Source organism: Coptis chinensis, chromosome 6 (genome assembly GCF_015680905.1).
Source record: "Coptis chinensis isolate HL-2020 chromosome 6, ASM1568090v1, whole genome shotgun sequence".
Classification (NCBI taxonomy): domain Eukaryota; kingdom Viridiplantae; phylum Streptophyta; class Magnoliopsida; order Ranunculales; family Ranunculaceae; genus Coptis; species Coptis chinensis.
In genome coordinates this window covers 75393980-75465569 of record NC_141461.1, presented here as the reverse complement: position 1 = coordinate 75465569, position 71590 = coordinate 75393980, and the positions used below count along the sequence as shown (strand labels likewise).

At 36.9% G+C, this 71590-nt stretch overlaps 4 protein-coding genes, 2 long non-coding RNA genes and 1 other non-coding gene across 12 annotated transcripts; 2 read left to right on the top strand and 5 right to left on the bottom strand.

The window, feature by feature from the left end:
• The first annotated feature begins 22792 nt into the window (after positions 1–22792).
• LOC147494475 (uncharacterized) lies at positions 22793–30394 on the top strand. Its single transcript, XR_015199866.1, has 3 exons — positions 22793–22854; positions 22926–22996; positions 30338–30394. It is a non-coding gene; the product is annotated as an uncharacterized LOC147494475 (long non-coding RNA).
• A 1815-nt stretch (positions 30395–32209) lies between these two features.
• LOC147494474 (uncharacterized) lies at positions 32210–33930 on the bottom strand. Its single transcript, XM_086568872.1, has 3 exons — positions 33344–33930; positions 32804–33169; positions 32210–32708 (listed from the first exon to the last, which is right to left on the bottom strand). The coding sequence occupies exons 1-3, from the start codon at positions 33485–33487 to the stop codon at positions 32508–32510; spliced, it is 711 nt and encodes a 236-aa protein (XP_086424998.1). The 5' UTR covers positions 33488–33930; the 3' UTR covers positions 32210–32507.
• Positions 33931–34207: 277 nt separating this feature from the next.
• TRNAK-UUU (transfer RNA lysine (anticodon UUU)) lies at positions 34208–34279 on the bottom strand. The gene has a single exon. It is a non-coding gene; the product is annotated as a tRNA-Lys (tRNA).
• Positions 34280–35957: 1678 nt separating this feature from the next.
• LOC147494472 (1-(5-phosphoribosyl)-5-[(5-phosphoribosylamino)methylideneamino] imidazole-4-carboxamide isomerase HISN3, chloroplastic-like) lies at positions 35958–44219 on the top strand. Of its 6 annotated transcripts, XR_015199860.1 has the most exons (12): positions 35959–36019; positions 36092–36126; positions 36895–37116; positions 37208–37308; positions 37383–37447; positions 37570–37777; positions 37956–38041; positions 39748–39849; positions 40140–40273; positions 41283–41331; positions 42447–42678; positions 44021–44219. XR_015199860.1 is itself a non-coding variant. In XM_086568876.1 (11 exons), exons 4-11 carry the CDS (start codon positions 37218–37220, stop codon positions 42621–42623), a joined length of 912 nt encoding a protein of 303 aa, XP_086425002.1. In that variant the 5' UTR covers positions 35958–36019; positions 36092–36126; positions 36895–37116; positions 37208–37217; the 3' UTR covers positions 42624–42833. The 6 variants fall into 6 exon arrangements, 2 of the variants coding, with proteins under 2 accessions (XP_086425002.1, XP_086425001.1); XM_086568876.1 differs by lacking the exon at positions 44021–44219 and having other exon boundaries at positions 35958–36019; positions 42447–42833; XR_015199861.1 differs by lacking the exon at positions 36895–37116 and having other exon boundaries at positions 35964–36019.
• A 52-nt stretch (positions 44220–44271) lies between these two features.
• LOC147494471 (uncharacterized) lies at positions 44272–45037 on the bottom strand. Its single transcript, XM_086568877.1, has one exon. The coding sequence runs from the start codon at positions 44905–44907 to the stop codon at positions 44449–44451; it is 459 nt and encodes a 152-aa protein (XP_086425003.1). The 5' UTR covers positions 44908–45037; the 3' UTR covers positions 44272–44448.
• An 18979-nt stretch (positions 45038–64016) lies between these two features.
• Positions 64017–66285, bottom strand: LOC147494470 (uncharacterized). The gene is made up of 2 exons (XR_015199143.1): positions 66209–66285; positions 64017–64243 (listed from the first exon to the last, which is right to left on the bottom strand). It is a non-coding gene; the product is annotated as an uncharacterized LOC147494470 (long non-coding RNA).
• Positions 66286–67084: 799 nt separating this feature from the next.
• LOC147494469 (uncharacterized) lies at positions 67085–67735 on the bottom strand. The gene has a single exon (XM_086568150.1). The coding sequence runs from the start codon at positions 67733–67735 to the stop codon at positions 67085–67087; it is 651 nt and encodes a 216-aa protein (XP_086424276.1).
• Positions 67736–71590: the final 3855 nt, after the last annotated feature.

Sequence of the window (71590 nt, the reverse complement as noted above, 5' to 3'; positions counted from 1 at the left end):
ATGAGGTGATATGCCATACTTTCGGTAAAATTTGGTGACATTGCGAGAGATTCGCTAGTGACCTCGGGGTTTGCAACAAGCTGCTATAAGCCTGGTCATATAGGTGTTTCTTGCACAAATGATAATGCATACAACAATTGCGGGAATATTGGCCACACGGGTCTTGACTATCGAATGAGTCATGTTGCTAGGCAAAGGATTGCCCAAAATCTGAATATGCCCAAAATCTAGATATTAATTTTATTGTTGTTTTTTTTGACGTAGTAATGGTAGATCTTCTTGGTTGTCTTTGGACACTTGGAAGAAGCCTTAAACCTTGTAGCGATGATCCCTATTGGTGTGTGTGGAGCACTCTTTGGTGCTAATCGGATCCATTGAAATCTTGATTAGAGAAAAAGGAGTCATAAAAGAACCTTGGCGGCTTGATTGAAGCGAGAGGATGGGATTATACATGAGTAATTTCTTTGGTGACATTACGCACCCAAAGTCTAAAGAAATGAAGGAAGCATTGGATGATCTTTTACAGACATCATTTGGACTATTTTACTATTTCTGCTGGAATCCCCATTAGGATTGTAAAGAACCTCAGATTGTGTGAGGATTTCCCACTAATTGTGATGTGTGGTGCGTTTACGATTATGAGGAGAGAGATTGTTGAGGGATAACATTAGGTTTCACCATTTTCATAATCGATTGTGCCACTATCTCATTAATATTTGGAAGACAGTTTCCAGTATTTATATTGTTGAATGTTCAGGGCATCCACTTATTTACAATTACTCACTTATTTTAGAAGGTTAGCAAACGAAACAATGCTATGATACGAATCCCTACTCCAAAGGTGACAAATTACTTATATTTTTTTCGATATCGAACACAATATAACTTGAAGTAGTAGAATTGTAAAAGTGAGCGTGCTTATATTATAAATTTAAACTAAAAATTAATGGACTCTATAGTGACAAACTTTCATAAATAAGAAGCGTTAAACCTCGGCCATTAAAAAAATACTATGTGACCAACATAATAAAGTTTTGGTATTAAAGTACTAATCTTCATGGTTTTCTTTTCTTTATTATGGAACTCTCAATGCCCTTCATTCCTTTAATTTTTTCTTCGAGATAATATATTTTATCTTTGTTGTGTTTATCATCAACCAAACAATCTAGCATAATATTTCTGAGGATGTCGAGTTGATTCTGTTTCTCTCCAACTTCTATTCTTTTCTTCATAAGTTCTTTGAAATTGAAGCCTTCAATTTCCATATCATGTTCATCCTTTATAAAACGTATTGCGTGAAAAAGTCTTGAATCCTCTGCTTTTTACAAGCGAGAATATGTTGGGCTTCCATCAATTTCTTTAACTATGGCGTCTTCATTTGTTAAAGAATAAATGTTTTGGTAACTTTAATGTCACGGTGCTTTTGAATCGTCCGCTCTCTAATTATGTGTTGTAGACTGGATCTTGTTGAATGTTAAGTCCTGCTTCTAGAATTTCCTTTAGCATTTTTTTTTTACATAAGTTGTAATTTTCATACGTGATTATCTGCAATATACATAATAAAATAAAGTCAATAAATAATTATAAATAATAGAGAAGAGGAAGAAAATAGGCTACCTGGTTTTTCGATATGTGTAGTTAAATTGTTTTTTTAAGGTTAATAGATTATGTTTTACTAAGTGATTGGAAGTTCAGTTTTCGTAGGTTTTTAGTTTTGTATATCTCTTAAATTTTGATATTTTGGAACAGTGGGCTTCTCCTTTTTTGCAACCTCCACTCTATCAAGAGCATGGATTATGACACGTGTCGGGTATTTTGAAATTTGGATTTTGAGTTTTATAGTGTGGGCATGTGCAAAACGTGTGAGGGGTCGTTGTTTCATTTTGAAAGGGCATAACACCATACACACTACAATAGACGGTCAAACTTGGTAAATGAATCGTTAACTAATGATAAGGTTACCTAAAGCTAAGAAACGTAAAAGTTTGGGTCCAATGCATATACCCATATTATTGGGACGACCTAAAACTAAATCACCTTATTTTAAATTAGATTTTTTTTTTTTTTTAATTAGGTAGAATCTATCGGGTTTAGAAACCTATAAGTATACTATTACTGTTGGGCCTGGGCCCAACAAATTATAACATATCTTTTAATCGGATACTGTATCAATTCAAATTTGAATTGGTACCTCTTTTTCCCACGCAGTTTCTAACTCTTGTAACTTATGACACAGGTATGCAATCTTGTGTGGTCCAAGAATGTCAATGAACTTGTCAGCACCCATGGCTACTCCCAAAATCAAATAATAGTTTGGAGATATCCAACTATGTCAAAGGTACTCAATTTTTTGTCCCTTGAGCTTTTGAAACAACTAAAAGTTTATGTTGTCTGTACTACTGTACTAATATATCCTCCATTTCAGTTGGCGACACTTACTAGCCATACGTCAAAAGTTCTTTATCTTGCCATATCATCACCGATGGTGGGGTAATTTAGTAACTCTTTCCCCCTTCTCTTATCCTTCTTTTACATTATCTTTATATTTTTTTTTCTTGGATGAGGTTTAGTCAAGCTTCACCTCATTTTTTGTATTTTTTTTTCGGGGCTTTAAGATTTTTATGTTCAACTATCTTCCTCTTTCAGACCATTGTCACTGAAGCAGGAGATGAAACACTTAGGTTTTGGAATGTGTTCCCTTCTCCAAAGTTTTGGTGTAAATTCAGATGAACTGTGTATATGTATATTGCATACACATACCATAGAGAGCCTAATCATTAATACCTGATCCCAATTTTCCAATATCTCACAATGTTATAATCTTACTTTGTTGATTTTGGTCCATAACGCACTAAGTTTTATTGAGATATATGAACTAATATGGTGATGGTATTCTTGGTGACAGAGGAGCAAAACAATAGTGATCTATTTTCAAGGGTTTATGATATTGACAAAGATTTAACCAAGAATATTTTTCCGCCAGATTTTTAATCAAGAACCAGATTTGAAACTTTATGAGAAGAATATTAGTAGTTAAGGCGGCGATGATGATGATGATGACGCAACTTCGATGGATTGATGTTATGTGTTTCGGATGTAGTCTACTTAAGAAAGGTTTCACACTGAGAATGATTGCCTGAGGTTAGTATCTTTTTCGCATTATTAATTTGCTTTCTTGATTATAATTTCTTAATTAGTGTTTAATTTGCATTTTATGTTCTAGAAAAGTATATAATTGAGTAATGTTGAGCATTCTTTTTGGTCTCGAGTTATTTGGTGGTACACTTGTTAGAATATTTTTGTTGAATTGTCGCTTGAGGTTTGTGTAATATAATTGTATATTATGTTATGGCAACAAAATGCAAATGATTGGAAAAGAGAGTGGCATTATTGAGGTTAGAAACACTAAATTTGAGGGATCATAATTTTGCTTCTGGATACACATCGCCTTAACAATAGGTTTCCTTTCAATTTGGTCTTACTCTCGATCTATACTTGAGAGAGTGATTGTGTTCCTTTACAAATTTACCTAGTAGTGTTTGAAGAGAGTGCTTGCTTTCTGTTGAGAAAGGGTTGCCATTAGGTAGTGATTTGGGTTCGAGTGTGGTGAGTCTTTGCCGTTGTTTTGTAGCGATCAATTAGATTTTTGGTGGGAGAGTTTTTGGAAGGAGAGTGGTTTGGGGTCGAGTGTGGCGAGTGCTGCTGCTACAGCTTTAGCCGTTAATGAGATTTTTGGTGGAAGAGTGGTTTGGGGTCTAGTGGGGTGAGTGCTTTGCTTTGTGAATGAGATTTTTGGTTGGAGAGAGTTTTTTGGGGTCGAAAGTCTTTGAGAGCTGTAAAACTGTCATGCTGCCAATACATACATAAAATTGGCAATTATGTATCTATGATTGCAAAGACCGACTTAGGGTCATACATATGGGGGGGGTAGGCTAACGGGATGAGCAAAAGGTTTTGCCAAAGAACACCTTAGGTGGATTCAAGCCAAAATAGGTTCTTACATTAAGTTATGATGAACTATAGATAATTTAAATTGAAAAAACAAAAACATAAATTTGATGGATCTAACACTGTGCTAATCCTCATCCAATATAGAATTCAGCTTGAAAAACACTACGTTAATCCTCATCCAAATTTGATGAATTATTTGGGATGCTTAGGTAGTTCATATCCCAATTTGGTCCTCCTATAAGCAATGCTTCATTTATTGACTTCAAATAGGCATTTTCTTTTCGCAAGTTTTCAATATGTTGATGAAGTTGTTTTTCTCTAGTATTTGCTTCATGCAGCTCTTCACGTTTAGTAATGACTTCTTTGTGGTTGACGTCTAAAACCTCAAATTTGTATATTTGCTGTAGAAAGTGGATAGCGTTTCCTGCAGGTGCATTTTCTGAGTCTACTTTCTTAGTTTGATACGTCCCCGGAAATGATTGGCTTATAGGATAATTCGGATTTTTGAAGATTTCTCTCATTATCGACAAATCTATTATGACATCTGTAGCATATCGGTTGTTTTCAAGCTTTGATATGTAAACTGGTTCTCCCCGAATTTTTTTGATTGATTAGAATTTCTCTCAACGTTGTCTTGAGTGAAATTTTGTGTTTGGTTTCATACTCCATGAGCTACATTTTAAAAATTACATTAGTTTATATTATCGGAAATATCTGATCTCACCATTGTCAGGGCATATACGACTAAACTTGGTTCCATCATTATTTCATATAATTATCGATGAAATTATATTTCATATAATTATCGATGAAATTATATTTCATATAATTATTGATGAAATTATTTTAAAAATTACATTAGTTTATATTATCCAGAAATATACAGTCTCACCATTGTCAGGGCATATATGACTAAACTTGATGAGCATTATTTCATATAATTATTGATGAAATTATATTTCATATAATTATTTCATATAATATTGTCGTGTGGGGTAAGAGGGGTTCCAGGAATAGTTAATAGTGAGTGGTTGTTACACTAATACATGTCTTAAGTTCAATATAGTTCAATATAATTTTGAATTAAAAGACGCTAATATCTCATGTGTTTAAACTTTAATATTATCATCACTTGAATCATAAAAGAGAAATCAACAAAATTATTAAATAAGATACTGGAAAAGAAATTGTTTACCTTATCCATTTTTGTTAACTCTTTCTGAAGCCTTGATTGAATATGTTCTATTGCATGCAATAAAAAAAAGGAAAAAAAACTCAGTTATATATGTAAAACTAATGTAAATCAGACTAAAAGAAAAAACTGAAAGTTTACCTTTGTTTTTTGTTTTGTGTTAGGAAGATCGTGGGGGTTTTTTTTTTATATATATATGTTTGTTTAGGTTTTATTATGTGATTAGAAGTTTAGTATTAATAGGATTCTTATTAGATATGTTTGTTTAGGAAGTTAAGTATAAATAGGATTCTTTTGGTAGAAGAAGAAGTCGAATTTATGTAGGCTACAGGAATTAGACCGTATGCTTCCTTGCTAGTCCGGGGAGATCTTCCTCGTAGTGAATTTCGGATACAATAATGAATCCAAACCCAAGATGCTTCTTGATCGAACTAATCAGACGACTTTTGTTGTACATCTGTCCAACCCGGTAATATTAATCAAGTGCCTTGATAAATAAGATGTCATTGCAGTTCCAACCTCACCAGTTGTTCTAACGACATTGCCCCTTTATGACCCAACTCAATCCCTACACGCTTTGGTCCCACGTGTTAAGCGATGGTCAACAACATCATCTATGAATCCGAGCTGAAGGATAGAACTACACCTTCTCGAACGCCACCAATCTTTGCCTCTTAGAGTAGGCTCAATTTAAGATTTTGGTCTTGGAGTAGCTATCAAACTTAAATTTAACAATGCACCAAATTGAAGGACATAAATATTGTATGCTGTCACGCTCCATACTCGAACTTTATGATCCTTGTGTGTTGTGAAGAGCATGTTACCGTAAGCTAATATGGCACGAACATCGCCAGAATTCGTTTTAAGGTATCCCCTCTCTGCAAAATCCATCTGCTATTCGTGACTACTCTCTGAACCCGTAAACACACTGTCATGCAATACTGCAATGGAGAAAATATTTCCTTCATGATGGTGTAGTGATGCAATACATTGTTAGAGAAGAGTTGAAGAAGGTGAGGGATTAATAGGGGTGCATGCCCATGGAAACTCTGGACTCGGAGGGAAATATGGGTCCGTCAGTGAAGCCGTATAATATTTTGCAGGACATCGACTATTTTGAGGGTCAAGTTCATATATTTCATGCTGAGGTGATTTTTGGGAGCTCTTTTCGTCATTATTAATGAAACTTAGTAGTGTTCAATTGCCAGAGATTTCCATGAATATAGAGAGGAAACTAAGGTTGGCCTGGTGATCACTTGGTTGAATAGTTGAGGTATATGTTGGCCATCTGAGATTGAAAATGGTGGGTTGAATATAAAGATGTTAATTCCATATATAAGTAGAATTAAATGCGTGTTAGATTGGGAATATTGAAGGCATTGAAGGCTCTGAATAAATTCTGATGGTGATGATATGGGCCATTAATTAGGCAATGGAGGAATTAGAATTAAGATGGAGGTCCAAGAGCAAGAATAATATTTGACATCTTCTGCCATAATTCTGAGTCCTTGTTCTTCCTGACATACCTGGTGGAGCAGAGGCATTTGAACTGGCTGCCAAGTTTTGTTATGGGATAAACTTCGAAATAAGTACGGATAACATTGCCATGCTTCGCTGCGTGGCAGAATATCTCGAGATGACAGAAGACTATGCAGTCGGTGAATGAAGTAGTGATGAATAGCCTTTCAGGGGCAGTCTCCGTGTTGCATCTATCAGAAAGTCTCCTTCCCATGGCGGGGTAGGTGAAACTGATGTGGTCGTTGAATAGACGCCATAGCGTACATACACTAAATACAGTTTCATTCTGGATTCCAGATAACATAATCTTTTGAAAGCACTTCAATTATGGGTTATGAAATGTGATTTTACTTGGATCATTAATTTTTTTTATATTTTTCTTATATTTGATAACTGATTCAAATCTTAATTTTAGGCTTTCTTTCAAGGATTTTTTGCTATGTTCTGCTTAACTGTATGATTTTGGTTGATATACTAAGGCTCTATGACCTATGTTTTAGATTTGTATCACTATCTTGACAATATACACTAAAAGTCGCCTAAATACCAAATCTTCACATGGAAGATAGTCTCATGTTTTCTTTTGTAATGTTTTTCTGCTGTTTGTAAGTGTATATAGTCTTAATTTTAGGCTTTCTTCCAAGTTCTAGGATTTCTTCCAAGTTTTGATGAAAACCTTAATTTTAGGCTTTCTTCCAAGTTTTATTTTGCTATATTTTGCAAGTGTATGATTTTGGTCAATATGCTAAGACCTTATGATCTATGTTTTAGATTTGTATCAGTATCAAACACTGATGTCTAGATACCAAATCTTAACATGGAAGATAGTCAAGTTTTTTTTGTAATGTTTTTGTGCTATTTGTAAGAGTATATGCTTGTTGCTAGTTCTTCTATGGGGCCACGATACCTATAAACAATTTACAGTACTTAAGATAAAACCCCCGCTTCTCCCTACGGCGTTTACTTTGTGGGGCATATTCTCTGCTATAGTTTCCAAGCTCAACCCATGGCCTCTGCTTCTAAGCTTCTCAGCGCTCATGTCTGCTCTCTCACTCTCGCCGTCTTAGTCTTCCTATAATTTTCTTTGGACGGAACTACTTTCTTCTTGAACTGGTCCACACTAATGTTCCCTTTGGTCGCTTAATTATGAGTTTCTTGTGAGGCTGGTCTCTATCTACCTCTGCAGGTGGCTTTATAACTAACTTTGGTTGTTCAACCTGAGTATCTTCAGGTTTTAACTTGTTTGAGAAGACGATTCTACTAATCCTATTAACAGATCTAGTCCCAGTTTCAGAATCAACAGCAACTTGTTTATTGGAATTCTGGGATTCCTCTGGTGCAATTTTCTCACTGAATCTATTATTCCATTCATTGAAGCCACGCTTAAGACCATACCCCTATATCCTCGTATGTTACGTTAGGCACTTCAACAACCGTCTCGCGTCGCGAGCGAGAGGGATTGATGTTTCCAAGGGCAGTTGTAAAGTGCTAATTAAGTATCTATTTTTTCCTCATTAAATATTTGCTAACTAATGACCTTATTAAATATTCTTTGCCGGCAACAAAGATTCCACAAAACATAAATTTATGTAAATTGCAAATTTTATTTGTTATTGTATATATTACCACAAATTTACAACAAAATATAATTGGTTTTTGTTGTTGTTGTTGATGAAATGTATAATTGCGAATGTAGAGTCTTGAATTATGATACTCTAAACTTTCAAGAGCGTGAATGCAAGGTCCAAGAAATAGGGAAATATTCATGCCTCCAACGCTTTTGATAGTTGATACTTGATAGTGTGTAGCCGACTAACTGCGCGACTTGATTTTATTCACTATTTCAATACAAAGCTAGAGGTTGATTCTTCAGCATTCCTCTGCTCTGCTAATACTCTGCAGCCTTGTTTGGCTTCCTGCTTAGCTCTATTCGATTTAGCATTTCAATTGCAGTAAGATCATGTCAGATCATAATAAAAAAATATTTGTTTGTCATTTTTCTCTCGTACTTAAAGTTAACATGATAGAGAAGGTCAGAAGGAGCAACTCTCTATCAGTCCATCCTAAAGTAATTGACCAATGAAAGATCTAAGTCATTGGTATTATTTATTTAATTTTCGTTTTAAAGAATTGAGTTTTACCAATCTACATAATTTTAGACCATATGTTAAGTCAAGGAATTTATCTTTAATTCTAGTCAGTCAATCTGATGACTAAATCCATATTCCATTTTCCTTGCTTCATTCCTTCATTCCCTCTGACTTTTAATTTCTTCTACTTCTCCCAAAGTAGCCTCCTTCACACACTCTAAGGGAGACATTTCCATGTTTTGGGGTCCAAGATATTTTTAAGAACTTAGTCTCTCACAGTACTCAAGTCGGATTCTAAGCCGTGGATCATGCTATTTATTAGATTTCTGAATTCAACTATCTGGATGAGTGCATAAGCGCAAGCTCATAGAACTTGAACTTGAGAAGTCTGAAGAGGAGCTTTTAAAGTATAAAAAACAGGCAGAGGCAACCCTTGATGCCAATCCCAAGGCACTGGATGAGTTAGACAGCATAAGGAGAGTCAAAGAAGAGTTGAAGCTGAACCTCGAGAGAACACAAAGGGAAGAATAGCAAGCAAAACAGGACTCAGAACTTGCTAATCTAAGGGTAAAGGAAGTGCTGCCACCAAATCACAGTTCGAAGTGGCCCAAGAAAGACATGCTGCTGCAGTGGCAGAATTGAAATCTGTGAAAGATGAGTTGGAAAATTTGCAGGTCGAGTATTCTTCTTTGGATTTGGAGAAAGAGATGGCTTCAAGAGAAGCGATGTTAAAGGCAAAGGAAGACGGAGAGCTATTGAAGGTAGGTGCATTTACCATGAATAAAAGATTACATGCAACTCAGAAGAAGATAGAAGCTTCCCTAGCATCAGAAAGGTTAGCTTTAGCAGCAGTCATGACCTTACAAAAAAGTGAACTGGCTGGAAGTGGGAGTAATGAAAATGCACCAAATGGGGTGACACTCTAGAGGAGTACTACACACTGAGCAAAAAGGCTCACAACGTGGAGGAGCAAACAAACCTAAAAGTGGCAGCTGCCATCTCTCAGATAGAAGATGCCAAGGAATCGAGTTAAGAACTCTAGAGATTAAAAGAAGTGGAACTGGAGAAGGCTACAAAGTTGGAAGAGAGGAGAATTGCAATGGAGAAGGATGAGATGACCAAGGAAGGCAAGCTAGCAATTGAAAGGGGAGTTGAGGAAGTGGAGGACTGACAACAAACAACAATAGAGAGCAAGTGATGTTGGTCATGAGGCCAAAGCTGAGCCAAATTCACATTCTCTGGGAATTGAAAGTTTCTGTTAGAATTATTTATTGGCAATGTACTTAAGTGTAACATAGCTGTGTAAATTGGACTTGAGAGATATACTGACCTGTGAGTGACTGTCTTGTTCCTTCGCTCAGAATTGATTGACTGATGAGAGACGATAGTTTTATCATTGTATTCAAACTTTGTATTTTCAAGCTGGAACTGGTATTACGAAGTCATATTTTACCATGACACAACTTTCATGACATAACTTCCAGAAAATCATGTTAAGAATTTCCCATGGAACAACTTCATGGCATGCAGCAATTGCAAGATGTAGGACTTGCGTACACAAACTTGGACAAATAAATTATCCTAAATATTTCAAATTGAACTCACAAATTTCAGATTGAATTAATGAATTAAAGTAAATTAATCCAAAGACACTACTAAATAGCTCAAATAGTTTAAAACCTAAACATCATTAATGTATCCCAAAGTACAGATGTTGTTGATGAAATATGAATAAATCCTAATAGAATTCCTATTAATCTTCCATCCTAAGGCGATATTTTTCATCCTTTGATCTCTTTGTTTTCCTCATTTTCCTCTGTTTTTGAATCTTTACGGGGTTTTTTTGATGGACGATTTTCTTCAACAAAGTCTTCATCGTCTTCTAATATATCCGTAACACTGAATGAAGGGAACTTTTCTTTTATACTATACTCATTTAGCTTAACTTTGAAAATATACTCCTTCCCCGCATTCTTTTCAAGCTTTTCCTTAATTTCTTCAGTACTTTTTCCCTGCTTTTTGACAAAATAAATGTAGGTACGGTTCAATTACGAACTTTGTATCATTCTATAAAATAATTTTTCGTATTTAGTCATGTACTTGCCTCTGAAGTCAGCTCCATTATTTTTTGGATAGGAAACTCGACTATTTTTCTGCGCCTTTTTACCAAAGGCGACAAAATTTGTTTGATCTCCCCCTCTCATCTTCTTGTAATGCATAGTTTAAGTAGGTACTGTTGATGTTTTAAAGTTTGAATTAGTAATGAATTATAAAACCGAAGATGTAGTATTTATTAGTGATTTCTTTACTTGTCTTGTGGAGTCTTGTATGTTGTTTCACAATTATCGCAAAAGGTTCGATCCTTTGTCAACATGCTTATAAGTGCAGTTCTCGCATGATTTGTAGCTCCTTTGGTTTCCAAATATCTTCACAAACTTTGCCCTGCAAGTGAATTGCTTTCCCCTGCAAAAAAATATGTTTATTAGTTCAGTTTTTATTAATTTCATCACGGTATTATTTAGGCATTTACTTGGTATATACGATTGTGTGTTTCTTTTCCTAGTGAAATTAGCTCAAATTGAGACTCTGTCTTGATTCATTAGTTCCTTCATTGATGTAGGCTCGTCATCCTTTGCTTGTTCAATTTGAACTCTTGTATTTCTAATTTGATATCTACAAAAACAAATTAGGGATAAGTCATATTTGTTAATGCTTTTGTGAGGAATAGTAATGCTTTTGTTAACTAAATATCACTGTTTCTCATCCGGTCGACGCGTGGCCAAAATGTTCCAAATTCAAGTACAACTTTGTCGCAGATGTTAAACAAAGTTTGTATTCCTCTGTAAAATATGAAAATTCAAAACATTAGATTTGTACTTACTTCCATTATATATGTTTAACAGTCTATATAATTGATGATTAATAATTATACTTACTTCCAATCATTTTCAGGTATAATGATGTGATGATGAGCATCATATCTTCTTCTTGATTGCTGATATTTGCTAGTCTATCGGAGTTGTCACCCCATAAAGCTATAGTAAGCTCACTTCCCCTGATTACGTATTTACATATTTAGCTGTGTAAGAAATTAAGTTAAAAAATAATTTATGTAGATTTTGTTTACCTTTCGTTTTGTATTGTGATTTCCCTAAATCCTTGAGGTTTCTTTGGCCCGACTCTGATAAGTTTTCCTATGAAATCTGATTTGTAGACATTGTTAGAAATTAGTTATAATAAACAATATGGTATGTATAAATAACTCACCTTTGGTATGAAAAACTGAGATATCCTTTGTTTTCATAAGATCTTCAAAAATTCTAACGAAAAATTATATATGTTGAATGTCGTCCCAATTTCTTTTTGAAGGAGATACTATAGTATCTTTTTGAAAGAAAGAAATAGTGTACTTAGATCTTCTTGGACGATATCTTCCGGTTGTTTCTTTGACTTCAAATTTATCAATTACAAATATGTCTCCTTCTATCAATCGGTTTCTTTTCAAACATGTGTTGGATTCTGGTGAAATCTTTGCATGAATTTGATTATTTGCACAATGTAATATAAGTGGATTAAAATTCAAAAATTATTTTGATATAAAAGAAGTAATTTTTGAGTCCGTTTCTACCTTTTCGTCCAAGTAGCAGCATGTGTAGACCATATGATTGTGTCTTGTCCTATAGATTAACAACTTCCCACATTACGCTTATCGTGCTTGAACCTTCCAACCGCCGATCGATTTGTTGTTTATCTCATCGAAAAATTGAATTTTCAGTCATAATGTTCATTACAAGATATATCAAATTTTATTAGAATTACAATTGTTATCACAATTATGATGAATATACAACCGTTTTGCTATGTATGCATGGACAGATGTATTATTTATGCTGAGTTCATGGATTAAAATAACAAAGTTTACTAATACTATTAAAAAATCTAATAAGATTGAAAAAGAAATTATTGTCATGTGTACCCTTTTCTCTGCAGTAGCTCTATAGTTTTATGTAAATTATATTAATCGGTTGTGTTGTATTTATAAGTTCCGAAGGTGTTGTTCTAGTTTTAGAAGTATACCTGCTTTGAACTTGTACCGTATGTATAAGTTTAATTAAGCAATACTTATCTAAATTTGAAACTGAACGTAGGTAGAAGTTGAATTAAGGAATACTTCTCTGAATTAGAAACGGATAAGTATATAAAATAGAATTAATTTTAGTATGGTAAAGGCCGGACCAATCCAAGTTTGGCCCGTATTTATTGCAAATCTAACTGAGTAAACAACAATTTAAACTTGTACAGAGATTCGCTAGAACAGCTCAAACTCTAATATATATTTTAAAGCTATAGTAAAGACGATTCCACTATCTTCAGGGTTATCGATAAATTCATTAATGGTTTGATTTCAGTTTTAATTTATGTATTTGGAGGAATGCAGCTGCTCGATCTTCACCTCTTGTTCTGTATCTGCTCATAGGTACAGGTTTAGGGACTTCGTTAAACAGATAAATTGCGTAACGTTAATCTTTTTCAATGTTAAGGCTAGCTTACATAGCTGACTATATCAAACCATTAAGATTAAGAACTTGAAGGCTAGACATTTGGTAGAGGAACTCTTGCTATTCTCCGATTATATTGTTGTTATGGAGATCGAGGTGCTCGAGTTCGCTCAAGCTGCTAAGATTCTGAGGTAAGGGAGCTGAAAACTCATTTTGACCTAATGCAAGTATCTTTGTTCCTAATGCAAAGTTTACTGGAACCTCATCAGACAATCTGTTGGAAGAGACGTCTCCATAAGCAAGTAAAGCATGTGGACCAAAGCTTGGGAATGTGTTACCATAAAATTTGTTTTGCGACAGGTCTAACAATAGTAGTCGATAAATTTTTGAGATCGTCTTAGGAATGGTACCTAAAAAGTTGTTGTTGGCCAACATAAGTATCATGACGGAAGTTGTATCTCCCATGTTTCTAGACAATTTGCCAGAGAAATAATTTCTTGCCAGATATTGTGTTCAGCAAGCCATTCATGGAAGTTTCCATTGAGCTCGATCATTCTCGCTTAGATCAACGGGTTCGATGACATGACCTCAAAGATAACTGAGACAACATGCACTTTGGAGCTACATTAGCATTGTTGTTCCAAGTAAGGTTGTTTCCTCCAAGGTTGAAAACCCTCAGTGCATTGATATCCACTAACTATATCTTGTACAAATTCAGAATGACAAAGGGATTCCATGAGTCTAGATGGTTCTTGCTTAAGGCTATAGTTGAAATATTGGACAAAGTTCCAGTGTTGGTAAGAATTTGCATTAATGGAGAGTTGTTGCGCAAATCCAAGACTTGGAGCTCAGTTAAATGCAAAAGTGAATTTGAAAGCCCACCGTGAGAATCTATTCGCGGCGTCAATTGCCGCTCAAAATGATTGTGTTAGACTTGAATTCCCTGACTCTATTCCACCAAAAACTGTTTGTAATGATGAGTTGCTATTGGTTTCATTGATGAGTTTTTTATCTGTTTATCTGTTTAGTCCTCTACTCTTTGTTTCTGCCTTTCAGTTAACCTAATTCATTTCAATTACCTCAAAGAAGTACAAAAAAAAAATGCTTGGAAGGATTACAAAAGGGTTTATATGAAGTATAAATTCATACTTATTAGATCTTTAATGTATGCAAGAACAATATGGATAAGACGCACTGAGTTTAGGTTGTACTTCTTCACCTCTTGTGAACTGAAGTTTCCAGCGAGGACAATAAATAAGATGATGATCTACTCCACTCTCCTCGTTTGCAGATGGGACACCATACGTAATTTTGCCCATTGCCACGGGTTGGATGACATTTTCATTAACCAAGCCCTAAAATATCTTATCTTCAATCCATTAATTTCGTGGAAAACACGTTGTTCTTCATCATCAAGCATTCATTCTTAATATCTAGGCTGTAGTTTTTTTGCATATGCATATTATTATTTATAGAAGTGTCTCGATTTCTGCTATTAAGCCACAAAAATTCACACCCCTATTCTATGAAATGTAGTTGAAACAATAAGAGTTGTGAATGCAAGAAAAAAAGTTAGAAAAAGTAGTAGTTACAGAAGATCTGAATTAATCTGTTCTGAAAGGTAAGTCTAACATCCCAACTTTTTATTTGCTCCTTTTCATCAGTATTTCATCTTCTTCTTCCTATTATTCTTCTAAATTCTTCTTTTCTGCTTTTTTTTCTAAACGATCTCGCCGGACTTTATTTTTCACTTCATCTGTCAATCCTTTGTAGTCTTCATAATAAATAGTATTCTTGTGTATCCTGTAGTAACAGAGTATGTTTTGCTCAATTATAATCCACGGATCACTTAATTTTTGAGTAATCATCATTCCATTGCAGTTTGAACTATTTTCGTCAACATCTATGCTATCCATGTCGTTTACCTGCATTATTTGATCGAATTTTAGTCACAATTAATATAAAATTTGATTCCTATATAACAAAAAATATGAATATGATACTGAACTATATTTTTCTTATTATTCAAATTCGGTTTTTAATCGTATTAGCTTGTAAAACATGCACTATTGTTTCTATTGCTAAGAACAAATACAGCGAATAAATACCATGGTAGATTATGAAATTACCTCGTAGATGATCTTATCTCTTATTAATAATCTGCAAAGAAAATAAAAATTGTGTAAGTTTTAAAAAAATAAATCACTACGATACTTATGATAAGCCTGTATAAAAATTGTCAGTATAAAAAGTTTTTTTTTAACCTTCAGCTACTGCATTGTGGTATACGGGAAGTTGTGTTGTTAAATTTATAAGTGTCTATTGTGATATGGTTTTAGAAGTTTAGTTAAACTCATCTTTATAGTGTTTCTATTTTATGAAAACTCTAAGTAGGAGTCCATTTGATATGTCATGGCAATTACAGAGTCTTTTGTTAGAGTTGGTCACTATGCATTATTGTTTTGAGTCTTGTGTAGTTGTCTTTATTCCCAGAGAAGCTGACTTATGGAAGTCTAATATTGATCTGGGTTGTAATTTGGCTGTTCCCATGACAGTCCAAATCTCTTTCAGTCGAGTCCAGCACTCATTATATGAACTCCTTGCTATTCCTTCATGAGCTCTGGCAGTCCAATTGACTCCCATCATCCCATAGCCAAACGACACAAAGAGAACCGAATGGGAGGCGTGTTCGTCAAGCCAGTCTATGCACGTCTGTGGTGAAACTCCAGGATTCTTCCCTCCTCGCTCATACTCTTGAGTTGAGCTAGGAAGCAGAGGTCCTATTGCCCAAACACGTTTCCCAGTTGACTTCCCCCAATCATCCAAGCTTGATTTCTCAAGCACTTTCGGTGTGTTCCAAAGACTTCCATCCGCTTCTACTGCAAAGTATTCGGCTTGTCTTTTGGCAAAGAGGCGATGGGTTAGTTGGATCAGCAGATCTTTCATGTTGTTGGAAAGCTGGTTTCGTGGATTGTGATATGTGGGAGATCGGGGAGTCGCGATGGCGTTGTCTTCATTGGCCAAATGAGGAAAATGAGTCCGGATGGAGTTGTAAATGGACATTGCGTAAGGACCGAGGTATAGAAAGGAACATGTTGAGAACCAAAGGTATGTGCAACCTCAACACTAAAACCCTAGAACATATCGGAGATGACACATCTGGGGGAGGTATTCCATCATGGGATTCTTTCATTTGAGACATCGGGCGTCGAAAAAGAAGGCTCAAGAAGTGATTCAAAGAAGGCGTGATAGATAGAATTGACCAATTGCCAATAGGTTGGAGAGAGCATCAGTGTTTTGAGCATTTTGAGGAAGTGAAGAGTGATGAGATGAGAGTTGGAAGGACAACTCTTGGAAGCGAATGGTTGGGTAAGAGCTAAAGCGTGAAATGGCCGAGGGGGCGTTCTTGGAGTCTTGACTATAGTGATGGTGAGTGAAGGAATTCAAGAGGCTAGAAGTCATGCTAGATCAAGGAATGGATTCAGATGGCCTTGTGCCATGAATGGGAAGACTGGAAGAGCACTACATTTCTGGCACAACCACTCTCACTCATCTTCCTACCTTTCTCTCTTTTTTTTTTTGCTAAGTGATGATACTAAACTTACACACTTGTACTCTCACTCATCTTCCTACCTTTCTCCATTACACACTTGTATTCTATAATCGATGTGTCCAATACGTTTTTTTATGAGTATTCTCCAGCTGTGGTAGTCAATCTATTTTGGCATTGTGTACTTTAACATTGTCTCCGTCTTCATTAAGTAAACCCAAGTCGACCCTCTTATCTTCTTTTTAATTAATTTAGTGGAATACCAGAAGCTTCATAGTTACATTGCACATTTACACACCACTTACTAAAGGACACATATATTGGTAATTTGTATATTAAAGCTTTTTCAATCTCATATCTCTTTATACCCCCATGCAACTTTTCTGCGGTGTTTGTCTAAGTTTGTAATAACAATGGTATAGTTTCGTTTGCTTGTGTTGTTTGTCGGCATAAAAGTACTGGCCCATCTAAAAAAAATTCAACTTAAATTACAAAATAATGGACGGACGGCAGAACTATATCGTATCATTTAGCACTTCAAAACAGAAAACATGATTAGATTGGTTTTTTGATTTTGGGGTGCTAAAATTTGGGAAAGCTAAAAGGCCTATGTAGCTAATTTAATAGACAAATAGCCGGAGCAAAGTTGGAACCGCTAGAAGTTTAAGATTGTTATATGGATGTTGGCGAAGCGAAGCTTCCAAAGAGTAGAACCTTGGTTTAAAGTCCCTTTAAACAATCGTAATTAAAGTCAAAACAGAAAATATCGATCGTAATTGCCCGAAGTTCATGAGCATGAATACGAGAAAATATCCACAACCACGTCTCACGAGAATGGGGTTTTTCTCGATGCTTTCGAATCTAATATGTTTACTCCTCACCATTAATGAAGCTTGTACATAAAAAAAAAAACTTCGCTAGAGATAGGAGCCTACTATGCCTTCCAAATTCTTTTTTATCCGTCTCGACGAATCAGAATGCGTTAAGGCGGTGAGTCCGATTAGGAATCTTCTCGCTTTGTTTGTGAGTGCTCATCTTGGTTGTCCGGAGCTCCAAATGAGTGCGAAGTTAGATCGTTTTCAAGCTTACTTAGGGAAGAGTGTAGTTTTTCCATCTCGAGCATGCAGGGACCAGACCTTACAACACGGTTGTTAAGCTCTGCAGTCGCTCCAATAACCTGCGATGAGAAACGAAATAAAATCAGAAGGACAAAGAAAGATAGAACTAAATACATGCATAACAATAGTAAATAGGAAAACAGAAAGCCTCACCCCTGATAAGCATCTGGCTATGTGGGTGTAAAGCTGTGATGCATCCCTGTATTGGGTGAAGTACACAATGTCAGCTGGGAGCTGAGCTCCATGAACTAACCCAAGAGTAGCGTCATCCATGAAAGTAGATTGGTCAGCTTGAAACCTCTCCAACTGCTGCTCCGGTTGCCTCTCCAACTGCTGCTGTGGCTGGAAAGGCATTGGAACAGAATCCTTCTTTTGTGGCCACCTTTGCTCCCTCGATAAGCTTTGCAACCAATGTTATTTCTTCTCTTGTTTGTCGGATATGCTCATAGGATTGGTTTTCAACACTTTAACTTTCCAGAAGTCGATAATACCTCGGTTAAATTCGGTTGCGGGTGATCCAAAGGTCGTAGCGACTTGGTAAGGGTGAGGTAATTAAACCTATAATCCATTCTTTACACTACGATTACGTACTAAATAGAAGATTGTGTTGAGTGTAGACTGCAGTCGCTCCAATAACCTGCTATGAGAAACGGAAAAAAAATCAGAAGGACAAAGAAAGATAGAACTAAATACATGCATAACAATAGTAAATAGGAAAACAAAAAGCCTCACCCCTGATAAGCATCGGCTATGTGGGTGTAAAGATGTGATGCATCCTCAGATTGGGTGAAGTCGCAATAATGTCGCGATCCCCTTTCACTTGGATCGGAAGTCGGTAATACCCGCCGGTTACCGTGGGTTCGCGAGGGTGATCCAAAGATCGGTGCGCGACTTGGTAAGGGTGAGGTAATTAAACCTATAATCCATTCTTTACACTCTGTTCTGTACTAAATAGAAGATTGTGTTTAGTGTAGACTGCAGTCGCTCCAATAACCTGCGATGAGAAACGAAAAAAAATCAGAAGGACAAAGAAAGATAGAACTAAATACATGCATAACAATAACCGAGCTCGATGAACTCACCCAAGAGCAGCGTCATCCATGAAAGTAGATTGGTCAGCTTGTAACCTCTCCAACTGCTGCTCCGGTTCACTCTCCAACTGCTGCTGTGGCTGAAAAGGCATTGGAACAAAATCCTTCTTTTGTGGCCACCCTTGCTGCCTCGATACCCTTTGCAACCAATGTTCTTTCTTCTCTTGTTTGTCGGATATGCTCGTAGCATCGGTTTCCAACACTTTAACTTTCTTGAATGTATCAGTCCTAGCATCCCCCTTTCGCTTGGATCCAGAAGTCGATAATACCTCGAGTTCGGTCGATTCGCGGGTGATCAAAGGCGGTGGCGACTTGGTAAGGGTGGTGAGGTAATTAAACCTATAATCCATTCTTTACACTCGTTACGTACTAAATAGAAGATATTACGAGGAAGGAAGAAGAAAGGCTTCGGTCGGTCCTTAAGTATTAGGTCGTCGGTGATAGGATTTTCATGGAACTGAATGGAAGTGCGATTGTAACGCTTTACCGGCTCAAGTAATCATTCCAAGCCCTGGAAGTCACTCCCTGTCTCCAAGGTCAGTTATGACTTTCTTCTCGGTTCAAACCTTCCCATGTAAGCAGGGATGGCAATAAAGCCCTGTTTCGGTAAGAACATGTACCTACTTCTTTGGCACACATAGGTGATGAACTTATCTGAGAGATCGGCAAAAGAGAGTGACCTTCAGGAATAGCAATAAGGGGCCCATCGCCATCACTATCACCATCAACGACTCAAACTCGAAGTTATAAATACCCCATTATCTATAGATGGATAATGGGTCTATAGATCATGTGACAATACATTGAAATCGGTCACGCGTTCATATGACTATGTTTAACTTAGGGTACAACTGCGACACAAACCAACATAATTAGAGTCATGGTCGAGGTCCATTTTAATATAAAAAATATAATAGTCATTAGTTTTAGAAAATACCTTTAGTGTTAAAACCCGGATGGAATTGAACACTTCTTTATAGACAATGTTTTGTGTGTGTCTTCCGGGCTCGTTCCCATTCCTTTTGATCAAAACTTGTCCCTCTCATGATGTTGTTCTTGAAACGCAACATATAAGCTGTCCATCGTGAAAACGGGTGTTGGCAAATATATTCCAACTTTTTGAAAGTTTGTCCTTGGCTTTTGTTTATGGTCATAGCAAAACAAACTTTTACAGGGAATTGCTTCCTTATGAATACAAATGGCCATTTTGTATCGCTTGGTGACAATACTGTTCTTGGAATGAAAACTGGATCTCCTACTTTGTTCCCTGTAATAATATTTGTATATATCACTTTCGAAGCCAATTTTGTGACGATCATCCTAGTACCATTGCATAGTCCTTGACTCTGATTAATGTTTCTCATTAACATAATAGGAACACCAACTTTTAAATCCAGTTTGTGGTTTGGTATGCGGAAAATTCAAGAGTGTTTAAGAATTACGCCGGGTATAGAACATCTTGTTCAAACATGTTTACCTTCAATTGGACTTAGTGAGTCCGCACTTAAGTATGTCTTCGGTTAAGTTTGGGAGTTCAAATTATTGTAGAATTAATTTCATCAACCGTTTTAGTTCCTCGGGGCTAGAATGCTTCTTTCTTTGAGATCTTGAACATCGTATATTTGTTGACCAAATCGGATATATGCATGACAATATCTTCTCTTGGGTCATCACTCGAGGGAATAAGCAAGTCTTCGGGGAATTTTGATCCAAGTTGATTCCACTTCATCACTCAATCTAGAAGCGGGGTGATTTCCATCTCCAAGGTCTAAAACCCATTTGCTAAACTCTTCAATAGAGTTTGTTGTAGTTGAGTCTATATTTCCAATCTTGATGCATGTTTCAGTTAAGTGAAAAACTTTGCGGTTTTCCATAATTTTGACTTGTTGATAGAAGCATCAACAACATTAGTTCTTGTGCCTTTTGGAATGGTGGTAATATTTGTGCGAAATCTCCTCCCATTAGGAATGTTTTACCACCAAATTCTTTGCCTTGTGATTTAAAAGGTCCTCCGATTAATGCGGTTTCTGACCTCAAATCCATGTATGTGAGTCATTGGTGCTTCGTCCCACACTATTAGATCATTTCGCTGATAAGGTTGTGTAATAATGTCCCTTGAGAGATGTCACAATTGGTGTTTTCATAAGTCGGAATAACAATTTTAAACCTAGAGTGAGTATGTCCTTCCACGGAAGTTAAGTGCGACTATCCCGGATGGCATTATATTTGCAAGAACAATTTTTCCTTCGGGCCGAAGTTTAGAAATTATTGTTTTGTAAAGATATGTTTTGCCAGTTCCTCCGCATCCGACCACCTAAAAAAACACCTCGATTGAGACTGAACGCATCATTAACAGAGTTGAATACCTCCACTGCTTAACATTCATTCCGTTGTTAAGAATCTCATATTCTTTTTCGCAACTCATTGCGGTCGTAGTCTAATTCTTCACAATCAATTTGTTTTTATGTGGAGATCCTTGAAGACATATCAAATTCGGAAATCGGGGAATGTTTGTGAGAGATAATCCTTTTTCAGCCATAATTTGTTCAATTTCAGAGAGTCTCATTTCTAATATGTTCTTCGGTGAGTTGGAGATTCTCATTATTGTTTTCTTTACGTATCGAAACAAAATATCATCTCGAGGTGCTTTTGATGTTTCTCAAAAAGTTTATCGGGATAAGTCACCCACAAAGCGATATCAAAGTGGCGAACAATTGTCTTAAAGATTTTGGAAGTTGCCAATGGCTTGCTTCTTCCATAGCATCATCCCATTATGTCGTCCTCTAGTAGTCCATGCTCCTTGATAGAAGAATTTAACAAAATGATACATTAGAATTTGAATATACAAAATATAAATTAGTCGGTAATTTCAATTTTTGATTTTGATCTGATAAATATCTTTGATAGTAATTTTTTTGTCTTGAGTCTTTTTTTTTCTTATTAGAGGTGATTTACTCCAATTCTTTTTATATTCTATTCTCAATGTAATCTTCGATATTCGCCTTCCTCTTTTGTAGTTCAAGAATCTTGGAACTGGGAATGTAGATGATGGCGTACCATTGGAGGGGTGCTTGAGGATCATAATAACCCAATATCGGAAGATCCGGAAAATCACATCTTTGGGTGATAATAACGATTGTATTGAAAATTTAAAACTGGTAAGTGAATGCCTCTTTATCTTTCCTAGGGCAATCCTATAAAAACTATATATTTGATACTTGATGGTTACTTTTTCCGGTTTTGAACCTTAAATGTCTCAAAGCGGCGGGGATGTCGTCATCAAGTTAGAAATTGTTAGGTTTGTATCTATCCCATAAAGTGAACTTTAGCTATCATAAAAGCATCTATTTTCTGGACTCGATAATAGAAATGAAAGCTTATCTTAGTGTGATATGAGCGTAGGCTCTATGCATTACTTTCCTTTAAGTGATGCTAAGGGGGTGTCGCAGAGTTCTTGGATGCCTATGCTCGAGCATCCCGAGGAGCTATAAGCTGTTGAACTAACTTTTCATATCCATTATTTTGTAGGAATTAACAATCCCATTCTTTTGTATATATGCCCTAGTGCCTATAAAGATAACTATTTATCATTGATCGCATCCCTGAGGAGCTATAAGCTGTTGAACTAACTTTTCATATCCATTATTTCGTAGAAATTAACAATCCCATTCTTTTGTATCTATGCCCTAGTGCCTCGACATCCCAAGAACTGTTCTATATTATTTTCTTCTAGATTACAGTGAACAGTTTGCTTCTCTGAAATGCCAAACATATCATAGCTTTGGAGCTCCAGCTACATGAGCTTCAATGAGCAACCAAGCCTCAGACCAATCATTGTTGGATATGTATGATTCACCGAGTTGTTTTTCTACTCTTATCATAGATAGTTACACCTAACAACTCATGTCTCTAACAGTGAAAAATCCCTATGGAGGAAGGGACTAAATGGATTTTCTCTCAACATCCAAGCTAAGTCCGAAAAATCAGGTATTGACCTTTGCTACTTGATTAAATATTGGCATATAGCTCGATTGGGGTTGTGTTGAGGATCTGAAATTGTGGATTGCTAGTTTGAAATTTTTATTTTTCATTCAAAATATTAAGCTTCCTAAGCTGCGGTGAAAGCATGTGGATGAACATTGCTAAAAGACTAAAATTACTCTTGTCGAGTCCAATGTAGGAGTAAAAGTCAATATTAGGTCTATTTTAATGCATTTACAACATATTTATCCAAGTCCTTATTATTTTTTAATTTATAGATTATGTACAACATATTTATGTTAGAAACCAATATAAAACTAAAGATAAAATGTCATTAAAAACATACGACATGCGACTTTGAAAGTTAGATAAACTTTTCCATTAACAGATTCGAATATCTTCATAATTCAAAGGGCCTTTGACAATATTCAAACAATAGCCTCAAATAGAATCTTTTCTCGATGTGGGATGTCGCGTAGTACACACGTCCAACTTTCTTCCCTTTTTTCCTTGGCTTCCACTTCTTTTTCTTTTTTTTATTCCATACAAATTTAGTAGGAAAATCAACATATGTAAGATTCTGGCTATTGCGGATACTCAACATTTTAAGTAAACCACTCCGTGAACTTTGTTTTGAAGCATTTTTCGATTTATTACATCTTTTGGATAATCTCTTTTCACTATAATAAACCAAATGCTGACCTTCAAGATGGAATGGTAACCTTTCAAGCTTTGGACTTACGTATTGAATATCAAATTTCAATAGTCTCCAAACCGCTTCGAAGCGGATAAGAAACGACAGATCTAAGAAATTTGCAACTTCATCAACATCCTTTACTATTTGATGATTACCGCCGTGGTTATGCGTAACCAAGTTTTCAACAATAATTGTTGTAGCTCTGTCCCTTCCCTTGTTAATGTATTTGAAAAGGTACTTGATTGATCTGGCCTTGTTGCAATGTTCGACATTAATATGAGCTTGGTACTTTACTATCAAATCTACATTGTGTGGAACAACCCATATGTTATCAACTTCTATTTTCTTTTTCATTGCCTTCCGATTGTTATTCCGCCTCCTGTAAATTGTGAATTCATTGTCATCAATAGTTGTCTCTTCACTAAAAGGTTTTGGATAGAATTTAGTACACTTCTTCTCTTCCATGCAAGGGGAAGCTGAGTTTTCATCACCACACGGTCCATGAATCATGAATTCTACAACTGATTCATATGCAATTTTGTCCTCAATTGGGTCGGGTAACTCAGCAGATATGAGCTTATTGATTTGAGAAGGAGTAGTAGGCTTCGAAGCGTTGTCCAAAAAGAGTAAAATGTGAGCATGTGGTAAACCTCTCTTCTGGAATTCAATAGTGTATAATCTTTGCAAAACATTAAAAAATTATATCAAAGTAAAATGAGTATTATTTTGTTAAGTATAAATTACTTATTAAAAACAATAAATCTAGGATACCGCCCAAGCTTTTCCAAATCGTTTATGCTTTTGTAAGTCTGTCATCAGTTCATGCAATTTAATCTCAAAAACTCTTGCAACAATATCGGGAAAATCATCGGGTTTATAACCAGGAGCTACCATGTCTATACATCTTTGAATTTCTGGCCATTTGGGGTTGCAAGTAAAAGTAATGAAAAGATCTGGTGCACCAGTGTGTCTGCATATTGCAATGGCATCTTGATAGTTTTGTATCATATAACGGGGTCCTCCTGTGAAAGATGAAGGAAGAACTAATCGTTTCCCTACACAACCAGGCTTTGCGTCACCAGCAATAGCAGCATCTACTAATCCTTGATACAATTACGCGCGAATTGTTTCTTGATTATTTCGAACCCATTCCATTCTACTTTGTTCAATAGCTGTATAAGAATCTACACAAAACTGTTGTCTCAACTTCTTTCCACGAACCACAGTTTGGCCTTCATTGTGTCTCAGTTGCAATCTAAAAGCATAAAATTCTCTCATGCTAATATTTTTTCTTTTTCCAACTACTTTATTGTTTCTATATGGAATGTCAATTCTATATCCATCTTCAGCATGGGGGAACAAAAGTGGATATTGCATTGCCATGAAACTTGGAAGTAATTCATTGATTCTCTTCAATCCAAATCCTTTCTTGTCGACAATAACATCTCTATGCTCATTAAATTCATCACCATTACCAACAATTAAACCAGCAACCTCTGTTGATGATGGTAAATTATAAAGTCTTCCATCTTTTTGTCTTCTATTAATCAGTTTTATACTGATGTCTGCTACATGACATTCTTTAAATCTATCCCTTGCCATTCTGTAAGTCTCAGTGAGTTTGTTGGTAACATTCAACATATCTATCAGTCCTTGAACAATGCTAGGATCTAACTCGTCTCTTGCCCTCTTCTTTACAATTTTCTTCCGAGTGAGTTCAACTTTGTGTGAGACTTCATTTTTCTGTATCATGTATGTACAACTGTGCAAACCTTGGGACGGACTCTTACGGTGGAAGCAAAGTTCCTATTTTATGGTGATTTTGTCCTTTTATTTTATAAACAAAGGGCCCCTTCCATCGTTAATTGAACTCATCTTGCACCACCCGGTGGATGTGAACGCAAAACATGGAGTTGTAGATGCTTTGATGTTTTCCATGTAATTTGAAGATTTTTGTCCACCTTTGCAATCCAATAGATTTCTCAAAAATTCAGGAGTTTCTTTTAGAAGAGGCAATTGAACCTTGCCGTTCGACAACATATTGAGAATTTAGGATTAAGTAGGTTTTTGATCATATCATTCCTTTCTTCATACCGACAATAGCTCCACAATGAGAACATATTGAAGTTGGACAACCAATATCTAAAGGCTCAAAACAACTTCACGCAAAACAATTATTAGATTATTTTATTGCATAGACTAAAATAGCAATACGGTATAATTTAGTGTCAGAACACTTACTTGTATGTGAAACTTCCAAATCACAAATACGTGGTACTTCTGGATTCAAATCATTGACATCGTCATCTTCATAATCAATCCCACTAATCTGTGAGAGGTAATCGTCGTCATTTATATCAACATCATCCATTTGATATGAATGGAACTGATTTGGAGAAATACCAAGTCTCTTATTTCTTAATATTTGACTTCGTTTAAACCGTCGTTCTCTAGCTCTTTCTTTAGTAATAACTGTTTAAAAAATTTAATCAGTCACAAATAATAAACTAAAAGGTAAATTATGTGATATTTTGATCATGCCAGATATCTGTGTTTTTTTTGGATTAATCTTGCCAGATGGATTTATTTTCGTCTTCTTTCCAGCCTTTTCCTTCGTTGCTGTACACAAAAAAAAAAATTACTTGATCAAAACAGAGTCCTGACCCAATAAATGCGTAAAACAATTTGTTTAATCTTCAAAATAGGCAGGGCAACTAATTTCAGTACATAGACAACAAAAGGTAGAGTTTACTTCCAAGCTTTAGAATTCGGTCTATAAAAGCATACATACTTGGCTTGTTTGGTTCTTTCCGGGCATGTGACCATATCTTTTTGTTTTCTTTTCAAATTAGTTCTCTTGTTCTTGAACCAATTATTTATTTGTTTTTCAGAAATAGGACCATGTTGTATGAGATCATTGGTAATATTTTGTATTCTATCTTTACATGGATTACAGGTCTCTCCATCAAAGATTTCATTCAAAAATCTTTTTTGAATTGGTTTTGGTGTCCAACGCTTCATGATAGACATGGAGGAAGAGAGGGATAAAGATGAATGTTATGAAGATTTATTGTAAACTGCGTGAATTGGAGATGAAGAATATAGAATACGTATTAATTTCTAAGTTTTTAAACTTATATTGGTGGAAGAGTTTAGGAAAAAGTGGACACTATATAAGTGCAAATTGGGTGTGTTTAGGAAATTGACGTAGTACTCTAGGAAATATTTTTTCTCGTTTTTTTTATCCTTGAGTTTGGTTTGGTTTGGTTAGGACCAAATCAGTTTTTATCGCGATCAATCATCCTTTCTTATTTTATCGCTTTTCTCTTCGGGCAATCATCCTTTCTTATTTTATCGCTTTCTTATTGGAACAAACATCAAAACCACACCGAAAAGCATGACATGTTGCTTGATCACAGATGAGCAGTGCAATTCAAGACCAGTTAAGGTATAAAGTTTTGCTTACACTTTTTCTTTTTTGTGAAAGCTCCTACCATATGCTTGCTTTTCATTTTAGCAACCACCTGCATATGATTCTAGGTTCAGGAATAAAAGAAAGATGATTGATAAGTAATGACTTGAGAATGAAATAGAGGCGAAAAAATAGTTTCTCCATTCTCTCCATATATCTCTCACTCTTCTTTACCTCCCAAGTTGAATTGATATCGAACGAAACTCGCTTCTAGTGAAGAGCACCTGGTACCACATAGCATTCATGAATACATGTTAGTTGGTCAACATCGTAATGGAATTTAGAAATTCTAGGCTGTGAGCTACTTCAAAAATATCTTCGTGGAATCTTAAAGTCAATGATGTAGAATTGTGGGGTGTGAATTGGCAAGGGGTCGTGTAGTCATTGACATTGAAATACCTAAATAAGTTTTAAGATTGTTGTCGGAGAGCCATATCTTTTTCCTCGTACGTTTGAGTAGTTCTCCCCCTTTAAGAACAAAATTTAGTTCTGATGACATGTCCAGTTATTTGCCTTCCTCTGATTGTTCCTCAGTTGAAGCAAGGACTGAAGTCTTGCATCCTTTTTGCAATCTTGCCTTGAGAGTTGCGACTCCTCTTAGGGCTGCATTAGTAACTTTTAAAAGTCGAATCGGTGGATTTCACATCTTGTTTATAATTTCAAACTTTATTGCTCTGTGTGGACATTTTTATGTGCTTGTTTCATTTTCATTAAGTATATTATGTTTTACATGTTGTGGGGTTAGGCTGCATTATAAACATATCACCTTGTCTTCGACTCTTCGCTCCAACAAAATCTCTATAACATTTAAGCTTATAGACCTATTATACATTATACACTCGATAGTAACACAGAGACATTGTTTGCCGGAGCTGCCATCAGGTTGGGCACATGAGCAGGGATTGCACGGGGGGCTTGATGATATGCCATAACTGTGGTGGATGTGGACACATGGCATATGACTGCCTATCGGGCAGATTTATGGAGTGTGCAAGCCGAAGGTACTGACACTTTCCAAATACAATTTGTAATTCCATCAATTACTTGTCTATCAAATAAATGAGTTAGTTCTGATAATCCTCTTATATCCCTAGTTAAGGTTTTTGTATAAAAATGGTCTATGTAACCTCGATTATATAACCAATTATATATTACATTTAGTATTTTGTCCCAAAAAATTCTCCTAGGACCTATTTTAACAAAAAATGGATTAAGTTAAAATTCTTCAAATATGAATAAAGCGGGACCATATAAAAGAAACGCTACAAATATTCGAAATAAGCTATACCGTGGAAAAAATGGAATTTCTAACAAATTCATACCAATCAAAATAATTGTTAGAATTTGAATGTAAAAGTTTCATTCTAGCCCGAATGATTCCCTCGCCCGAGAACCGCCATTCACGCATCTAAACGGAAAAGTAAGCGGTTGAGTTAGCCTACCCTACTATACAATTGAGTAGGGGTTTATAGTAGGCGAAGCGAAGTTAGCTTAAGACGCTTTAGGCTAATAGAATCGATAAAGAGAGTCGGTGCGTAGCAAAGGTTAAGGGAATTTTGTTTCGATAATCAAATTACCCCAGTGAAGAGTTCTTTACTTGAAGACTTCAATATGATAAATATTTGCAGGAGCAAGTCTCTACTAAAGTGAAATCCGCCCCTTTTAATTCATAAGAATAAGGATGAGCAGAGCGAAGTCGTGTTGTCAATGGATTTCCTTTCGCTAGAAAAGCAGGATGGGGGCTGTAGAATGCCTTTCCCTGTCTGAGGAAAACGTGAAGAATTGCCATTTTATGAGCTTGTAAGGCCCGTTGAAGTCCCCGAGGATAACCGTTTGCTATTGCTATAAGGGCTGCTCGCCTTTAGGTATGCAATCTTGTGTGGTCCAAGAATGTCAATGAACTTGTCAGCACCCATGGCTACTCCCAAAATCAAATAATAGTTTGGAGATATCCAACTATGTCAAAGGTACTCGATTTTTTGTCCCTTGAGCTTTTGAAACAACTAAAAGTTTATGTTGTCTGCACTACTGTACTAATATATCCTCCATTTCAGTTGGTGACACTTACTGGCCATACGTACAGAGTTCTCTATCTTGCCATATCACCCTGATGGTCGGGTAATTTAGTAACTCTTTCCCCCTTCTCTTATCCTTCTTTTACATTATCTTTATATTTTTTTTTCTTGGATGAGGTTTAGTCAAGCTTCACCTCATTTTTTGTATTTTTTTTTCGGGGCTTTAAGATTTTTATGTTCAACTATCTTCCTCTTTCAGACCATTGTCCTTTGGGCGGCAGAGATGAAACACTTAGGTTTTGGAATGTGTTCCCTTCTCCAAAGTTTCAAGTAAATTCAGTGAACTGTATATATATATTTCATACACATACCATAGAGAGCCTATGGTTATGGTACGCAGCAAAGATGAATACGAATTCGGGGACTCTGCCTATTGGTAGTGGAATGAATAAGGTTGCAGCTACCCCATCCTTTAGAAAAATAATTGTTAGAATTTGAATGTAAAAAGTTTCATTCTAGTCGGAACGATTCCCTCGTCTGAGAACCGCCATTCACGCACACAAAACGGAGAATAAGTTTAATCTGAGTTAGCCTACCCTACTATACAATTGAGTAGGGGTTATAGTAGGCGAGCGAGTTAGCGAAGACGCTTAGGCTAATAGAATCAATAAGAGAGTCGGTGCGTAGCAAAGGTTAAGGGAATTTTGTTTCGATAATCAAATTACCCCAGCGAAGAGTTCTTTACTTGAAGACTTCAAGATGATAAATATTTGCAGGAGCTATGAACTGATGGAACAGATGCTTAAAGTATACACCTACAGGGAAGGTGCAAGACCCGTCTTCAACCAGTCAGAAACCAAGGTAAGCAATTTGGTGCTTAAGGATAGACATTGAAAAAGTTTTTGATAAGATGCTCAGCATTATTGTATAGAATGAATGCATATTAGAGTCCCTTGAAGCTTCAATGCTAGAGTTGGAATCTGATTTTACGCACACTGTTTCTGTTTTGTTAACATTCCAGTTGAACTTGAACCATGACAGACTTGCAGTTATAAGCAGAGTCACATTTTGCATTCAAATATTTCATCAGAAGTCGACTACCCTCGAGTCACGCAAAGATGTAGTTTAACCGCAGACACGGATTTTCATGTACCTTCTTTCAGTTCTTTGGAACAGAACTGGTGGAGCTGATCATTTTCTAGTTGCTTGTCATGATTGGGTACACTTCTCGTGCCTCCTTCAGATTTAAATTTCACCATTTTTTAGTTGAGACTCCAATTTCTTGTGTAGTCTAATAAATTGTGTATTTCCCAGGCCCCGCATGAAATGGTGCGACATATGAGTAGGTGCATTAAAGCACTCGCAATGCCGATGTTAATGAAGGCTTTGTAATTGGCAATCTTGATGTAGTTGGACAAATGAAGGTGCTATGTGTCATTGTGTTGTGAGAAATTTAAATGGCTATTTATAGAAGCAGAGAGATGAGAGTCGGAGAAATTTAATCGAACACCTTCTCTATTATATTGGCAAATTCAATTTCTTGATTTAATAAAGGTCTCTTTACTACAAAATCTTGTGTCTTAACTACCACTTATTTTGTCTCTATTACACATCACTCACCATTAACCGCTTTTTCAAGACCAACTTTGAAATGGGTAAAACAAAAGCAAGGCAAATAAAGTACAATCACACTTAAGTTACATTACATGCTCAAGGTCAGGTTATGACTTTCTTCTCGGTTCAAACCTTCCCATGTTGGGGATGGCAATAAAGCCCCTGTTTCGTAAGAACCGTACCTACTTCTTTGGCACACATAGGTGATGAACTTATCTGAGAGATCATCAAAAAGAGAGTCACATTCGAATGGCAATAAGGGCCCCATCTCCATCACCATCACCATCAACAGCTCAAACTCTCGAAGTCATAAATGCCCCATTATCTATAGACTAGATAATGGGTCTCAACCATTTTGACGCGATTGGGAACAAAACTTAAGAATTATAAGAAAAAAAGTTTTGGGTTTTAAATTTTAACGGTTTTCTATCGCCAGCCTCACATAATAACCCCGCGGGGAAGCCAAAACAAAGATTGGTATGAGTTACTATTCTTTAAATTTTTATATCTACTACTAAAGTAGCTTTTAAGTAAAACTTAAGTGGAATATTACTTCGCCATGGTTTTAATCTTCGGGGCAATATCATTCTTGAGAAGAACAAACTATCCATCGCTTTTCTTTTTTCGCTTCAAGAGGAGAGCCTGATCCAGATATGGTCTTCACCGTTGGAGAAAAAATCTGGTCTAAACTTCCCCAAGGGGAAAATGGGACTGATTTACCACAAAGCTGTTGCCAACTTCACTTAACCATGATGACGACCATGGAGAAGCGAGGAGGTGTTGGGGCTATTGGCGCATCCCTTCCATTGAGTTCGAACATGAATCCACCACTTGTCTTCCACCATGCACTTCTATCCGCCTTAACACCAAAGAAACCTCGTGCCGTCCTTCTAAATAAGCTATCATGCCTTTTGAGACAATCCAACTCCCTTATTATCGCCAACAATATTATAGAGCGACAACACGTGTTACAAGCTGCCAACAATATTATAGAGCAACAAACACGTTACAAATTTTAATTAATAGGCCAATGCATTAAATGCATCATATAACAGATAATAAATAACTCATTCACTTACCCATCCTAGGAACAATAAGTCGGGTGCCCTTTAGGCCTTGTAGTAGCCGCAGAGACCTTTCCGGACTCTTTGTTCAAAAGACAATTTGTGTCCACCACCATGTACCACATCCTATTTTCTCTCTAAATGACCGGTTCTCGCAGATAACGTAAGCAAACAATTCAAGCTGTATATAGCATAATAAACATAAAGACATACCAACTCATGTATGGAAATTGACTTACAAAGAAAGATATGGAGCGTTGATCTCAATTTGTTTGGTCATTCATTCGACCGAGATGTCGCTTCTAGTAGCCTTAAGACCTGAAGCTTCGATATGCTACTGCTCATGGTGTTGACAAACAGAGGTTGAAATGGTACCCTTCCTGCTTTTCTTTTGCTCAAAATTACATCTGCTTCCTATCGTAATCGACTTCCAGATAGAGGTTTCTTCAATCTAGAATCACTCAGGACTATCGGTGTCAGATTCTCCTTTGTCGAAAATGCCGACATGTTGTTCTCTTCTTGATTTCCATTTGAAGATAATGATCCACATGATTTTGATCCACATGATTTCTGAAGCTCAATGCCTACTCTCCTCCCCTTCTTCACTAATTTCGATCCAAGTCCTGATTTAGGTGTGAAATTCATATAGACTGGATCAACATCGGTCAGATGGGTATTCCCCAAATACCTTCTTGCATACAAAGCTAGCAGTATGCAAAGCACAACTTTCTCTGGTTCCATGCCCTCTGCCGTAGTTAGTTGCTCCTTGGCTTATCCATCCCCGACCACCCCCACCACAGGCATCAGGATAGAGCAGTTCACGTTCACGTTCCCTCACACGTGCACCGTTGAATACCTGAATCAAACATAAAAATGTCAAAAAATGAGGATGACCATAACTCAGACGACATGTGTCTGATAGGATGACCAGGGTAAGACATTAACACTTACATTCTGGAGTGCCTTGAGCGACTTGGCTTCTAAAAAGCAGTCCAAAAGTGAAAGTATGCCTTCTCGAGTTGCTATCAAACCTCCCCAGGGGTGAACAGATGGATCTTGGTTGTCATCCTCACAAACTGAAATCTTTGTAGTAACTCCAACATCACTTTCACTACTCACACTTGACATTCTTCCATTCGCCACATGCCCGCCTTCAAGTTGCTGAGACTTTCCATCCATAACAATTTGGGAAAAACCTTCAAGTAGCAACCCATTACATCTAGAGCAATACAAATTCTTCCTCGCTTGCTCCAATAACGTCTGCTTATCAATCTTCAAAAGCTCCTGCCGCGCATGAGGCGGCAACTCGTTCCAGAACTACATCACAATATCAGAAAATTATAAAAGACTCAACCATTGTAAAAAAAACCACTTTGTATTATCTCTATCAAATTCACATTCTCAATTTCTTATATCCAACAAATTAAAAATTCCAATATCCAATCCAATTAATTCAATCTAAAAAACACACAACAATTAAATATAGTATACCTTCTGAAGCTGATCAAAACCAATATCATCCGGATGCTTAGACCAGATTCCGTTACTCGAAATTGATCCGGTAGAGCATGTTGTCAAATAAGCATTATTATTATTACTATTAAATTGAACATTTCTTTGTGGTAAACCTGGCATCTTCTTCTGAACCCTTGTGCTGAACTTTCATCTATTAGTAGTCGCATTCCTTGACTCGTAAGTTAAGAACTCACATAGAAAGTTTATCTAACATAGAAGTCGAGTAAAATATACAAACGATAGTCCAAAAATTTCATCGGAAGAAAACTACAATCGATGCAACTACATAAAATTCTAAATTTCTTACTACGTAAGTCTCCATATAAACTTTGTATACTACATAAGCCCATACTATTAAGCTAAATTTTAAAACAATTTCAACTACAAATCAAGAGTACTCGACATTGTTATGAGTAGTAGTGTTGGCTCCTTGTGGTTCAGTTTAACTTGAACCTATGCCCATATCAAGTAGTAAATCAATGGTGGAGGCCGTAGGAAGAGGGTGATGGGAGCCTTAGAGCCCCCTTTCGACCAAAAGAGAACCTGCCAGTAAGGTTGTCTCAATGGTGTCAAATTCCTAGGAGGCCTTATAGGTCACCGCCCAAAGCGATGATATTTGACTAGCTACCAAGTAGCAGGAGGAAGACTTTGTTGGGAAACCACGGGGGCATATAAGGTGGGTTTAGTGAAAGAAAAGGTCGGGACAGTGGCTGCTACCGCATTGACTTCGGAAGATTTGGATGTGTTAAGGCAAACCTTAACTTATATCATACTCAAATCCATTTTAAAGAACTGTAAGGCCATTGGTTTTTTTTTTTGGGTATAAACTCATGAAAGTAGCGCCTTCTGTGGGGATTGAACCCACGACCACATGGTTAAAAGCCACGCGCTCTACCACTGAGATAAGAAGGCTTGGTGTTAAAAATGACATGATTTCGAGGTCGCAGAAAGCATTAATCATCCCCAAAAACTTCAAAAATTTCTCCCTTTAACAAATTAGTCACATTAGCTAACATTTCCATCAACAAATAAAAAAAAAAAAAACATAAAAACAATCCATAAAATAAGCCAATTACTTGTGTAAATTTTAGTGACAACACAAAATTCTTGAGGAGTTTCAAATGAATCATGCATTTCCATTATGTTCTAGTGTTTCTGCTTCATTGAAATCTCATGCTGCAACCTCCAAATTCTCTGGGCACATTTCCATTTCCATCAGGATCGATGTACCGTGATCCATAATGCAACACTGTAGCTAAGTCGCCAGTACTGTCATCAACTAACTGTTTCCCATTGTGGTCTACTACATAAGACGTAGTCATCATTGCTGATTTGATTCTCGCTGGTGACCAATCTTGGTGTGTGGCTTTTAGCAATGTCGCTACGCCTGAGACATGGGGAGGCAATGACACCAAACCATTTATTGACAATTACCATTTACCAATAATACTTACAGCTACTGTTACACCCTCAATTCTATGGGGAACAATTGAAAGCTACCAAAGGCTTCTTGGCGGTGTCTATGCACAAACCAAATCCTCAAATTGGCGAACTCGCCAAGCATATATAGTATTCCAACTTTTAACTGAGAGAATAACCTCTTAACTCAGCAATGAAGTAAGTTTAGCCTTTACTGTCCAATATCCTTCTGACTTGCAACAAATCTCCAGATGACTCCACCAAATATATCCTCATCGAATGGAATCTAGCCTTAGGGGAAGCTGCTACAAACATACTGATAGTTTGTGAGGAATTTGAAATTGATGCGAAGCTGGATTCATGACCAATAAGTTACGAAACAGAGATTGCTTTTTTATCTTTTGCTCTCCTATTTTTTCGTCAAAAGTTAAGCACCGATCACTGATCTTGCGCTTTTTTATCTTTTGCTCTCCTATTTTTTCGTCAAAAGTTTTCGAAACTTCCGATTTTTCACTCTAAATTTTAGTAATTAGTTGTATGACGTGGACACTCTCTAAAGGCTCTAAAAATAGAGCCAAGAGGATTCAGCTATAATATATATCTAAGGATAAAGATTTTGATTTTTTTTTTCCCGTAATTAATATTAGAGTTTAGAAAAAGTTGGAGACTCTGTAAAGCCTTGAAAAATAGAGCCAAGAGGGTATAACTATAATATATATCTAAGGATAAAAGCACAACAAAATAACAGTACGGCACCTTATCATAATGACAGAGTCGTCTGAATGCACATTTGCACGGAGTTCTCTGTGTTCAGCATCTTGAATCCTAAGCTCCTTCCTCATATTGGTACTGAAGACACATAGTAAATACGTACATTTGACAAAGTATTACGTATACTCTCTCTCACGTGAGTTGTTACAAACAAGCGGATCGAGCCATAGATCCAATTGTCCAAGACTTCCAGGCTGGATCCTCAATATTGGGCCTAAAGTTACCCGCCCACTTTACAACCCTAACTCTAGAGGAAGGGGTTTAAATCAAAAGAAATCCAGTAAATTTCGACCCCGAATTTCAAAACTATTTTTTGATTTTTGAAAAACCGAAATTCCGAGCGGAATTCCGGAGTTTCGTTCGGAATCACGAACTATGAGAGGAAGGGGTTTATAAGCCTCCTCAAAACTATTTTCTTTCTCTCTTCAATTTTCTAGGGTTGTCATTGTTCCTTCGTTTCAGGTAACTCTTGGTTCTACTATTTTCTTGTTTACAATATATGCTACTGATTCGTTGCTTATTTTTTGAGTGCAGGGGAGTTGAAAAAGCATCCCTGGTTTAACCATGAGGTGCTTTCTTTATTCTTATTTGGTGTTTTTAGTAATACTTTTTATTGGTTTTGTGATGTATGATGAATTAGAAATGGACGAAAACTTGTTCGGTTGTTTTTATCCTTTGTACACTGTTTACGATGTTAATGATTAGTGTCAAATGTTTGGTTTCTATTGAGTGTTAATGACTGCATCTGTTTGGGTTGCTGGTAAACTGATTTCCCCATTTGGTTTACCAAAGTTGTCTGTACATTGCCAAAGGTAGTAAAAAAAATGTGGGTTACTCAAAAAAGTTGGAATGACCTGATTAATTCTGTTTTTGCAATGAAATTAATTTACATTTTATATTCGACATAATTATTAGACCATTGGGACCGCTTACCTGCGGTTAAAACATAGGTGTAAGTATTTGGGCTCATTTTTGCTACAATGTTTGTATGCTTAGTTTGCTTCCAGCCCAACCAAAACGTGACGCGTTTATACCAAACAACTCAAAAAAAAAATGAGGAATTAAAAGACTCACCATTTTGCCCTTGCTTTCTACCTCTATTGCTACTGCCTCCCACCACTTACCACCAGTCCTACCGTCCACCATCACCTTTTTTTATGTTTTTCGTTTTTATTCCCGCCGGCTCTTTTTGCTGGTAAGAAAAAATAACCCTCTCAAATTTTCATAAATGTGATCGAAAAAATTTGAGTGTTCAATATGATACTTGCTAAAAGAAAGTTCAATTTCTTAGAATTTCATTGTATATGTTGACTGATATTTAGATTTTGTGTTTGGAGTTTGAGATTTGTGGTTATCAGTTCGGCGGTGGACTGGTTGGTTGTGGCAGTTGAGGTGGGAGAAGAGGGTAAAATAGGAAGAATGCTAACTGAGAACAGTTCCCGTTTCTAATTTACACGTGTCGTGTGCCGATTTGGCCAGAAGCAAACTAAGCGTTAGCAAAATTGCAGTAAAAGTGAACCCCTCAGACTACAAACCGACAAAAAAAATCCAATTAAAAGGTGACACACACTCTTCTCAATAAATCTTTTCGCTGACATGTCATTTTTTTATTCTTCTTTTTTTCTACCTGTTTGATAAAATTCCACGCAGGCAATAAAGAATGAATTGTGTCCGGAGTTTTGGTTTGGAATCAATTTACACACTAAAGAAACAGAGGTTTATTATCACTAGTGTGCCATATAAGTGTTCAAGTACGTACTCATTACTTGTTTTTTAATGTTATTCTTTTATAACCACTTATTTATTATTACTTGTTTATTTACAGGGTCCAGGTTTTCAGTTCATTGCGTTGCTGCTGTTCGTTTCCGGCCTTGCATTGATATACACAAGGTCAGTATCTTATAATGATTATTATATGGTTGCATGGTCTTAGTATATTTGAGATATTGAATGGTTTGGAGTCTTGGAGACAATGTAGATAGGATTAGACTTACTGGGGTGATATGTTTCAGGGAAAAGTTAAACAAATTGTGGGATCTACTCTTCATGATTTGAAAGATGGCGGGTCTGATCTTGTAACAAATTTTGAATCGGATAAGTCAGCTGCAGAATATGCGGACTTGTATAAAAAGGATGGACTTACAGGTGGTCATGTAATAATACTTGGTGGAGATGATTTGAGCAGATCTGCAGCAATTGACGCCTTGCTTGCCTATCCTGGTATGTTGTTTCAAAAACCTTTTCATGTGGAAATATAAACAGTATTACATTGTTTTACATGAATTGGAGGATCAGGGTTAAGCTGATCCATGCGTTGGGAGTAAGATTTTGTTCTTGTTCATATTTTCATAATATTTTTCCTTCTGCTGAACTTATTGTGAGGAATGGTATATTCTAGGAGGTTTGCAAGTTGGAGGTGGGATCAATTCTGACAATGCTTTGAGTTTTATCGAGAAAGGGGCCAGCCATGTCATTGTTACATCGGTATGCAATTCATACTAATTTACTACAATGAAGTTCTTAGCCAGTTCAAAGAATGTCACACAATCTTTTGGGTTATTCTGTTTCCTGCATTTATTTTGTGCCAGTGTATTAGTCAATCAGCTATAATATTACAACTTTTACAAATAATTCCAATGTCTAGTATTAGATCGTGAGAGGCACATTTATTACTTATCAACCATGTCTCAAGCTGTAAAGAACCCCCCTCCTGAGCGTACATACACTGATACACCGAAAAGAAAGAAATCCCGTCTGTTTGTAGAATACGTGGTCATGTAGTTGATTCAGTCTTAGTGTCACTTTGAGAAAATTACCTGGAACTACCCTTAGTTCTGATTCTTTGACTAGGAAATCTGTTATTCGGAGGTATTAGTGGGGAGAAGTATGGAGGGAACTTCAGATGTAAACCATGGCTAATTCTGTCAAAGAAGGGAAATATAATATAAATCCCAAAATCTCATTGAATCACGCCTTGTGCTCCATTTGCACATTCATGTGGAATTTGTTATTGACTTACTTCTCCTGCCCTCTTACATATGTCACACCAAACAAGTATCATTATGGAAAATTCAAGGTAATTGTCCGCTTAAATAGATAACCTTATTAGGAGAAAAAAGGTAACTGTCAACTTTTGCTGCCCTTTATGTATGGGCGTATGGCTGATGGAGAGTCAGTTAGTCACATTCTCATCCACCCAATGTCTTTTTTCATTGGAGATATCAGATATGGAGTCATTTTGTGGTCACTATGGGGTGTTTTGGGTTGTTCCTCGGTCAGTGAAAGATTTGTTGCTTTCTTGGGTCTTAAGAGTCCATTCTAAGTAGGGGTGTAAGTTGTGGAGCATCTTACCCTTTGCTATCATGTCGGCTCTGTGGCTGGAAAGAAATAGAAGACACTTTGATGATTGTGTGACGTCTATGGTGGGGATGATTATATCGGTCAAACATTTCATTTTCCTTTGGTTGAAGTTTTGGGAGGAGTGGAGAGTCACACTCTTTGAGGAAATTTTATTCAGATGTGATTTCTTGCTCGGCCAAGATTGATCGCACTTTCTTCTTCTTGTTGTTATTCTTCTTAGTGGGCATATTTGAGATTTGTCATTGTGTTTTTCTTGTGTTCTTGTTTCCCCTTGCTGTGCTTCCTTGGGATATCTCATCCTATATTGTTGATATTATGGTTATATGTAAATGTAGACAGTTTGCCGATCAAACCAAAAAAGAGAAAGAAACAGAAATTTGTAATAAACTGTCACACCTCATTGGGTTGCAAAATAATGCCCTCTTATTAAATAGTGCAAAAGAAATTTGGGAGATATGGAGCATTTGATTTTCATTGCCACTCCTGGAGGATTTAGACATAGGTCCTGGAGATGTTCTTAACTCAGTTGGGCAAAGCTAATTGATACATTTACATGTGTTTCCCTCATCCAAGAGGAAGTGATTATTTGAGCATGTGAAATATGCAATTGTATTGGTAAATTTGAAGGACAGAACAATAGGATATTCAATTTCAAAAGGCATTGTGTGGAACTCTGAACTATAACACAAGTAAGCACTCTTCAGTTGGGCCTTGTGTTTTCAGTTGAAACTTTTTAACATAAAAAATTAAATCTATCCGCAGAAGAATTTACTGGTATTTTATTGGTATAAACTTGTGTTCTTTCATTAAGCTTCTCAATTTCATTGCAGTATGTTTTCAATAATGGACATATGGACCTTCAAAGGCTCAAAGATCTTATCTGTAATATTGGAAGGAGGAGGTTGGTGTTGGATTTGAGCTGCAGAAGGAAGGTATGCATGATCTTAGCTGTTATAAACATTTACTGTTATTAGACAGGAATTTGCAACTAAAGTAATAACACTAATACAATGTTACATGTGCCACAAAAAATGTTAATGTGATGTTCTAACTTCTAAATCTCCACAAGAAGGCAAGTTTTATGATGTAGGACAACAATGAAAATCTTAATAACAGTTAGTTAGTATCGAAAGGTCGGAAATTTGTTTAATTGTTTATATAGAAATTTATTTCAGGGTAAGAAATTTATTTCCTTTAATTGGTTATGTATTATATTTTTCAGGGTGGGAAATATGCAATTGTCACTGATAGGTGGCAGAAGTTCAGCAATGTATATCTTGATGAGGAAACTTTGGAATTTCTTGCTGTACATGCTGACGAGTTTCTAGTTCATGGAGTTGATGTCGAGGGAAAGAGGTCAGTTTTCTTATTCTTTTCCATTGTTGTAAATTTTCTTATTCTTTTCAATTGTTGTAAATTTTACTTCACATGCCTTTGGCTATTATGGCAAGGCATGAAGGTTTTGTTGTTATCTGTTTCTCTCAGAAATCACAATAAAGAAGACTGTCCTTAGAATCAGCAAATATGCTAAAATATTTCTCAGCAGGCAAGTATTTGCAAATAGGAAATCACTTTTTATGACTTGGGAGGTTGGGGCCAAGGTCTTAGGTTCAATTCCCACCCTCATCAAGGAAAAAGGGATTTAAGGGAAATTAGGGAATAAAGGTTCTAACTATAAAAAAAAACAGGGAAAAAAAAGAACAAAGGATAAATCTGATTCAGGGGTCAGGTAGTCTATGGCTTACTCCAAGTTCGGTTAAAGGTATGTTAACCTCTTGGTCTTCGGATTTGCAATCTCAAAGGGGAAGACGTATATGGAGTATGATACCATTTGCGGTCTTGTGGGGCCTATGGATGGAAAGGAATAGAAGGACTTTTGAGGGGGTTGTGGCATCTTTGGAGGATGCGTTCGTGTCGATTAAAGGCCTCTTATTTTTCTGGGCCAAAGTTCATGAGGAAAACTAGTAATATTTCTTTTGAGCACTTCGTGTGTAGATGGGAAGATATTTTGACTTGAGATCGTTGTGTTTTGCGATCGTGTCGATTAAAGGCCTCTTATTTTTCTGGGCCAAAGTTCACGAGGAAAACTAGTAACATTCCTTTTGAGCACTTCGTGTGTAGATGGGAAGATATTTTGACTTGAGATCGTTGTGTTTTGGTTCTTATGTACTTTGTTTTTTTCTTTTAGATTTCCATTGTAAGGATATCTCATCCTACTGTTTCTATGTTTCTATTTACCGATTAAAAAAATAAAATAAAATGACATATTAAAATCAGTTTTTGAAACCGATGCAACTTGCAAGTATCACTAGTCTAATATATGTTCATCTACGAAAGGCAATTTTGACTGCATATTTATTTGCAGGCTAGGAATTGATGAAGAACTTGTTGCATTGCTTGGCAGGCACTCTCCCGTATGTACTATGTACTATATCAACATTGCTTGGTGTTGTTTTTTTCTTTTTAATTTCCTTTGTTTTCTATCCTTGGCCCAATCTGCTAGAGAATGAACAGTAGAGAAGGATTTGGCTTCCTTTGTCCCAACACTATTTCATTGTCAGTTATTATATAAAATGCTACTGAAATGTGCCTTCGCATTTGATGTTAGCTGTGATTCAAAGTCTTTCTTGTTCTAGAGGTAGTATCCTTTTCATGTTAATCTTATCAAGTCATTTACCATAAACATATTGATGAAGAATTCAACTGCTTATTCAGAATAGTATGTACTCGATGCCTTGTGGAGTTTATCTAGATTGTATCTTTGGTACGACTCTACAGGGTACAATATATGGGCGACCAATGTTTTTTTTGTACGAAGCTGCAAAACTGGTCCACTTTTTATGTTAATATACTTTCTTGGTAATGAGTTCATATATTTGGAGTCCACCTCCATGCACCAAACATCAATCTTATCTACCTCGTACTCCATGTCACCTACTCACAATTTGTAATGCATGTAACGTCTACCAAACATGACCTAACTCATTAACCATTTGGAATATGTTAGTTTAGAATGGCATACTATTTTATGGATTTTTTGAACAATTGTTTCTCCTATGTTTTTCTTATGGAGACAATGGCTGGGACAACATTTGAAAATTTTGTCTTCATTATTCAAGGATGAACATGGTTTATAATATTTAGTTTAGACTATATACTATTTGTTATGTTTTTCTTATGGAGACAATTTATGGGACAACATCTGAAAATTTTGTCTTCATTATTCAAGGACGAACACGGTTTAGAATATGTAGTTTAAACTAGATACTTTCTTACACTATCATGTATATTTAAATCCATTGTTCGTATATCTAGATCGTATATAAGGAGGTGTCATTTTAAGTGAACCGGTTACTGATCATTAATGTTATAAAGTTGGAACTTTGAGCACCACTCAATTGAATTATACACTACATGATCCCCATCTCTACTAATGATGTGTTCAGAACTTACAATTTTTCCTTTTATGCACGTATTTACACCGTTTAAAGACATGGACAAGCTATGATGTGTTCTGTTTTTATGTTAGATTCCTGTAACTTATGCTGGTGGAGTTATGACGATGGCCGACTTGGAGAGGATAAAGGTGGCAGGTGCAGGTAGGGTTGATGTAACCGTGGGAAGTGCTTTGGATATTTTCGGCGGTGATATCGCATACAAAGATGTCGTAGCTTGGCATAAGAAGCAAGAGTCCGTGGCAGTCTAGTGGGCCCCAGACATGCTTATACTGTCAAAGTTTCTATACATGTAGCTGCTATCAGGCATGTACACTTTACCTTTCCTATTGTGTAATTCTTTTTTTGTTGCCAATGAGGATTCACTTGTTGTTTACTTTGCTTTTGGTATAGAACAGTACATGATCATCAGCTAAATTTTCTTGCACTAAAGGGTTGCCTGATTGAATTCCTTTTCTTTATTTTCAAGTTTTTATCTGTGGACTAAACAATGGTTGGATGATCTCATTTGTCTTATGAGACGATTTCTACCCTTCAGTAGTTCATAATTCCTTTTTTTTTGGTGTGGTGGGGGCTATCACTGTGTTTTATGGTTAGTGATTTCAGGAATCCATTTGTATTTATTAATTGAATTGAGATAAATATTTATGAAATAGTCATTTGAAAAAAAAAATAAAAAAAAATAACTATTTATGAATTATGATTTAGTTTTTATGCTTAAGTACAAAATTTGACAAGAATATATATATATATATATTTAAAATTGGTAATTTTGTCTTTTTACTTCATTGTGCGTGTCTGTTGGGGGGAGGACAAGAAAATTTATGATTAGTGTCTTCAGTCACATTTGTTCTTAAACGAAGCAGATTAACTCTATAAGCTCACTGTTTGCACTTAATAACAAGATTAGTTGGCAAGATGAAACAAATTTGTGTCTGCTGGTTTCTTGCAACTTTGCAAATTGAATTAAAAGTGGGAATGCTTTGGTGTTTCACCACCAAAATCGTACAAAAAAGGATGAAATGTAGTTAAAGACTGCAAGTTCTGACATGGCAGCACTGTGATTCTAGGGAGTATCAGTCAAGGGGATAAACTCTTAATAAATGGTGAAGGGGCTAATCCCTAGTTACACTATAATTGTAGGGATGCTGTGTTGGATTGAAACCCAAAATCCTAAGATTTTAAGACTAGACTTGACTTTATTAAAAAAAATGGAATAAAATAGTTGAGAAGAGCTGTCAGAAGCATTAAAGTTAGACTGGTTATCTGGATGCGTAACCTCAAGTAAAATAAAATGAATGATTTTAATTGGTCATTTTGTCTAGCACTTGGCTAAAACAATAGTCACACTGACAAAGTTGAAGGTGATTCTATCGGAGCAATTTCCTGACCTCTTATCATATATTCATCAGCACCATCACTCCACTATTTTGGTAAAAAAGTAATGAAGAGAACTCCCACTGGGTACAAATAGAAAAATACATGCATTATCAAAATAATAGGGCAACACTGATATCTAGTTGCCCTTATCATTAAGCATATTCATATTAGATATTAGAACCCAGATTTGCTACAGTGACAATGGGATTTTGCCACTCTTTTCCTTTTAGTGAAAAACTGAAAATAAAACGTGGGGTATCTTACGCAGGTGTAATCTTTTCAGCATGTCGAGACCTCCAGTTGATTCAGAACTGGTGTGGTTCTGCTGAGTGAGGGTTTGGATCGCGAGTTCACAACCGCGACCTAAGGTGTTGTTTGATTTAAAACAGTTTAGTTTTTGCCTCTTGAATATATATGTTCCGAAACAAATGAAATATAATTTCCATGTATTTGATTGTTCTCTTAAACATGTTTTGCATTAATATACACATTCTAAGTGTAGCTTTTAAGGACACATGCTAAGGTGACAGATACCATTAAACTGATACTGTGTTCATTAGTTCATTTGCTTTTCTCGTAGAAGTGAAAGCTGGAAACATAACTTAAGTCTAAAACTATACATGTCTATTAAGTAACTGCCGTTTGAAGTCTATAAGTTAGTAAAGTAAAACTAAAAGGAAAGAGACAGGTTTTCTGTCATTCAGGTATACTTTGTAAAACAGGCTTCCTTCCATTGCAATTCCTGTCACCATCAACCTCATCTTTGGTTTTCTTTTGAAGCTGTGACACCATGTCATCAACTGAGGGTATTCCTCCCTTAGCTAGCATCTCATTTAACTCTTGCTTAGTTATGACTATCTTAATCCTCACAACACCAGTTCCTTGCTTGGTTTCTTCCTTTGTACTTGATACTGTCATACTCTTGTCGGCTTCTTTTGTTGGTAAAGGTGGTGGGAGAAGATAGTAGAGGTGCCCGCTAAGCATGTCAGTGTCTGCGCAAAGATGCTGCTGTACTGGAAGAGAATCTGAGATGGCATGGCCAGTGAATTCTGATAACACTTGTTGAACTCTTAAAGGTGTCTGATATTCAAGTATCTTGCCATCTGTCTTCATGATCTTAACAAACTTATCTTGAAGGACCAAACAATTCCCCATGCCTTTTCTAATGCTATTCTTAGTGAAGGAACTAAGGAAGGTTGGTTGTTTTTGGTTATTAGTGAAAGGTAGTCACAAAGACAATGGAAGGTTAATATTTATAAGATTAAGATGCAAAACTACCCTTAGAGCACAACCTAAATTACTGAAAAACAAGGAAAGAAAACAGAATAAAAGACCCCACCCCCCTTGACCACTTTGATATTGTTTGTTTCCTTGTTTGGCAAATTACAAATGAAGACACTTACAACTGACTTAAATTTGTCTCAATTGGATTGCTCCCCTACGCCATTGCTGTAGTGGGATGAGAGGTTGAGATTCAGTCGGGCAATGGGAACCGTAGAAAGTGATTGATACTCACATGTCTATTCAGACCGATGCATAATTGACCACTATTCTGCAACATTGATTATGACATATAATATATACATTGACTCGTTTAAGACGATTTGATGCAAATGGTTTTTGCGCATTAAGCATGTTGTGTTTTGTGGTCCAAGTACTATTGATGTTAAGAGTTTTATTTGTTTCTGTTTCTTGAGACTGAAAACAAAAGGTGGAGTGCTTTGTAGTAATTTGCTCTGTTATTCTGGCTGAGATAAGAATTCACAAAGAGACCCACTTGATAGATATGGCAAGATTCATGAATTACTAGATAGATATGGCGTGATGCCCTGATTCATGAATTACTATGGAGGAGAGACTAGTGCGTAGGTGATGTTGTCAGCACGCATGCCTGTGGAGAGGTGGGTTTCAGGCTTTAAGCCTTAGTGGAGGTAGAAAACTTTCCATTTTTTTTTCTGAAGTGTAGTACGTACTTTCATATAATAGTGAAGATAGTAATAATTTTTACAATTAGAAGCATAATTAGAAGTGTAAATGTATAATCCATCTATAGTGTCAAAATAAAACTATCTCCCTGCCCACATTCACAAGATAACAACTCGTCTACGCCAGGAAATCGAGTTACAGAATTATTCACGGTGTTGGACAATGACCGTCTATATCATATTTCTATTTTTCTTTGAGAAAGTGCATATGGGTTTGATCAGATTCGATCAAGAACCCCCACCAGTGCTTTCGGTTGTCTACAAGACAATGACGGTAGGCGTCATGAAAGAAACCTAGTCAAGAAACAAAACTTTTAGGTTCTAAATGTGTGCATTACAAACTAAACAGGATAAGGATCTTATATTTGTTAGCCAGGATATTCAATTTATCATCATTGTTAACCTGATAGCTCGAGATCTTAAAAGTAACAATGTAAATTTCTTTAATCATCGTATTCAATGTATAACTCTTAAACAGAACGGCAATATTTATCTGAAAATCCACTCAAATGACTGAGTGAAAAACATATTTCTCAGTAAGTAGAATTTTAAATCTTCTGTCAAGGATCATTTTTTTTAAATACGTCATCCGAATGAAAGCAAATTTTTGTACGAGTGCTTCTAGACTTGGTCTAGATAGTGTATGTATGAACTACCTTCTATGTGATTTTGATATGTTAAGCAATTATATAGCCAATTTCCGCAATAACACGTCGTCCCTGGTAAGTTAGTTGTCATCAACAGATAATGATCATGAACAGTACAGTCCTTTCAAGATTGAAAACTAAGAGTCCAGATCTTCTGTATCTTAAAATAGAGTACTCTTTCAACAGAGATTCTGAGACTTATATCCCGAATTGATAGAGAGATGCATCAATATTTATTTTGAAAGAATAAAATGTGAACCGCAAGTCGCAGTAACCAGCGAGTGCTATTATGAAGCGAGTGCATTCCTATTTCCTCACCTGAAGGAGCTAGCAACCCTTTCTGTTTTCCTACTAAGTCGAGGTGGCGTAAGGATCGCGTTGCTTCTTTGGCAAACAGAATTTCTAGTACCCTTCACCGAGAGATTTTGGTTGATTATCCAATTGCTCCTCTTAGGGACCTAAACATGTTTTCTGTTGGCCTATATCGGTCACCCAGTGGCCAGGGGTGATTATTAACAATGATTATTTTACGAACTCGAGCACTTCTAATTATCTCTATAATAAAAAATCTGAAAAGTTCTATTAGCACTTAATTAAAACAATAAGAATGTCAACCTTGTCTTCATTCCGCCGAAGTGACAAGGAATCATTGTAGATTGCATAAATGCATAGGCATGTTCTTGTTGTGTGTGGCAAACGCCTAAATGTCTTTTTCCTGTAATATTAGAATGAGAAGTTAATACAGGCCTGTCAACACAATATTCGTTGCTCATTGCTTTTGTTACTCCATCCGGCCTTCCCGATCTATATAATGTAAAAACCATTTTTTCCCACTATAGTGCCTCTTTTTATGTTACTTTTGGACTTCAAGATTGGATGAAGAGGGGGTAAACTTGAACTGATTTGGCAAATGGGATTGTTACATCTGTCAATCTTCTCATTAGTTTGGGCGGCACCGCCTAGTGGAATTCTTTGGTTGGGTAGTCATATTTGACTTGGATAGTTGGATGGTTAATCTGCATATTTGATGTTTCACGACGTTCTCTGAATTTTGTTCCTTTTGTATGTCTTACTCCTACGTTTTTTTTTCGCCTTACTTCAAATATAGGTCATCATGAATTCATGATCAGTGGAATAATAATAATAATAATAAAAAATAGAGATAAATGATATGCAAATTACACTATCACTTTCATGATGGTAACTGGACTTGCATAGTGGGTTGGTTGTGTCGAGAACTGCGTCTCTACTCTTGAGTCTTGACGGGCAATTCCTTTTATAACTAGGGGATAGGTGTAGGTTCGTTTTGAACTTTAGGTTGTCATCAAGGAAAGCATTACAGAATTTCTAGCAGTGTTTGACAATGCATTACAGCTCCTAGGCATGCTGAGTTGGTCAAAGTGCCACTTCTGAAACGTTTTTGTGAAATATTTAATTTTACGGGAAGTGACTCTCAAATACAAAACTGCTTAAAATGTAACTCTTAAAGATACATTTTTTTTTCGTAACTCACAAAGACTGGATAGATGAAAGATCAAGTATATTCTTGACGCGAAATAAAAAATGGATCGGGTAGATGAAATGTCAAGTATACCCTTGACGCGAAATAATTAACGCCCGCCTAGACGAAACGACCCGGTGTAATTAGTATGAACATTGAATGTTCATAGTCCTTTGGGTATGAACATTGATTGAGTATGAACAATGTTCATTCAATGTTCATATTCCTTGGGTATGAATATTGATTGGGTATGAACATTCGATGTTCATAGTTCTTTGGGTATGAACATTGATTGGGTATGAACATTTAATGTTTATACATCAATATATTGTATAAGATACATTCACCTATTTGGATATGAACAATCATTGTTCATACTCATTGTTCATACACCAGCAAAATGTATGAACACTTATTGTTCATAGTAAAATGACAGAAATGGTAAAATCGAAAAATATTTATTTTAAATCAGGGCCATTTGTCCTTGAGGGTTATTTTTACAGAAGGGTATAACTGGCATTTAAAAAAAGTAAAAAGGCCGGAGGCCAACTTATTTTGTCCTTGAGGGTTCCTAATTTTGAAATAGTGGGTTCGTGAGTTACTTTTCCCCAAAAATTGTCCTTGTGAGTTACTCACAAAAAACAGTGTCCTCTAGAATTATTTTTTCCCCAAATTGGTCCTCTGGACTCTTTTCTTGTTAATCTTAACTTCAAAAAAAAAATGCTCTCGTTTAGTTCTTTTGGAAAATGGAAAATAGATTATTACGTTCTTATATTTCTTAATACCCTTTCTTTTTGTACCAGCTAAAGAAGTAGAGGGAAAATGACGCATGGGCCAACCGCCAACATGACTTTAATCAAATATATCTAGGTCCAAACTCCAAACCTCGCCCAATTCGTGTGATTATGAAATGAATCCTAACTATATATATTAATATCAATTCTCCCAGGATGCTCATAGTGAGCCATGTCAACAAAGTTTTTAAAATAGTCTCTATTTGAAAAATAATTACTTTTATTCTTACCAAAATAACCCTGAATTTGGTGTCCTCTCTAATTTAATATAAGTCAAAATTGTCTTTTTATGTGTGTTGGAAAAAAATAAAATAAAACTACGTCAGTTATTTCAATTCTACGCCCGTTATTTCAATTATTCGCGCGGACTATTTTAGTAATTATCAAATAAAAAAAGAACCTAACTCTTCGTTAAGCGTAACCTAACCGCCACCTTCTTTTTCTTCTTGATAGAAACAAAACCCCACTCTTCGTGAAACACCCCACTTCAATAAATAAATAAATAAATAAATAATAATAAAAAAAAAGCTTAAAATAAACACCCCGAACTCCCCCACAACGTATTCGTCAGGCGATTAATAATAACCCACTAAGTCTGAAAGTCAACACATATATTAATTCAAAATCAGTCAAGTGGTCTAAAATCCGGTGCTCATTACTGAAACGTAATAGGGAGTATAATATTACTTTGCTTCCGGGTGATGGTAGTGGTCTTGAAGTTAATTCTGTTGCTAAAAAAGTTCTCACTCTTGCTGCTTCTCAACAAGGTAATTAATAATAATAATAATAATAATAATAATTAAGTTCATGCCATTTGGGCTTCTTTATTAACTTCATTGTTGTGTTTGTAGGTATTTTTGAGTTTAAGGAAATGCCAGTTGGTGGAGCTGCATTGGATTTAGTTGGTGTTCCTTTGCCGGATTAAACTCTTTCTGTTGCTAAGCAATCTCATGCTATTCTTCTTGGTGCCATTGGAGGGTATAAGTGGGATAGTAATGAGAAACATTTGAAGCCAAAAATTGGTTACTTCAGCTTCGAGTGGGTCTTGGTGTATTCACGAATCTGCGACCTGAAACTGTTTTGCCACAAGTAATATGCTTAGATGCTGTTACAATTGCATTTTAATTATATTTATTATTTTAATTAAGGGGAGGGATCAATATACCATGGTTTTCATACCTTGGTTTATACCATGCCCCATAACTTCACCCATAAGACAAATTAGAACCTAATTTTTTGCGGATATGTCCAACAGACAATGAAGATTACCTCCACAAAAGCTCAGCTCATTTGATGGTGTTTAATAATGTCAAAAGATGATTGCAAAATCAAAAAATCTGGCCGTTAAAAAAAATTCAAAGTTGTCAACAATTTTTAAATAGGTTAGAGGTTTCTAAATGAGCCGAATTTTTGTAGATTAGCTATCCATAGTTAGTATATCATATCCACAAAATATTAACTTTTAACTTATCTTGTAAAGGGGCATGGTATAAACCATGGTATAAAAAACCATGGTAAACGGATCCGTCTCCTTTAATTAATAGAAGTGTAACTATTGACCTTTCTCAATAGTTAGTGGACTCCTCAACATTAAAGAAAGAAGTTGCTGAGGGGGTTGATCTCATAGTTGTTAGAGAGCTTATTGGAGGTTATCATAGCGCATCTCAACTTATCTTAAACGATTACCTAAAATCAGTTAGTTTATATTTTGAAAAAGTAATTTGTTGATCGGTGCACTTCTTTAATTTTTTAATGATGACAGGAATTTATTATGGGCATCCAAGAGGTTTTCGTACAAATGAAAAAGGAGAGGAGATTGGTTTCAATACTGAGGTGTATGCTACTTATGAGGTAATGCAAACTTCTGCCACGAGTTGTCTGTAAGCTTAATGTTTAGGCAATGTTTCCTAAATAATTTGGTAAAAACAATGTATGTTTTTTAAGGCTAGGAAATTATGTTATACTTTTATATGAAAGATTCTTATAAAGATTTTAGATGGACCTTCTTATTGGCATCGTTGAGGATAGTCAAGATCTAACAAGAGATAGGAGGTTATTTGTCTTTTCTGAAGTAAATACATGGGGGACACACAAGAAGGTTTTTCCCCTCTGAGGTTGTCTGTATGCAATTAAAGCTTTGGTCTGTGACGGGCCTTGCAGATAGTATGCCCTTAGACGTGAGTGTGTACAACCTCAAGCGCAAGGTAGGCTTAGATAATTGGCGTTGGCCTAGGTGCACCTTTACAGCATAGGGTTGTTCAACAGTTCATATACATCTTTTCTTCCCATATCTCCAATTAGACATTATGGCATTAGCAATGGTAACAGAGAAGAGATACTTTAGGCTCTATTGAGTACTGACTGAGCCCATTGATATTTGAAATGTGGCCACAATCTAACAGGTTCAGTTTCAGGTTCTCGCAATCATCACCGGATGCGTTTTAGAATTTGATAGGAAATCAGTACAAATGACGGAATAAGTCAAAACTAAGAAACAAATGACGTTTGATGCCTTATTCGATATCTATTTTACTGCTGCTTTGTATTTTTTCTATTTAGTTTGACAGTTTACATAAGTTTTTCTTCTTCATTGTTCGTGGTAGCTATACAGATAGTAATTTCTTCATGTCTAAAATTTTATTCAGAGGTTATTGTTTCTCGATTATTGACGGTGATTTTGTTAATCAAAGAAGAAGAAGAAGAGATGGCTTCAAGACCTATTGTTCCACTGCAAACAACAAGAGGTAAAATACTATTTCTTTGAATGTCCATTCTTTTGTTTTTTATATTTGGTATTCCTTTCTATTCTATTTGTCTCTTCACCGGTTTTCTATTGATGATTCTCTAATAAATAAAATTTAATGATTCTAAATCTTCAATTCGAAGGAGGATTTGGAATTTAAGAACGCTGCCGCAAGTGGGGGTGGCGGAAAAACCTATGTCCAAGGTGTTTGGAAGTTGGACTGATGGAAAAAAAAACTCCTGACTTTTTAACTAAACTTTTAAACTCCTGAATTTGTTGGATTGGGTATATTTGTTCGATTGTATAATGCTCATAACCCAAATTTTGGGTTTGATTTCATATTTTTACCTACAGTGCAAGGAAAGTTTTGAATTCCTTTCAAAGATATTCAGAAACATAATAAATTTCCTGAATGAAATAAATTTTAATTTCTGAAAGCATCATTCTTCACCAATGCTTAGACTTAGCAGATTTTCGATAAGTATCCATTTTTTGTAAACCAAAATAATAGGCATTATTGCTCTATTCATCATAAATGCCCTACGCCAGATAATGGGTTGATTTTCACCAAATAATCTAAAGTGGGTTTTCTTAGAATTTGTTTGTATTTCGGTATTAGGTTTCCCTGATCAACATTTGATGAAATTTACATCATTTATGATTGGGTAGAAAGATTCAGGTTACTTACATTGTTATATAAGCTCATTTAATTTCCATTACATTGAAAATCTTATACGATTAATAAGGAATCTGCTGACCTATCAATGAGTTTGTTTTATTCGCAATTTCATGGCCAATTATAAATGATTTCTCCTCTACACACGGATAAAACAAACCTTTCAGTGATTCCTTATAGCTGAGAATCACTTATGTGATCCCCATTTGAGGTTATCCAATATTGTTTTGTCTAATTATTGTTGTTTCTTCTTTTGTTCTTTTCTTTAAGAAGACGATTTCGGTGCTTCATTGCTTTTAGCAATAAGTCATCAGTTCAAATAACTATGTACTTCTCATTTTTGCTTAGTCATATATTGTACCTACTTGAAATAAATCAACAAAGAATGTCTACATTGCTAGGAATTCTTATTTTTAGAAGTCTCACATCCAGTTCAAAGGTTCGTTCAATAACCTTGAGCCATTTCTTATCTTCCCCTCTTTTAATATATTTGTTTGGGATTTTTTTATGGTTCTCTAAAATATTTTCACGGGTTTTGAGTTCTTTGAGAGTGATTTGGGGATTTCTTTGCAATTTTCAGTGCCAAGTTGTGTGTTTGACATTTTCAATTTTCTTTATGGTACTGAATTTTCAGGAATTGCAACTTGATGTATTTTCGAAGCAGGAGATGCATGTAGGAAATACAAGGTACTACATCAAATTCGTTGAGCCTCTATACGCCTTCTCCATGTTGTCATTTTAAATTAGCATGTATTTTCTCATTTAAGTTCTGTCGCAATCTTCACAATCAAGTTGTTGTATTTTATGACTTTCTATTATACATGATCATGTCTATTTTATGAAAAAAACTTTGGTTAGGATCAAGCTTGATGTAGTTTACGCCCACAAGAAGTTTATTGTGAAGGGAAATTATTCCAGTCGATTTTTTTTTTTTTTTTTTTTTAACTAATCAATAGAGTTTTTTGTCCTGCTACCTCTCTGTTGCTCAATGAGCTTTTGATATATGCCAATCTCATACCGGCCGCTAAGTTCACATTGAAATATGCCAAGCTGAACATTGATGATGTAATGGCCATAGAACTTTGAAACAAAGCATCGTAGACAAAAGGGACTTGGTGGCTTTTGCAATGTAAAGTTACTTGGTGGTTAGTTATTGTCTGATCGATAGCCCTTGAAGTTTGAAGTTAGTGACTAAGGTTAAAGGCCATAGAAAAAATTGCATCAGTGAAATATATTTCCCTATGCCACTACCTTGTTAAGTAAAATTTAATTATCTTTATTCGGGATTTAATCTATGCTTCCCATGTAAATATTTTGAGTGTACTATGTCAATAAGGTTGGGATAAGGAAATATAATGGCCAAAATAGTGGCAAACAACTGTTGGATCTTTACATACTAAATTAAATTGAGGGGTTGGAAGAGACTTGGCAACTTTTATTTGCATATTTGTTCAAGTATCAATTCTTCAATGAGGTAGGTCCTATCATGTCTTATTGCTTAGTAGGAGTTATATAAGAGCTCGGGTACGTGTCATAGTCATCAGACTCCACTGAAGGCCAGTACTGGATAATTTTGTTAGTGTATACCAAAACCAAGATATTTGATCAAAGAAGTATTGGGGAGTTGCATATTGTCGAGTTGTTAAAATCACAAACGAATCTAATCTTGCCCACTCATGTTGAAGTGCAGAGTAGCTACAGTTTCAATAGAGTTGCTTTGCCGGTGTATACATTCTTTAGAAACAATAGCACCTATTTATGGAACTGTATGAAAGAGTAAAACAGGCTATTGGCAAACGTGATTGAGCAATGGCAGTGGAGGCTTTAGGAAGGACCTTGATAGAAGTGGCCTAAATTAAGGCCGAGTGTTTAGAAGCTTAATTGGATTGCATGAACTCTTAACTTAAATATGTCTCAGTTTTTATATGAACAGAAGAATAATATTATTTTTTTTTTTTTCCTTGGTAAAGTGACATTGCATGAACCTACTCTCTCATCTTTAATACTAATGACTACTTATTTCTCAATCAATTATGGTGTACGTATTGTTAAAAAAAAAATTACGATGAGGAAGAAAGAAGGCTTGGCTGATTATTGATGTTTTCCAGAAGTAGATCTCACAAGATAATATATTGATGGTATTAAGACTTCTCTACCGAAGCTCCCAAAGTTGAAGCGGAGTAGATAAGAGAGTATGGAACTCAGTATGCAAGATGTTCTTTTTCTTGCGAATGACATAAATGTAGGTCATTTTCCATTGTTTCCCAGCATTGTCACCAAATTCGGCGTTTTTTTGAAAAAAACGCGTTTAAAACCCGAGATATTGGCAAGGCGTCTGGTTCCAGTTTAAAACCCGAGTTTTTCAAAAAAAAAACCCGTTTTAAACGTTTTAAACGCGTTTTAAACTTAAAAAACGTTTAAAACCCGAGATTTTGAAAATCTCCCGTTTAAAACTTTTTTTTTTTTTTTTTTTTTTTTTTTTTTTTAAATCTAAAAGAAAACACGAAGAAGAAAAAGGGTTTTGGAATTTACCTTTTTGAAGAGTGGGAGTTAGATTGACTTATTGAGACAGTTTTATTTTGTTTTGGACTATTAATAATTAATTATAAATTTAAAAGTTATTAACTTATTTGTAGAACTTGATTATGCCATTATGGTTGGTAATTAGTAGTATCTTATTTAGAGTCGTGTTTTGGTACTGAATCTAAAACTTCTAGTATTTGGATGAGTAATGATAATTTGATACTTTCATGTATTTGAATTATTTTTATTTGTATTTTATGTGTAAATTCTTTTTTCCACTCTTATAAAAAAAATCAAATTCTTTATCTATTATATTCTTTATCATCGGTTTTTACCGTTTCTTTTACGTATTGTACGTATTATACGTTTTAAACCCGTTTTACCGTTTTAAACCCGTTTTTTATGCCCCACGTTTTTTTACGCTTTTTTTTTTTTTTTTTTTCCCAAGACGTTCCGTTTAAAACACGAACTAAGTTTTTTTCAAATACACCGTTTTAAACCCGTACCGTACTTGGTGACGATGTTTCCCAGTGGTCATTTCTCCACTAGCTGGCATCTTAGTTTCTACAATCTAAATCTATGACAGTTTCAAACTTCCAATTAATGGATTTTTCAAGTTTGCAAGTTCTTCGACGCAGCTGTTGCAAAGGGGCTGAGAACTAGTAAGCAAATGAAGCTATGTATGAATGTGGATCTTCAGTTGAGAATGAGAATTTGAAGTTGTTAAGTGGCTGTCAGTAACCCACTTTAAGCTTAGAGTGTTGGCCTACTAATTAATATGTAATGATCTAGACTCTAGAGTCCAAGAGTACTATACTTACCATATCATTAGTGGTGAAGTGTTATTATTGTTACCATATATTATAGAATTATGTTATTATTGTTATTTTCATTGAAAATTATGTTTGCATATGGATGGGTACAGAACCAGACACGGACGAGCGTTATAAAAATAATTAAATAGATAAATGTTTACACTTGGCGTTAACGATGGTGTGTTATTATTTGTTACTAATTATTACTAATTTAACAAGAAATGTATAGCAAGCCCAGCCATCGGTGGGCAGATTTGCTATTCTGTCGAATAAAACATTTGGTGAAAATGTTACCACGTGTTCATTATACAAATGGGCTTATGCATTAAGCACATCAACCAAAATTAAAACCTTGAAAATTAATAGGCCAGACATAATAGGTTTTGAAATAGCAGGCCCGGCCATTGGTTGGGCTGCATGGCTAGTTCTATGTAGTTCTCTCAAGTTACAATTCCATCGTTAAAACTATGGGTGTATTGTATTAATCATCAAAAAAATACTATATCATTTCGTTTAAGGTGCTTCTCTCAATTTTTTTTTTGATACACATCTCTCATTCCTCCTAACATTGTTAATATTCGCACCTGAGTCACAACTTGCACTGTGGAAATTGGGGAAATTGCTAGTGTCCTACCAAAAGGGGCATGACTAGCCTACCCAATAATAGACAAAAAATATTGTCCAGTTACTTGTTATGTTTTCTAAACATTTAAAGTTGGGTTAAGTAGTATTACTCCGACTAGACGAGCCAATTAAGATTCCACCCACCCACTAGATGGGAAATTAGGGTCTCTCCCTCCCCCCCCAAAAAAAAAAAAAAAAAAAAAATCAAATTGAGTTGATCATGTCTTTTTTTTTTTGGATTTGGAGAGGAGACCCTAATTTCCCATCTAGTGGGGAAATCCTAATTGGCTCATCTTGTGTGTGTATGGCCGGGGGTGGGTAATACTACTTAACCGGGGGTGTAGATGTATTGTTTTCTTACTACAACCTGACGTTGGGGTTGAAGGGGAATGGCTGCACTCTTCCTTAGGATAAGAGTTGCCTACGTATCAAGTTTCTTCGGTAAACTTGAATCAAGCCTTACGTAGTTTATCTCTCTCTACTTATAGATGTTTGAGCTGACTTTCCTTATTTGCTCCAGGCCATTGTCAAGTCTAGATCCATATTTTGTGCTATCTTGATGATTCATCATTACTCCTGATATTACAAAGTAAATGTCTCCTTGATTGGTGCGTTGACTGAGCTCCAGGATCGCGGTAGATCATTTGTTTCCATGTATGGCTAGACCAGATACTTGGAATGACCTGAGTCTGGGTCGTGGGTACGTCTTGGTAGTTTGGTACGAGCCGATGACGTACTAGCTGTGAAGATACGATCTGGTGTGTGGACACGTGTGTTGTAGTGATATGAATGTAGAACAGAGGGTACTTACATAGCCCCCTTTATTTTATTTATTCTTTGGACAGCTGTGATGTGTAAAGAGAAGATAAAATAAAGTTTACAAACACGTGTTATATAGTTGGCTCGTTTGAATAAGTTTGGAAAATGTGCGGGAACTGTTGGATTTGGTCCATATGCCCAAATCGCGGCGGTTTGTGGGCGAGGTTATGATTTCTTTTTGTGGGAAGGCGAAATATTTTGTCTGTTTTCGAGATTTGTGCGGCTGAAGGGTTTCATTTCCTCATTCCACCAACACAACAGAAGAGAAAAAAGCAGAGAAAGAAAAAAAAAAATAAAACACCAAATCTTTTCGTCTTCTCGTCTTCAGGTGCATTTCTTTCAATAAAAAATTTGATCTTTTATTTCAATTTGCTTTTGTAATGTCGATGGCTAGTGATAGTTTGAGTGGGGAAGTTGAGAGAGATCAGTGGAGAGAGAAAATTGTAAGTGATGGAGATGTTGGTGTTAGGGCACGTACTGGAGGTGAGGCATCATCGTTCTCTTCAGTGGAGACGATGACTGAGGAGACGGTGTCTAGGTTAGTGTTTGATAACTTTGGGGAGTTGAGAAGGGAATTTGGGATTGATAACTCGATCTGATGATATTCGACTTGAGTGGTGAGCAGAACGTTTTTGGTTCGGATTATATGCCTCGAAATGGTGGGGTTGTAATTACGTATGGCCATCTGAAGGCGGGTTGAGGTTTCCATTCTCGGGTTTGACCTTGGACGTTCTAAACTTCTGTGGGAAGGTACCTTTGCAATTTATGGGTAATAGTTGGAGGGTGTTGCATGTTCTGGATCTGTTGAGACAGAGGGGTTACAATATTTGTTTGTCTGACGTGCTAGAGCACTTTACTGTGAAAATATCGTCTGCGATGAACTTTGGTTTCCAAGTGATGAGGGGTAAATCACCGGTGATAGTTGGTGTGAGTAAGGAGGAATGGTGGCGTAAGCCTCTGTTGATTATGGGGAGTTATTGTCCTCCTGGTCGTGAATTGGATAATCGTTGTGTGAGGACTGATGGTAGGTCGTTATCTCTGTGTAGGTCGTTTACTTGTGTAGGTTGTTTGTTTGTGTAGGTCGTTTACTTGTGTAGGTCGTTTGTTTTGGTTATGAGTTGATATGATTACATTATGATATTTGTTTGTTTTGTAGAGGTCGTGATTCGTGGGCATACTTCTACGGGGGCTATTGAAGAATTTGCAAAGCTGAGTTGGGAGGAGAAGGCATCTTTGTTAGAGGAGGTTGCACATTACTTTAAGAAGTGCGGAGGTGAGAAGATTAATCGGAAGAAGGTTGAGAAGAAGAAAAGGGCCCGAAAGCTAGTCTATAATATCTCTGATTCTAACTTGGACACTGAGATGGAAAGAGAGGAGCAAAGGAGGGCACCTGTTTCTAGAGTGAAAACGGCTGGAGGCTTAGGTAGTCATTCTGTGTCGAGACGACTTGAGGGGGGTGATGGTGATTGGGCTGGTCGTGGAGGTGGGAGTGCTGGGGGGAGTGGTGATGCTCCCGCTCCTTTTCTTAGGCCTCAGCTGAAGAGGCATCTGAGGTGGCTGAGCCTGAGGGGGTGGAAGAGGACTCGAACTGAGTTTGAGGAATGACTTGTTTCGGTAGAAGGTCGTACCTCATCAGGTTGGGCTCCTTTGAAGAGGATGAACCTAAGGGAGCTGGCGGTGGATGTTGGGGGGGCTGATGCTCGGGCAAGAAGAAAGTTGGTGAGACTGAGCCAGCTACCCAAAAGTGTAAGGGGTCGGGGAGTGCGGTCCCGAGTGACAAGAGTGGTGATTCTGACGTTCTGGATAGAACAATCACCTATGAAGACCCCGTGTGTAGGTTGAAGCGGCTAGTGAAGAATAAGGACTGCAGCTTCAAATCTTCACTAGTTGCGAAATGGGTTGCTGGAGAGTATTGCCCTGGATGGAGATAGGCTCCAGCTGGAGACTGGGAAGGACTTGGAGGTGAACCTTAAAGATATGGATTGCTATCTGTGCTTTGTACGTGTCCTTCCGATTTGGCTTTGTGCTTTTGAGTTGTTGCTTTTTTGACTTATTTTGTTGATTTGTCAGGTTCGGGCCATGTATAGAAAGCTGAAGGAGATGGCAGCTATCTCTGACCTATTCAAGAAAGAGCTGGAGGTTGTGAAGGAAACTTATGACAAGCTGCTGGCTGTTCAAGAGGTTGAACGAGCTGAAGTGGTTGGGCTTAGGTCTCAGGTCGGGGAGCTGGCTGGGAAAGTAGCTTTGTTGCAGTCATCTCTTGATGCTTCAAGGGTGGAGGTAGAGTATTGGGTTGCTGAGAGCAAGCAATCGCAGGCCATTGCTGAACGAGCTCAGAATGAGTACAACGACCTGGTTGATTTGGTGGAGAGCGGGGATGTCTACGTTCTAGTGGATGATTATATGATGTTAGAACGTAAGTACAAAACCCTCAAAAGGTCTGTTGAAAGTGGGGCTGCAACAATAACTGTGGAGAGTACTGATGCAGATGCTACTAGATGATCTGATTTGCCAATCGACCTGGGTGCTACTCCTGCTGCTCAGTCCTCTGAAGAAGTTGCCACTGAAGTGCTGAATGCAAGCGGTGATCCAGCTAGCGGCCCTGTTGGTGAAGATGGTTGTAATATGGACCCCTTGAGTGTGGAGACTCTGGCTTGTGTCAACTGATTGTGCTCTTCTTGTAATTTTGTTTGAGGATGGATGAAGTTTTTGAACTTATTATCCCTTTCGTTGTTGATACTGATAACTTATATTTTTGTTGGGGATGCTGAGGTCGTTTTCCCAGGATAATTTGGGGGCCTCTAGTGTCTAACCGAAAATATATTAAGTGAAAATATTTAAATTACTTACTTGCTTTTCAATGAGATTGTCTTTGAATTTTGTATGACTGTGATTCCTTCCACTGCTTTTTGATTTGTTCTTTGACGACCTGTGCTGCATCGTAGTAAACACGACGACTGTTGAGCTTTGTTAGATCGTCAGATGCTTGTAGGTCATAGGTGTATGTGTACGACCTGATAGATGCACGTAGTTGGCACCTAGGTTTCCTCCTGTCTTTAGGTGTGTGTATTGATTTAATCATTCCTTTTAGGGGAACTTCTTATTGATTTTTGACTGATAATTAGACTTTGATTGGTAATTATAGTTGAGTTAAACTTAACCCTTTCAGAGGCCTTAAATTGAGTTGGGGTCCTTTTGGGGGTCCATGGGATTATATTTGACTGATAATTGGCCTTTGAGTGGCAATTACAGTTGAATCATGCTTAACCCTGGCGTTGGTGTTAAGTTGATTTGTGGTCCTTTTGGGGGACCGTGGATTGGATTTGATTGATAATTGACCACTGCGTGGTAATTATAGGTCGTGCTTAACCCTGACATTAGTGTACGACTTGATACTTTGATGTCCCAGATCGGGTAGTGAGTGCAAGATGTGTGGTACTCATGTAATGCAAGGATAACATTTATACGTGAAATGGTGATGGACTTTTATTCATATTGATTTGATACACCTGGAGACAAATTACTGATAAAAATGTTTGAGTAGTGTTGTGTTCCAAGGTCGGGGAAGCATATCACCGAGCTGAGTTTTGATCCAGTAAGCTCCATTTCCAACGACTTTGTAAACTATGTATGGGCCCTCCCAAGTTGGGCAAGATTCGATGGTGCTAAGGTTTTTTTGAGGACTAGGTCGCCAGCTTGGAAAGATCTTGGGACGACCTTCTTGTTGTAAGATCATTGGATAGTTTGGTGGTACCGAGCTAGGGATATTGCAGCTGTTTCCCTTCGCTCCTCAAGGAGGTTGACTTCTTTGGCTAAGATGTCGTCATTTTCACCTTATTCGACGATGTCAGATCGTGTGGTTGTTATTGTAAGTTCTGATGGTACGACTGCTTCTGTTCTGAAGCAAAGTGTGAAAGGGGATTCGTTAGTACTGGCTCGGGATATTGTTCTGTATGCCCATAAGATGTTCTCGAGTTGTTCTGGCCATTGGCTTTTCTTGCTCTCTAACTTCTTTTGGAGATTTTCTTTGATGTATTTGTTTGTAGCCTTTGCTTGGCCATTGTTTTGTGCATATCTAGGTGTAGAAAATGCTTAAGTGATAGCACCATTTTTGTAGGAACTCCCTGACTTGTGTTCCAGCAAATTGAGTTTCGTTGTCCATGACTAGGGTGTGGGGTAGACCAAATCTTGTGATGATATTGGTCCATATGAAGTTGATAACGTGGACTTCCTTAACTTGTACTAGTGGTATTGCTTTAACCCATTTGGTAAAGTAATATGTGGCTGCAAGGATGTATTTGAGTCTTGTCTTCTTTTATGGGATAAATGGGCCCATGATGTCTAGCCCCCACATATGGAAAGGCCAGGGGCTGGCTACGTTGATCAACTCTCGTGCTGAACTTAGATGGTTTTGGCCAAATGTTTGACATTGGTGGCACTTGAGAACATACTTTTTTGCTTCGGTGTGCATGCCTGGCCAATAATACCCTTGGGCGATTGTTTTATGGGCCAGAGATCTTGCTCCTGCATGGTTGCCACATTCGTCTTTGTGAATTTCATCGAAGATGAGTTGGCCTTCGCGTGGAGTTATGCACCTTAGGTGGGGTCCTCCTACGGATTTGCGGAACAATCATCCGTTGATCACGATGTATTTGGAGGCTCGAAATTGTATGGCATGAGCATTCTTTGCCTCTGCTGGGAGCTCGCAATGTAAGATAAATTTCAGGAATGGGCTTATCCAAGATTGGGTGATCTCCTTTTTGGATGAGGGCTAGAAGTCTGTGAGGCTGTTAACACTTTCTTGTTGATAGACATGCCTCTCTAAGATGTCAATGTAGACGGTGCTGGGACATGCATCTTGGGTTTTCGAGGCTAAGAAAGCCAGGCTGTCTGCATGGCTGTTATCCTCTCGGGGAATGTGTTCCAAGGAGAACGTGGTGAACGAGCTGATGATATCATTGACGACCGAGCATACTTGGTTAAGTTTGCTCCATTTGTCATGTACTCTTTGGTGATCTGTTTGACGATTAGTTGTGAGTCACTGTGAGCTTTGAATTTTTGAACTTGTAGATGTTGTGCCATGCGGAGGCCTATGATTAATGCTTCATATTCCGCTTCGTTGTTGGATGTGGCGAAATCGATCTTGATGAACTTTTGTAACTGGGTTCCTTATGGTGAAGTTAACACATCCCCCAGTCCACTACCGCTGTTGTTGCATGCTCCATCTACGTAGAGGTGCCATGTGTCTAGGGTAGTTGGTTGCTGGAGTGAAGTAATGGGCTCGGGTTCCTAGTGGACATCTTCGACAGGGAAGTCCACAAGGAAGTCAGCAACGACCTGACCTTTGCGAGATGTTCTGGGAACAAACTCGATGTGATGTTCTCCGAGTTCTTCAGCCCATTTGGCCATGCAGGCTGTTTTGTTGTTAGAACTCAAAACCTGCTTGATGGATATATCTGTTATGACCTTGATGCTGTGAACCTGGAAGTAAGGTCAAAACTTGCGAGCAGAGTATAACAAAGATAACATTGTTTTCTCAATTACCGAGTAATGCTTTTCTGAATTTGCCAATGTCTTGTTGGTGAAATAGACTGGTTTTTCGATTCCCTCACTTTCGCGAAAGAGGACTGAGCTGATGGCAAAGTTAGTGGTCGCCAGGTAAAACCCTAGTGTTTCTCCTTCATTTGGTTTGGACAAGACGGGCGGAGTTGATAGGTAAGCCTTCAGGTTGTTGAAAGCTTTGTGGCATTCGTCTGTCCATGTGAATGTTGTGCCCTTCTTTAATATTTGCAGGAACGGTTTGCATTTGTCAGATGCACGTGAGATGAATCTGTTGAGGGCTGAAACCATGCCAGATAGCATGTGAATTTGCTGCTTGGACGTTGGTTCTAGCATTTCGAGGAGAGCTCATATTTGTTTGGGTGGTTTGCTTCAATGCGTCTTTGTGATATCCCAAAAATTTCCCTAAGGCTACCCCAAATACTCACTTTGCTGGGTTGAGCTTATTTTGTTTTGGCGCAATCTTTCGAAGGCTTCTTGCAGGTGAGAAATGTGATCTCCAGCCTTTGCGCTTTTGACTACCATGTCGTCTATGTAAACATCCATGGTGTCGCCTAGTAAGTCTTTGAACATTTTGGTGACAAGTCTCCAGCGTTCTTCAAGGCAAACGGTAGGACGTTGTAGTAGAACGTTCCTTGTTCGGTTATGAAGGACATTTTTTCCTGGTTTTCTTTTGCAAGTGGTATCTGATTGTATCCGTTGTATGCGTTCATAAATGATAGAAGTTCATGTCCGCAGGTTTGATCCACCAGTATGTCAATCATGGGTAGGGGAAAACTATCCTTTGGGCAATGCTTGTTGATGTTGATGAAGTCTATGCAGAGTCGTACTTGGCCATTTTTCTTGGGAACGGTTACAATGTTTGCTAACAAGGTCGGGTATTCGACATCTCTGATGAATCCCACATTTTTTAGCTTTTCTATCTCTTCATTGACGGCTTTTTGAAATTTGAGTGCTAGTTTCTTAGGTTGTTGCTTGATAGGCTTTACAGTTGGATTTACATTTAATTTGTGGCAAGTGACCTGAGGGTCGATTCCTGGCATATCAATATACGACCAAGCAAAAACATCTTTATTTAGAGATAGAAAATTGACAAGTTGCTCCTTGACCTTGGGGTCTAAATCAGCCCCTACATAAACATATTTTAGGTTATCACTTGTGCTCAAATTGACTTTCTCTCCAGGTTTGATTTGTGCTTGTTTTCCTTTGAGCTTGTCTGTTGTTGATGTTAGAGTGCTGGAAGCTTGAGGATCTTGCGGCTTTGTGATGTCTTTGGTTTGGACGACCTGAGCTTTGGTCGTTGTTGTTGCACTAACTTGGTCGCACCGATGAGCTTCCAGTTGGTTGCTTCTGAGCTCCATGATGCCTCGGGGTCCAGGGAACTGCAGGACTTGGTGTAAGCTTGATGGAACTTGTCACAGCCCGAATTTCTAAACAATTAAAAAAAATGAATATTTGAAATATAAATATCTCAAACATCACTTGGTTCAATTGTCTAAAAACCCAGGCTATGACGGGGTGGATACAACACATGTCAAAACCTAAAACCCACATCATAAAGAATCTTAACAACAAAAATAATCTCCAAAAATTCTCTTTATTACTTTATGCAAGTTTATCTTTCATAAAAAATCATCAATATAACATTCTAAGAATAACAGGTCCTCAACATCGTATTCTCATGTCATATGAAAAGAATACTACGTTATTACATCATTCCAATAAGAATCAGACCTAAAAGAAAACTAACGGACTGCTCCAGGCAAGAATCCCAAATCAAACGCCGCAGTTCCATTGCCTTCCACCTATGTTCCCAAGAACACACCCACGTTGCCAAAACAAAGCAAACATGGGTCAGCAAAATGGAATTTGCTGGTATGAGTAGACTAACAACATATAAACATTATTATACTTTAATTATCCAAACAATCACGTTATATTTTCCCATAACTTAATCATTCTCAGCTTGGAAGAAAGGTAGTTCCGTCATTTCAACCGGCATAGTTTCTTCCCAAGCAAAACTTTCATTATATTAACTCATTCTAATAACTCGTTTTAATATTTAAATCATTGAATTAAAACTTACCGATATCCACTGCTGTATAAGGGTAGGACCGCGTCCCTGCACAAAATGTTATTAAGTCCTACCCTCCTGCAAAAGAAAGTTAGAACTTCTATATAACATATGTAGATATCCTATAGTTATTCAAAAGAAAACCCAAACACTCGTATAATCAAATTAATACCACTAACCCGCAAGGCGAATACCTTAGTTCCTCTCTAGGGCAGTCCAAACAATCTGGTCATTCATGGCACATTCAATGAATACCCATATATAACGCTAACGGGCCATTTATGGCACATTCAATAAATGCCCACCTAACATATGACATCAACAGTCATAAAACTCAATTCTAAAACTTGAGGGGTGGAGAGTTCTAAAAGAGGTGGTAAATTTGTTTATGCATTATTGCACTTTATTACATATATTATTTCAGAGAACGAAGGAATATTTTGATTTATGTATTTTTTGTTACGCGTTATTAATATACCGATGTCTAAGTGTCATAACGTTGCATATCATAAAAACTTAAATATCACATAGTAGTTAATACACATACACACGTATATATAACGGTCTTAGCCTAAAGCCAAGCATGCTAATAGCCTTAGACCTATCTTAATAACTCAAATCATAATCCGAGTTAAAAGGTCAAAATTGGGTTAACTGGTCAAAGTCAACCATAGTCAAAAGTCAACTTTGGTCAAAGTCAACTCTGGTCAAAGTCAAAGTCGACCTGCCAAGGGTCAACAGCAATCAACCAACCCCAAACTCCTCTAACCCAAAAGCCCAAAGCCTAAGGCCCAAATCTAAAACAAAAATCCAAATTGAAATTCAAACAAATTAAACACCCAAGCCCACATTTTTTTTGTTCGGCTTGGCCCAAGCCCAACAAAAAAAACCGACACTGTTCATCTTCTCTCTTCCACTATCCAGCGCTTCCACCACCGATCAACCACCGCCAGCCACCGCTCGCCACCACTTTTCAACCTAGCGGTTTGCTTCCTTTTTAAAAACCCTACATACCTATACTAACCAATCTCAATTCCCTTATACGATGAAAACTCGTGATCGACGCCATTAATGGCTGCTCAAGCTTCCCTTCCCACTCTCCAGTACCCAATCTCCCTTCAACAATCAACAATCAAAGCTACAACCTAACCTTACAACAAAACCAACAAACCAAATTATTCAAACAATCAAAATCATGACGATTTGGTTTTTTGTTTAGACGCCATTACTGCTCCTCCGGAGCTTCAACAGCCCATATCGCGACAACAACAAATCATCACCAATAAACCACCAACAATTTCCAATCAAAATAAAAAGGAGTTCAAACTAAAACAATTTTCGACAATTTCCTTCATTTTGACGACGCCAAGTAAAAAATTTCGTCCGAGCTCTAACAGAGTAAACTTCCTAGTTTCACTAGTCAACTTCTAACAGTTCACTTTAAACTCTTAGAGTTCAACAGGGTTAACAATTCACTTCAGAGTTAACAAAAATTTCATTTTCAGAGTTCACGGTTTAATATCAATTGCGCAATATCCTAGCATTTAACCGGTTTTAACGATTCCGGTTTTAACGATACAACGATTACCAAGGATAATAGCAAAAAGGCAGTAAAATGCGCATAAACTGTAGACAGCAAAATTATTTCTTTATACATGTCAAATTCTAGATTTAGTGAAATAGAAAAACTACTCACTGTTTATAAACCGAACAGCGAGAAAATCCTGAAAGACCGAAGTCGACTGTTGCGCGAAAGGACGATCTTCCTCGTTCAACACCTTTTCTTCTTTCAGTAAAACTCCATTTTTTTTCTAAAACTCTCGCTGTGTTTTTTTTTTCCAACCCTATTCTGTTTTCTTTTTGTTAAAAACAAAACCCCCGAAATAGGGAAGAAGGTTTATCCCATAAACCCACGTCTCCTATTTCCACTAACACTTATCATATTCTATTTTATCTATTGTCTATTATCTATTATTATTATTAATATTATTATTATTATAGGAAAAGCAAAATAAAAGACGGGGTGTTATAGAACTGCTTGGATCTTGTGAATCCACTTGCGTCCCAAGATGACAGTGTATGACGACTTGACATCAATCACACTAAAGTGTGTTGATGTCTTGACCATGTCCTCTTTTTCTTCAATGGAGACTGGTAGGATGACGTCTCCAATGGCATTTGTGCGGTCTCCATTGAACCCGTAGAGTGGTGCATTTGACTCTATCATCACCGAGTCTGACAGGTGCATATCCTTGTATGTTTGATAAAAGAAGATGTTGTAGGAGCTGCCTGGATCGATTAGGACCCGTTTGACTATCCATCCGTTGATCTTGACGTACACTACCAGGGCATCATTGTGGGGTAGGCACACCTTGTCAAAATCTTCCTCGGTAAATGATATGGAGGTCGTAGATTGAGAGCTGGTAGGAGTGATTACTTTAGCTTTGTGGGAGAGGTGGTAGATTTCTTGCAGTGCTCCTACACGCCTGTGCTTTTCATGACCTGAGGTTTCGTTGTTAGAGGTGTTTGTAATCATGTGGATTACCTTTTCCTCGTCGTGATTAGAGGAGTGCTATCTCCTATTGTGCCTAGACCGACCTGGAGATTTAGATCGTCGGGTTGTTCCGTAAGCGAGGACCTCTTTGCCTTTGCGCTGGGTCATCAACTCTTCGTACTTTATGTACTTGTCGACTCTGTGGTACATGTCGTCTAGGCATTCTGGTTTGTTCCGCATGAGAGACCCTGCTAGATCGGAGTCGTCTAGGAGTGTGTTGGTGAATGCAAAAGTTTCAAAGCTGTCCTTGAGGCCTGGCTCCATTGATAGGAATTCCTTCTTGAAACGTCCTAGAAAAGCGCAGATGGTTTCGCCGTATGCTTGTTTCAGCTGGAACAGGGAGTCTAGGTCGGTTTGTTTCTTCTTGTTGTGGACGAACTCTGCCGTGAACATCTCAGCCAGCTTGTCGAGGTTGTTGATTGAATCAGGAGTGAGTGTGTAGAACCATTCTAATGCTCCGTCCTTTAGGCTGGCTGGAAAGAGTTTGCACTTTAGGTAATCATATTCTGGAGCGTTGTAGAGTGCAAGGATCTGGCTGAAGCGCGCTATGTGCTGGCCTGGACATGAGCTACCGTCGTACAACGTGAACTTTGGTTGGATGAACTCTGTGGGAGGTTGCTTGTCCCTGACTTCGGTGGTAAATGGTGATGCCTTGTACGACTGTAGCATCTTTTGGACGATCTAGGCTACGCTGGCCTTTTCGTTTGACTTCTCCAATCTCTGGGCGAAGTCTTCTAGTTGTTGATTGGTGATCGCAGTAAGGGCTATGACTGCATTGTTGTCAACTGCGTCTGGAGTCACATTGTTGGTGTTGGAGGTGGTTTGCTCGCGCAAGGCTTGGTTTTCTTGTTGGAGCGTGGTGAATGACTCATTAAGGAACTTGACCTGATCAACGAGAGCTTGTAGTTGTGCATCCATGGTGGTTTTTTAACCAACTTCGTGGCTTGAGAAAATAGTGTGTGTGTTTTTTCTCAAGGAAACGAACCAGCAGACGGCGCCAATGTAGATGTACTGTTTTCTTACTACGACCTGACGTTGGGTTGAAGGGGAATGGTTGCACTCTTGTTTGGGATAAAAGTTGCCTACGTATCAAGTTTCTTCGGTAAACTTGAATCAAGCCTTACGTAGTTCATCTCTCTCTACTTATAGATGTTTGAGTTGACTTTCCTTATTTGCTCCAGGCCGTTGTCAAGTGTAGATCAATATCTTGTGCTATTTTGATGATTCGTCATTACTCCTGATGTTACAAAGTAAATGTCTCCTTGATTGGTGCGTTGACTGAGCTCTAGGGTCGCGGTATATCCTTTGTTTCCATGTATGGTTGGACCTGATGTTTGGAATGGCTTGAGTTTGGGTCGTGGGTATGTCTTGGTCGCTTGGTACGAACTGATGATGTACAAGCTGTGAAGATACGATCTGGTGTGTGGACACGTGTGCTGTAGTGATATGAATGTATAATGGAGGATACTTATAGGGGGGGGGGGGTAATATATATTACTTAACCCTTTAAAGTTTAAACTCATTGAGTCACAACATCATCTCTACCAAAATAGAAAGTCACATCTTCTCTCCACCAACACCACCACCGTCCAGTTGCGCCACCAAATGCCTTTCTTATCTTTTGTTTTAATTATTTGTTGATATTTCTCTTATTTTCATTTGATTTTTGTTCTCCTTCTTTTTCCCCTTCTACACACCACTACCACCACCAACTATTAATTATTGTTGTTCAACTGGCTTTAAATTAAGTGATGGGGTTATTTACCAATAATTTTTTGGGATTAGTTATCGACAATTTTTCTAGATGATTTACATCTTAAACTTGAAATCTTAGTTTGACGTAAAAATAATAAATATTGTAATCTCAAATAAAGAATATAAAAGTCGTGGGTTCTGGTTAGGCCTTAGACTTGAGGTTGGGTTGTTAGAAGAAGAGAGAAGGAAGTGAGTCAACCCATTACTTGACTTTTTCTCTACAAATGATGTTAAACTTGAAGAATAGGTGAACAAATAGCTAATTTTTGTCTATAGAGTGGTAGGATGGTCCTCAAGGGACCCCTTTAAAGGGCAAGGAGCAGGACGCTAGCAATCCTCGGAAATTCGTCAGAGACTTCCCCAGCTTTTGCATGTTGAGTCACTTATATTTTACTTGTTTTATGACTTTTATCATCTACACAATATTAGGCCCATAGACATAAATTGACTAGTAATTTCGGCTACAGTACTAGTGAACAATAATTTTGGTTGTAGGATAAAAATGAGCTGATATCATTAATAATTTTGGTTTTAGAACATTTCAGGACAGACATCATCAAGTTATTTTTGTTTAATACCCAATTATGACATTTTTCTCCATCTAGCAAAAAAAAAAACTCAAACTAGAAATTTGTAAATGTTTTTGAGATCTAATTGTTTCATTATTTTAACTAATTGATTTGTGTGTTGTGATTAGCAATTTAAGATATAAGAAAATGTTTACTTTCTTTTCCCTCTAGCAAAAATAAATAAATAAATAAACTCCAACTAGAAATTGTTTTTTTTTTGAGATCTAGTTGTTTTCATATTTGAGCTAGCTGATTTGTGTGTTGTGATATAGTGATTTAAGATACGAGAACATATATTATTCTCTCGTGACAAACATTTTTCTCACTTTGCAATATATTTTTTCACTTTTCAATTATAGGTTATTGTTAATTAAAGAATAATTGGGTCAATTTCGACACCGGTTAGCGAACATACCACAATAGGGCGTTGAAAATGTTGACCCATGTTTTGTACCAAAATAGGACGTTGGACCCACTTGCTGATGTCAGTGAACAAATGTGAACTCCCTACCATGCCCTTCTTCCTCTCTAGTGTTAATACTATTTTACCCTTGTGTTGAATCATGTGTAATTACTTTATTAGCCTCTTCCAAGTTAGGACCTCATCTTCTTCTCTCTCTACCCATCTTCTACAGTTTGTTTCAGAAGAGGACTTAATCTTCTTCTCCCTCTTCCACGCACTCCAATGAAGCACATTTCCCTCTCTTCTCCCTACCTTTCCCGCCCAATATTCCCTACATTTCCTTCTGTTTCTTTCGAACACCTGATCTTGGAGCAGGAGAAACTCTTATCCCCACACTTCCCGCCCAATTTAGTATCTTATAATTCCATTATAGTGCCGTATATTCTGTCAAATCACCAGTATCAGTATGTTCATGGAATTTTATGATTCTCGTGAAGAGGAGAATTCTGTGAGGGATTTTCATAGAAGGGAGAAGGCGAACAAGTGGTGGAAATGGCATGTAGAGGAAGAGACTTTTGATGAATACTGGATAGTAGGGAAAAGTTCGGTTGCACTTGTGGCTATTGTGAATGGTCCTGCTTTTAGGGGTTTCTTGAAATGGCATCCCCAATCACCCAAGTGCCCAAATATTGATGCTTTGGCTCATTTGTGGGAGATTTTCATTGTAGCAGTGAACAAGCTATACAAGTTCAAGCTAGACATGAAGTCAGTAGTTAATAAAGACTTATACAATCTGGTTGTGAAAATAGATTTGCTGAGGTCCTAGGGTTTAGATGTCAATTTCATGGCTAAATATCTTTGGAAAATGGTATGTGATTGAGAAGAAGTGTTGGACATGTACACTTATTGTATTGAAAAGAACATTAGGAGCCTAAATGTACTTTCTGTAAAGTTTTAAGTTGGTTTTGCAAAGATAGAAAGTAAGCACAAGTCTATGACAATACAGAAGTTGCGATGGGTACAAATTCTAACAGATGGTATGTTAGGTAAATGTCATGTTGGTGGACTTGGAAAAAAAACTGATCCTGTTAGAGTTGAGTTATTTTGTGCGGCCAGAAATATCACAGTGGCTATGACAGTGATGTTTCTTCGCTCTTCCGCTTTCATTTCAGTGTTTAGCTTTTGATAAGAGCCCAAAACTGTAGTTTTAACCCCTTAATAATCATACTGTTAGACCAATTATGTGAATAATAAGTAAGAGTTAATACTGATTACGTGTTTTTATGCATTTCAGGCTTCAAAGTCCATTACGTGCAGAAATGTGCCACTTTAGCGAGATAAATGAGCAAAAGTCAGCAGAACTTTCGAAGGCCGTATCTTTGGACTCAGACCTCGGAATTGGGCCTACCTTATGTCAAAACGACCGGCTCGGAAAGAGCTTTCCAATGGTATAAGCCTTGACCCAATCAGAGGAGCACAAGTGGACGAAAAGTCTGTTGAAGTCAACTGCAGCTGAAGAGGCCATTTTGGACTAAAGAAATTGGGTTTTGGGCCCGATTTTCCGGCCCAAAACATGGCTCCAAGCCCATGCACGATTTTTGGATCTGGAAGTATAAAAACAAAAGCTTGACTCTTTGTTAATGGCAGTTAGGTTAGGAAGCTAATGTTAATGGAGTTTAGGGTTAGAAAAAGTTAGATCTAGATTAGTTAATTACTTAGTTTTCATTCCATTAATTAGTTTCATTCTTTGTTTTAGCTTAGTTATTTAAATCATTGAATATCATTGTTATTTTTTAT

Bases quoted from the DNA above. Each gene is read 5' to 3' on its own strand.
- LOC147494472 (XM_086568876.1), top strand. From the start codon at position 37,218: ATGAATTGTGTCCGGAGTTTTGGTTTGGAATCAATTTACACACTAAAG. The intron at 37,778-37,955 runs GTATGTTGTTTC...GGTATATTCTAG, and splicing joins CGCCTTGCTTGCCTATCCTG to GAGGTTTGCAAGTTGGAGGT. The intron at 40,274-41,282 runs GTCAGTTTTCTT...ATTTATTTGCAG, and splicing joins GTTGATGTCGAGGGAAAGAG to GCTAGGAATTGATGAAGAAC.
- LOC147494474 (XM_086568872.1), bottom strand. From the start codon at position 33,487: ATGCCAGGTTTACCACAAAGAAATGTTCAATTTAATAGTAATAATAAT. The intron at 33,170-33,343 runs GTATACTATATT...ATTGTGATGTAG, and splicing joins GTTTTGATCAGCTTCAGAAG to TTCTGGAACGAGTTGCCGCC. The intron at 32,709-32,803 runs GTAAGTGTTAAT...TGTTTGATTCAG, and splicing joins CGCTCAAGGCACTCCAGAAT to GTATTCAACGGTGCACGTGT.
- LOC147494471 (XM_086568877.1), bottom strand. From the start codon at position 44,907: ATGGGGAATTGTTTGGTCCTTCAAGATAAGTTTGTTAAGATCATGAAG.
- LOC147494469 (XM_086568150.1), bottom strand. From the start codon at position 67,735: ATGCTACAGTCGTACAAGGCATCACCATTTACCACCGAAGTCAGGGAC.